This window comes from Erpetoichthys calabaricus, chromosome 9, assembly GCF_900747795.2.
Source record: "Erpetoichthys calabaricus chromosome 9, fErpCal1.3, whole genome shotgun sequence".
Lineage (NCBI taxonomy): Eukaryota > Metazoa > Chordata > Cladistia > Polypteriformes > Polypteridae > Erpetoichthys > Erpetoichthys calabaricus.
The window spans coordinates 136,474,833-136,546,921 of record NC_041402.2 but is presented as its reverse complement, the minus strand read 5'-3'; the positions used below and the strand labels follow the sequence as shown (position 1 = coordinate 136,546,921).

Genomic DNA, 72,089 nt, shown 5'->3' with positions numbered 1-72,089 from the left:
TTTCAAAGAGTTGTGTGCCATTTCAAGAAGTTGGAAGCAGTCACTGCAGACAGTGACTTTGAAGGGAAGGCTATGTAAGGGTGCTGACAAATTACATCAGCTGAGGGGATGAGTCACCAACAGTATGAGCTACCATTCCATCATTCCCATGTGGCAAACATAATTCCATCTAGTGTGGCAATGGCAAGCAGTCCTTTTAGAAATAGTGAGACAACTAAAAGGGATATCTAAAAAACCACATGATCCATATTAGCACTCTGCGCTGGTGGCCCTTGGATACAGTATATCCATATTACTAACCGAGAATAGTAAACCGGATGGCATGGACGCAGGTACACGGCGATGGGACCATGAGATGTACTGCGCAGGCGCGTACAGCTCAACTAACAGAAATAGCAAATAAAACAAATGTGCTGCTTGGGATTGTACAAACCGCTGAACGCTTTACACCAAATTCAAACACAATACAGCTCAACTAACACACGGCCCCAGAGAATGGCCACAGAACAAACAAACACAACAGGATTCGCCGCCCCGCCCAAAGTCAAACCGGAGAGAGTACGGATGCCGCAAACATCCACACTACACAGCAGAGTGAAACCCGAGATAATACGGAAGGTGCAGGCGTCACCGCCATATTGTGAGTGGCACTACTGCGGAGTCAAGTTAGGAATAATGTGCTGCTTGGGATTGTACAAACTGCTGAACGCTTTACGCCAAATTCAAACACAATACAGCTCAACGATACACACACGAGCCCACCTGGATAAGATCAATGAACGCAGGCACCTACAATGCGCGTCTGAAACTGCGGAAACAAAGCAGGCATGGGTTCAAAACGAACGAGCTCGACTGACGGATATACAAACACAAGCCCGCCTGGATAAACAACGCGCCCATAGCTGAGGACTAACGACACAGCCATACAGAAAAGAGGATTCTGCACTGCACCCCAGAGTCAAACGTAAGACACTACGGGTTCCGCAAAGGTCCACAAAGATAGTACGGAATATATAAGAGCACACCCATCAAAAAAAAATCAATCGTGTAAAAGCACATAGTACACACAAATCATGTGCTCTCAGCGCATATAAAGCGTATAAGGACAATACGGAGAATAGAGACCTAAAGGCATTGGAGAGAAAAAAAGGCAGATAAGAGATTATGAAAGCAGTGGAATTCGAAAGGCTCAAACAAACGATGGCGCGATACACATGCAGACAAAGGTACAGAATATGAAAGCGGTAAAATTCGAAAGTATTGTAGCGTCCCAGCCAGGTTGAGGGCTTTTTGGTTTTAAGTGACTGTTAGGTCCGATTGAGGGAAGGCAGAGTACAGCACAGAGGACTGATAGCGGAGTATTTATTTGATGCGGTAAGGGGGGGCATTGGAGAGGGTGCTAGAAAGTTGTGTTTGGGGTTAGAAAGTCAGCAATTGTTCAGGTAAAACTTTTGTGACACTTTATCATGTCAGTTAGTGATGGGCGGAGTGAGGCCTCATGAAGCATCAACACGTTTGAAGCAATTGTGTCGGAAATCGTATCGAAGCTTCGAAGCATTTGACACTCACCTCTCTAGGGACACCTCCTGGCCATTTGTATTAACAGCACATTTTAACAGTAAACTCTTAGAGCATTGTGGACGAATACCGAATCTCTATGAAGTTGTGATATACACCTTTGAAGTCAAAAATTATAATTGGCAATAATGTCAAGCATTGTAAATCGACATACGCTTAGCAAGTACTTATTCTGCAGTAATCGGATCAACGTTGACTAGTTACGTTAGGCGCCAGCACGGATTACCGTTGTTTAGAAGTAAATGTATGCGTAACGGTGGCTTGAACAATTACGCCAGTCGGACAGCGCCAGGTCTCGTGTTCAATAACAAACCTGGTCAGCATCTGTCTGGGGATTGCAGATTTCCGTTGCCTGGTGCGTTTGATTGATAGTTCCGATTATGCGACAATGCTCCTTGAAAACCTGGTTGGTGGTAGACTTCTAATCGGGAATTTAATCTGCATAATGTACATTCATATTCTAATTCCAATGTAAAACCAGCATATATCAGTATTTGAATTAAACTCTTCAACCAAACTAGACTACACCTCGTGGAAATGAGATTGGTCCATCACTAACTGTCACTAAATTTTGCAATAACTATACTGATACGAACTGGCGCTACACATCCACATCATCACGTGCATTGGAAATGAGACGCTGAGCTTTTGACGCACAAATGTTTCAAAACGACACCTTGAAGCTTGTTTAAAAGTGCACGTGAGATGATGAAGGGGAGGTAAAGCCAAATGTCACTGAGATATGTCGTGTGTTTACTTTTATCAGCACTGTCAATTACTTCACCCCATGTTAGCCTTGTTAATGACGACGCTGTAGACTCTTCATCGATTGATACAGACGCCGACATGAAGATCTACTAATGCACTGGAAACAAAGAGCAGGCAGCTATCCATATTTATAGTAATTTCAAAAAAAATCTGTCTTTGCCAGAAACATTTATTCTTGTTTACCGTAAGAGCAGCCCATACTAATCATTTATCTCGAAGCATGCGCAAATAAGACTTGATACACGTATATCACCTAACGTTCAAAGTACAAGACCTGCAGTTTACATATTGTAACATAATATAGCTAATACAACTAATGAAACTACGTTAGCTAGATCTACCATTTCATCATACACATGAAACAAGACACATATTTTCATTAGATACATCTTTATCACACTGCTGCTTCACAATAAGGAGACCCGGGTTAATTTCCCGGCTCCTCCCTGCGTGGTGTTTGCATGTTTTCCTCGTCTTTGCATGGGTTTCCTTCGGGTGCTCCGGTTTCTTCCCACAGTCCAAAGACATGCAGGTTAGGTGCATCGGAGATCCTAACATGTCCCTAGTGTGTGCTTGGTGTATGTGTGTGTCCTGCGGTGGGCTGGCATGCTGCCGGGGATTTGTTCCTGCCTTGCGCTCTGTGCTGGCTGGGATTGGCTCCAGCAGACCCCCGTGACCCTGTGTTTAGATATAGCAGGTTGGACAATGGCTGACTGACTGACAGACATATTGAACATTAATGCAGTAATTATAGCAGTAATAATGAACCTGAGGAAGAAAAGGAATATTTATGAGAAGGGACAGAAACAGTGATATCGTAGCAAACAGTATAAAAACAACATATAACACAGTAAATAGAACATATAGAATATCAAACAAGATATTACACTTCACCAGCAACCACCCGGTATCTCATAAACGGAGCTGTGTTAAAACTCTATTCAGAAGAGTCCACACCCACTGTAATACGAAGGAAACAAAAATGAATGAGAGACGCTATCTCTTCCATCTTTTCACTTCAAACGGATACTCAAAAACATTCATTAATCGGAGCTTACACAGAAGACGCCAAAAAACTCAGCAAACAATTGAACTGAATCAGAACCCCCACCTCACCTGGCACTCACTCCCTTATCACCACAATGTGTCAGAAGGTACAGCGGGCATCCTGGCCAAGTCAGGCGTCAGAATAGCACACAAACCCACGAACAATCTGCGCACGGTCCTCTTTAATGTTAAAAACAAGAAATCGATAGCAGAAACACGAAACGCAGTTTATAGTATTCCACGCAGTTCTTGCTCAGCAGTATACATAGGACAAACTTCAAAAAGAATCGCAACACGTATAGAGGAACATCGCAACGCCGTCAGAAGAAAGGACTCACTTTCATTGATCTACACGCATACTAAATCAACAGGACATTCATTTAACTGGGACAAGTCAAATTTAAGGCTAGTACTAAAAGTGGCAGAGAGCTGGCCGAATCTTGGCTATCAAATGAGAACGCCATCAACAGACACTTGGACGTAAATCCAGCATATGTAAACTTAAGGAGAACATGTTCATAATAAATAAACTGTATACCCAATACCCCCCCCCCCCCCCCCCAATCACACTGATTTAGCCACCCCCCATCCACATAATGTTTTGCTATATATTGCGTTTGATTCTTGCAAGTCTAAGCATTATCCTCTGATGAAGACCCCTGGCAGGGGTTGAAAGCTCAGGAATAAAAACTACTTTATGATACATGATACATTTTTTCTCCCTTTGTGGATCTCCAGCTGCAAATATACAGTAATCCCTCACCTATTGCGGGGGTTACGTTCCAGAGCCCCCCGCGATAGGTGAAAATCCGTGAAGTAGCGACCTATATTTATTTTATTATTTATACATATTTTAAGGCTTTATAAACCCTTCCCACACTCTTATAAACCCTTCTCACTCTCTCGTTAACCTTTCCCACACTCTTATAAACACTTCCTATGCTCTTAAACATTTTCTACATTCTTAAACACCTCAGACCAACACTGCACACTGCACGCAGCGATCAGACGTCAATGTGTCTGCACTCGCTTTGTGAAGGGGGGCAGATGAACTCACGCTGAGCAGAAATGGACTTTGTGCTGCTTCTGCCAAAATGCCTGCTTGTCGCTCTGCGCGTTCGGAAGGAGGAGGAGTGTGTGTGGGGCAGTTCCCATTGTCAAGGGGGTGGGGAGCTGAATGAACGCTAAGGAGAAGTGGACTTTGTGCTGGCTTTGTGCTGCTTGTCGCTCTGCGTGTCAATAATTTAAAAGCCTGTACATCACCAATTTTCCTGTCTCACTGTCTTGTCTTGCGTGAAGTTAAGATGTTTTATAATAGTGAGATGTTACTCATATCCTTAGCCCGACATCCACATATCATATGTGTTAACAAAGTGTGTTTTATAAGTTTACATGTGTTTAAAGCATGTGGGATGGGTATTTTTAAGGCTTAAACTATAAAAATGTTTATTTATATGGTCTTTCTATATCGCGGATTTTATATATATATGTTGATTTCTATATTCAGTGAATACACGCATAACACTGTTCACTATAGAAGTGAGGCAGTGCAACACAGAGACTGGAATATTTATGAGAACAGCCAGAGTATTATGGTGAAGGAAGTGTTTTGAACCATATTAGTACAGCTGTTCTTATGCATTCTAATAGTCAGCATTTTAATATGCAAAATTTGTCATTTTATATTTTGACACTAAGTAATCTACTGCACAATAATTTCAGTTGTGTTGATGATCCAGAAAGATTTGTTTCACCAATCACAACTCTGTTGAAATTTTGTAACCTGGTGGTGGAATATGCAGTGTAATGTAATTAATATAACTTCCTAACTCTCGGGTCGAAGCAGTAAGCTGACATGAGGAGTGGAAATGTCCCGCCCCCATGCATTGCGGTTCGATACACTGAGCAGACATGCGTAGTACTGAGATTGCATCCTGATGGGGTGCTGAAGCCTCAGACATGCTGAGTACTGAGATCGTGACGCGACTCCGAAGCCTCGGACATGCGCACTAGGTTAACTGAGGCTTCGAAGCGTCGAGCAGATTTGAAGCCTCAGACATGCGCACTGGGGTAACTGAGGCTTCGAAGCGTCGAGCAGATTTGAAGCCTCAGACATGCGCACTGGGGTAACTGAGGCTTCGAAGCGTCGAGCAGATTTGAAGCCTCAGACATGCGCACTGGGGTAACTGAGGGTTCGAAGCGTCGAGCAGATTTGACGCCCCAGACATGCGTAGTACTACTGAGATTGCGTCATGACGGGCTTCAAACGGGGATTTGAAGCCTCAGACATGCGTAGTACTGAGCTCATGACGGAGCTCTGAAGCTTCAGACATGCGTAGTACTGAGATTGGATCATGATAGGGCTTCGAAGTCTGGAGCAGACATGGTCACTGGTTACTGAATCTTTGTGAAGCCTCAGCACACTCAAAGGCATTGACCTCTATATTCTGAGAGTCTATCTGACACTTAACTCTCTAGTTATATTTTGTAATTCGTATTGACATTGCACACTTCACTTAATATAGTTAAACTACAATTCAGGTAGTTGCTGAGAAGTAATTATTGTTCTTGTGGATTGCTGTGATTTCCTTTGTCTGATACATAGTGTCAAAGATATATTGTCATATATCAACTTTATATATATAAAAAGATTACGTAAATCGTGCAACCTTTTTATGGAACACTTAATTTTGTTCAAAACCGTACGTCATATAGTATACATCTATAAATATAATTTTTTTGTCTTCATTAGGAGAATACAACAATGATACTCTCGTGTCAATTAAACCAATTTAACGTGCATATGTCAAGCAACATATTTCCACATCCGCCGCAGTAAGAACAGTAGTAGTAGTTCAGTTGTGCGAAGCTCGTTAATTATCCTGATTAGGTGGCTCAATGGTATCGCAACTGTCTCTCGGTAAAAACACCAGCGGTTCGCGTCGTCGATCCTCCACTTGATAAAGGTTTTTTTCAATTCCTCCATTTAACAATATTTTCAGCTTGGACGGATAGCGAGCGAATCGAGCTGTCGAGGGAAGATTGGGCCGCCATAGACGGGCAGGGGGCACACGTCCCTAATTATATTGTGTATGTAAAGAGTTTCACTGTAAAACGTAATAAGCTTCATATTTGTGTGTTTGGAGACCCTGGTGTCGTACTGAATTTGTATTGTAGAAAAACAAACTACTGTGCAGCATGCCTAAATGTGTCTTTTCCTTTCTGATCGCTATACGGCACTACCAATTTAAGACAATTCGCTATAAACAGTTTCAGCCAATCAGCGCCTTCTAAACATGCAGAATGACAGTGTGAACCTTTACTGTAGCGGCGCAGCATCTTCGTTTCAGTCAGTCATTGTCCTGTTAGACTATTTACTGTTAAGTGCTGCTTGAGGTAGCGTTTATAGTACAACAGGTAGCTTACGTAGTTCTTAAATTGATATTGAAATGCACACACAAGTCTCCTAAATTATTTATTGAAATGCCTACATTTACAGTGTCCATTTTAGGAAGTCGTAGTTTTTACTTGTTCCCGTTATTAGGGATTACAATTTCTCAGTGTCATATATTATTCGTTACTACTCGCGAGTCCCGCATCATTGAGATTCTGATTTATATTCGGTATAAGCAATTTTTTTAAAAGGAGCGTTAATTGAACTGACTATAGCAGACTTGTCATCTTCTTAAAATGACTTTATTGATTTGATGTTGACAATCATAAGGTCAAAAACCAAGGAGGCGATGAGTTTGCACGGACTGTGCTGTTTCTTTTTTTTTGTGACATCGCATCAGTAGAGAGTGCATGATGTTAACAATGCATTCTGTCCTAAATGGCAGCGCATACGCTTTTTTATATTTCCTAAAGGCCAATGTGTCTCAGTTTGCTCATTAATATATTTTGACAGTGTATTTTAGTGAGAATGATTATAAACATATTACCCACGTTCATTTCCCATGTAGATATGTAACGTTTGGTGAGAATAAATAAAAAGTAACAACACATATAATAGTTATGTTGCATTGTTTATGATTAACAAAATTCATAGTTTATCTGAAATGTTCTACTTATACAGTTGATTTATTCCACTTCTGAAGGTGTACATTGTCGGTATTCTCCATTGCAATTGCCCCAGAGTGTAAGGTGTGCCAGTGCAACTGAAGGGTGGCAGACGAGCTCACGTAATGGGTGACAAGGCACATCCTCACCCTGATGCCGAGGCTCTTGTCATGAATATTCCCATCTTGTGCTTTTTCTCGTTCCTGCCAGTTTACTATTATTATTGGACACGTATGTAGAGGGAATGTGTGTCTTATTTTATGTCTATGAAAGGAAGGACGGTAAAGCCTTGAATGAAACTGAGTGTTGATGCTTTGGGTGACACGACAGGTGAGGAGCAGGGAACGTTAAATGTGACAGTGACTGCGGGGGATTGTGGGACTGGAAGATGGTTTAAGAATACAGAAACGACAAAAGCTTAGTCTTTCAATATTTTTATTTACATCAATGACTTACTCCGTTGTGCTGCAGTTCGGAAGATTACTTATTTACCCCCCGGCGCAGCCTTTGATAAGATGCATTCAGAAGGAAAGGATGCTTTTTTGAAAGTTTGGCTCCAGATGTGCTTATCCAGCTGCTCCTTCTTGTCAGTACTTGAGTGATCTTTATGTTCACCTCTGGATGAATTCGCAAAGTTTCTTTACAACGTTTTTGTGTCATTAACGCAGAACTCCCGAAACTTTCCTAAAATTGCAGAAGACAGTTGTGATTAGTTATGCAGCACACGCTTTTACACACATTGCTTTTTGGAAATCAGTAATACAAATCAGCTACAGATCTGGGAATCACTGAATAGTAAAAACGTTTAATGATAGTGTCTTGCGCATATACTGGTGTACAGTAATGACCACGTCGGCTTTAGTGAAGCGTTTCTTAGCCTCTCTGATATGATCGACATGGCGTAGAGTAGATTCTGGATTGTTATAATACGTGCTACCTTACGCAAAATATGCTCATTAATTTGTTACAGATTCTAGGTGGACACGATTCCACACCAAGGAAAAAGGTGCCCCATGTAAATCGTTCATAATGTCTCCAAAATATATTTGTTAACTTTCAGACAAGTACTACTTAACTGTTTTATACAAAATCCTTATTTCAACATATGCGAGCCTAAATTAGGATTTGATCTCGGGTTAGCGAACCTTATCGCTGTAGCAAGAACAACTGCTTTTACGCTTTGAGCCAAAACACTTTAACAGACTAGTGAATTACCAAATCGACTGCTGACTGCGCAGATATCAATGACGTCATTACGCAAGCGTGACTCAAAATCATGTGACGGGCGCATTTGAAGCAAGCCTCGAAGCGGCGCTTCGATCTCCAGTGCTTCGAAAGCTCGACACTGTGTCGAAACCTGAGTATCGAGCGGCCCATCACTAATGTCAGTCACTACAGTATCAAAGAAAAGATAGAAGCGATTGCATTAGTGCAAACAAAAGGTGATTAATCATCAGAACCAGGTGTAATTGAAAAAATACCAGGACAAATTGAGGTCTGAAAAAAAGAGTAGACAACAAAGTCTTTTCGCATTCGCATCATTCAATGGACAAAACGTGTTTACACAATAATGGACCATATGCTATGAGAATCTGTGGTCCCACAACAGTTAAAGGAACGACAAGTTAAATTTCAAGGAGTACACAATTTGGTCGGGTATATATTGATGATCTTGGAGAAGCGATGCAAATTTTAACAGGCAAAGTGAAAGGTGATGTATATATTCTGCGAGTAACATTACACACCAAAGGAGATCGTGATATGCCATTTGTAGTAAAATGTTTACAGTTTACCTTGAGAATAGCTTTTGCTATGACAATCAATAAATCACAGGGACAAACAGAAAAACTAAGATTAGTTATTACAGAAACAGAAACAATATTCACTCACGGGCAGTTATACGTTGCGTTGTCACAATGTGTCTCCAAAAAATATTGTTTTTAATGAAGCTTTAAAGTAAAAGTGAAAATAATGAAATTGAAACAATTCCAAAAAAAAAAAAAGTTAAATTATATATCCAATTAACCAAACACAGGGGTTGGCGAGTGAAGCGAGCAGGGGGTGAAGCCCCCTAGTAGTGTAATAAACACAAAGAAGCACAGATGAAGAGTTTTTTACTATCATGATAACCCCATATACTTGAATCTGGGTGTCAAAAGACTTAGTCTTTACAGAATGGAGCTCAAAAATGAATACAAAAACAAAGATGGTGGTTTATATGCCCGGATGGCAGGAAGGTGCGGGTCCAAAGGAACAGGAACTGGAAGTGATGTCAGTGGAGTTCAATCAGCTGGTCTGCAGAGGGAGAAAGAGAGAAAGCTTTAGAGCAGGGGTCCCCAACCCCCGGTCCGCAGCCGTCTGACAGCCGGGCCGCGAGAGAATTGCCGGCAACGGTGACTCACTCAGACTTTTCAGAACGCTTGGCGGGCGGGGCTTTGCAGTGGTGCAGATAGAGGAGAGAGACCGAGGTGAGAGACTATTACAACAAAGTATTTTTATGGTCCCGACAGTTTCCCCATATGACATGAGTCTATAGAAATCACGTTACTACGAAGTACATTCAACAGATGCTTTCATTACAACGAAGTGACCTTGAAATGCTTGAACGAATCATCCACAGAGCAGTTAGATCTGTGGTCGCAGCTCAGTTGTGCACGTTTGCACAACGATCCCCAAACAGAAACATTGCAAAAAATCTCTTTCTTCGAACTTTCCTCGTACTGTTTTTTTTTTTTTTTTTCTGTTTTTGTTGTCGGTGGTTTTCATTGATTCCTTTTGCTTATTGCTTGTCAACATTTGAAAAACATCCATTGGAATTTAACTCATTGTCACCCTCCTATAGAAACGGCAGACACGAAAAAAAGATTGCAGTGTTAATGTTTGTGATGTGCAATCTGTTGGATTGGCAAATGTAAAGCGTATGTCTTTGTTATATGCAAAAAAAGAAGAAAAATCTCAGATTGCAAACGTATGCGAACTGCTTAATAACTTTAATAATAATAGAAATGTTATGTAAATTGTGTATAAAACTGCCCACCCCAACCAACCCCCCAAAACCGGTCCGTGGAAAAATTTGCATCTAATAAAGTGGTCCTTGCTGTCAAAAAGGTTGGTGACCATTTCTTTAGAGGACATCGCCAACCCCTGGTCCATCGAGTAATCACATTTATTCAAACACTTAAGCCATCTCCCATTACACGGCCCTCCCTTTAGCCCAAACCGAGAGATCATGAAAGTGTGAAACAGTATCAGCACTGGCATGCAGACAGCCTAGGCAATAGAGGACATTAAACCAAAAAGGCTGAAGGTCCAAAAAGCACCTTGCAACTTGTGGTTTTGATTCCCTGTGCACTGCCTTCAATTGAAGAGTCGCATGATCGATGATGAGGATATCCTCACAGCCTAGGAGGTAATACCTCAACTGAGTAACAGCCTACTTGATCACTACAGCCTCACACTCTACCACCGCATACCTGGTTTCCTGGTCCATCAGTTTCTGGCTCTGGAACATGATGGGGTGATCCACACCATCAACACTTTGGCTCACCATGGCACCAAGACGTGTGTCCGAAGCATTGGTCTGAAGGATAAAAGGCAAATAAATACTGATAGACTGACAGAGTCCTATTTTTTTGTTTCGAACCTTCTCTTTCATATTAGCATATGCTTGAAAAGTGTCGTCATGGGCTCTAATTTGATCCTATAATTTCAAGGTGTATAGGCTCACCTCAGCTGATTAAAAATAAAAACAGATGTAAGAATACAGTATCTGCTAATCTTAATGACATTCTGGGGCTTCCGCATAAAGAAATATTTAAGCAAGTAAAGGTGTTAACTGAATAACGATAGTTCCTGTATTAATAAAACAGTGTGATGTGAGGTTATTACAAGGGTGATCAAGCACATCGACCCCATAGAGAAACGGGAACAGAGGAAGAAGAAAATTTGATATTAATCATTTTCGGTTTTCGGGATTTAATTTTTTATTTTCACTTTAGCCTTAGATGAGAAAAGAGCTCTGTGCCTTTTAAATGAATATATACGTAATAATAGATTTAACAAAAACTGAGTTTAAAACCCCAAAAATTGTACATTGTTACATTTTGTGATTATAATAATTCTTATAGTTTGTAAACTGCAGCTGATAATTTCTATTCCACCACTACTTCTGTTAGGTGTGAGAAATTCCAACACGCAATAAATTGAGTTTAAGTAAAAAAAAAAACTTTCTCTTCAATAGTGAAAATATGTAGAACGGAACGTATCATGCCACAGATCAACCATGTGTACACAATGTCAGAGCATTAAAAGCTCTCACAAGAGAGTTAAATGTTTCTAGCGAAGGCAATGACCCGACAAGATGGGAACAGTCCTGCCTAATACATCACTTTATTGTATAGATTAAATTACAGTATATGTCAGTGGTTCTCTCATTTATTTGTGATCGAGCCGATGACCGCAGGCTGAGGCTCCTGTCGGACTCATGAGTGGCTCGAACCTTCTTTTAATTAAACGTCTCGTCCAATCACTGAGCATTTTCCTTTTCTCCTTGTGCAACCAGAAACGGGCACTACAGAGCCTGATGAGCACTTGCAGGGAAATACGTGCGTGTTTGTCGCAGAATTTAAGAATAACATACTGTAGTTTTCATTCTTACTTTTTCTGTAATTTCATCTCTTAATTTTATAACCAGATAAATTTAACAAAACTTGGAGCATATACCGTTCCAAATGACAACGGTAAGAGAGGACAAAACACTGCTTTTACATGTTCTGCCTTTTTCCACCAAGTGGCGGCCTAATCAAATAATTTAACAGCAAACGTAGGAAAACAGGAAAAATCTGAAAATCCTATTGATCAGTGTCTAAAACACAGACTTACACGATAAATTCTTACAAAAAGTGAACAAGTCATGCTTGGAATTCTTGGATTGACTGAAAAAAATGCAATCTGGGAAATAAACGTTATTTTGAATTAAGATAAGAGTTCTTTTTGGGGGACTGGTGCGAAGACTGTGGAATGCCTACTTAGTCACACACAGGTTTAAATTGCGAAAGCAGTTTGTGAGCCAGTCCTTCAGCATAATTTAGACAAAACCTCTCCGTTTTATACGATCTAATTTTATTTTTTCATGAATGTATGTAAGTGTTGCTATCTTCTTTAGAACAGCCGCAAATTTTGCTATTTAGGAAGCACACCATTTTAATCTATTTTTATTTCACCGAAAGTGAATAGTATGTATTATAATATTTTATTTTAATATCGTTGAGTAACGTAATGTGAGTAAATAAAGTAGCCTACAAGACATGAGTTCTTTCTAATGATTTTTACACGCTATCCTTTTCCCTTCCTCAATCAAAACTAGAAACGAGTGAACTAAACGGGGATTAGAACAGAGCAACTTATCTATCTATCTATCTATCTATCTATCTATCTATCTATCTATCTATCTATCTATCTATCCCATTGATTTGATGTTTAAGTTCATTGACGATTCTAATTTGGCTTATGTGTGCGTGATCATACTGGTGACTTGTTCACGGCTGTTTCCTACTTTTGCCTCTGATGTTTTACATTCAGGCTTTGACCCACCTAAGCAGGATTAAGTGAGTTTGACAAGATGTGATGAGTACAGAATTAAGTATTGTGAAATGTCCTTACTATCTTTCAGTTTAGAGGAGGGGCGCAGTGATTGCAGGCTTTTGCTGCAACCTCTCCACAAATAATGAAAGATCATTTATTCTGTTTCTGAAGTGAGTTACTTAATTCTTTAGCGTATTTTTAAGACCCGTGATTTAGTCTAATGTGGATCTTCGAAACAGGTTAAATTAAATGCAAAACGTAAAATAGTTTTTGAAGTAGTGCAAGCCAAAGACCATGGAGTCCTAGGAGCCAGGAGCGCACATTCAATGATATTAGACTTCGAGATCGGGGTTTGGGGCTGAGGGGATCCCCACCTGGTGGCAGGATCACGCGCCTCTTGGTGTCCATAGTACGACCGATGGGATTCCATAAACGGCGACCTTTGGATGACTAAATCGCCTGTTTGATTGACCATGATGGAGGGCAGTTCTTACACCGAGAGGACGTGGCCCACCACAGCAAACAGCCCAAGGTTAAAAGCCAGTTCATTCCAGCACAGGACACGCTGCTCACTAACCACGAATCTCTAATCAATCTTCCATCCTTGTCTTTGGAAGGAATCCCCACGCAGAGAACGTGGATACTCCGCACGGATCGTGCTAGAGACTGGACTTGAATCGCTGGACCTATTTACAGATTTTTTGAGCTATTAGGCAGTAGCGGTATGCATTGTGCGTTCAAACAACCGAGTAAAAAACGAAGCTCGCTGTTTTCCGTGATAGAAAAGAACCGCACAATAGCAACACACTGTGCAAATGCTACCTGATTTACGCTACACCTTTAAAAAGACTGATTAATAGAATTTTCAGATTTTTCTTCTTAATCGCTTGCTGACATTTCTTTTTTGTTGTTTGTCGAGTAATGGTTTCTCAAAGAACCATACAACCCAGTAAAGTGCTGTTTTGGAGCCGTGATTATTAAGAGTGTAGCTGCTGTTTGTTAACAGCCGGCTTATGACGGATTAGCAACAGTTGGCCTTTCAGCAGCAGTTACAGCACGGAGTGTATAGCGCTTTGAGTACTAAGAAAAGCGCTATATAAATGTAATGAATTATTATTATTATTATAGACGTCATTATTCTGACTTTAACAAGATGTAGACTGACTCTGATTTTTCAGTCCTTCCTCTTAATGAAGGTATTTCAGTAATTTGCGCAACATTTATTTTTTGTAGCTCTTTTTAAATAAAGATATATATTATGTAAATCAAATAAAAATTTTAAACAGTATAGTTGCAACAATGTTACAGATAAACGGTAAGAAGCAAAAGTAATCAAACCACAAATGCTAAGCAAAATGACGTCAGGTCAATAAACTGATACCCGAATAAACAGCGAACTTTAGTCTCGTGCGATAATCTTGATTTGTTTGACAAACTTCCCCTGTTGCTTTGTTTATTAGGCACAGTTTTTTAACATGTCAGTAGAAATGTTGGAAATGTCTTACGTATGCTGGGAAAAAAATCTTGAAGCACTTGCTAGATTACGGGAAATTCGGGAACTTCAAACGTGTGGAGTTTCCTGCACAAATTTGGGAAAACCCTTGGGTGGGATCTCATTAAACAGACTGGAGGATTAACTTAGGCGAGCTATCGGTGGCAAAAAGTGCAAGAGCGGAGGGGAAAAGGTTAGTGAACAAGACATACTTGCTGCAACAATTTGATGTTATTAATAATGATTCTTTACGCTACTACTCTGTGTTACTACAGCTGTTAAGTGCGGCTGTCTCACTGCCTCCATGAGCTCTTAGTACAAACCAAAGCCCCCTTAGTGTAAATGTAGAGTTTGCATGATGTTCCTGTATCCATTTGTTTTCCCTCCAATTTCTATCGTTGCATCCCAAACATGTGCAGATCAGGCTGTGGCACCTTTAAAACTGAGCACTCATGCCTCGGAATAGACTGGTGTGCTGTTCAGGCTTGGTTATTATTACACCTAATACTAACAACACAGACTTCAGTGGAAGAAATAACTCCAGAAAATACATTCGTGGATAATTTTACTCCGTGAATCGATCAAGCAGCATCTGCTATTACATGGTCAGTTGATCTTATAAGCCCACTAGTTGGTGGCTTTTGTTTCATCCAGTTTTTAACCAAACCTGATATTGTGAGGTTAAACTTGCTATTTAACTTTAATGATTGGCAGTGCATTCATTGCACTGTTCTGGGTATGTCTAATATTGTTGTTGATTTTGCTCTTCCAAGAACAAAATTTAGATGTTTTGTAAATGAAAGAAGTTTGGTAATTCTGTAATTTTATATGTAATGTTTTATTCAAACAGATGGTTAATAACAAACACACAAAACTTTCAATGGGACCAAGTCAGCTGGTGAGCTCTTGTGAATCTTTACTAAAATTAACTACAAAATGTTGTGTTTTATTATCTGTAATAATTGGCTCCAATTAGGAATTTGGTTAGAATCTCTGTGGCTCTGAGGCCGATTATACCTGAGTAATCTAAAGTGACAGACCTTCAGACAGATTTAAATGTGAAGCCTGATGGGGCATCTCTTACCACAATTGGCAGATCATTTGACAGTCTTGGTAGCCGTGTTCCTAAAAGTTGCACTTCTGTAAGTAGTTTAATTTACCTTTGGAATTACTGAATGAAAAAGTACAGAAAGATTTGAAAGATTTAATAAATTTTCTTATTTAAAGTTGGCCAAGGTTACAGATGAGGTTGTTCGAAAGATGGATTATTTTGAAGCCAACTCTAAACCTAACTTGAATTCAATGATGAGACTTCCAAAACCGTGTTTATTATAATAATGTAGTATCAGTTTGAATGAGAAGAACTTTAAAATATTATGCAGAAAAATGTTATAATCCTCCGTTTTACATAAAATAAAGACATTCAATAACTCATTTTCTGCATCTACTGCTGCCCTTCATGGACTGAGTATGGCATCCTTGGCTTAATGGAATTGTAGCTGCGTTTTTCCCAAAGTTTCCAAAGTTCAGCAGCTCTAACTCAAAAAAAATGGGATTCAACAAAGGCCTGACGTGCAGAAATGATTCCACAGACAAAATATCTTTGTTTTTAAAAGTTTAGTTAAGTGTCAAAGTAAATTAGTTCACGCAAAAAAGAAAATTAAAATAGCAAAAAAAGGAAAAATTATAATAAGAAAAAATTTAGTTCTAAGCTTAATCTTGTTGCATCTTAAATCGTTACTAATCACTTATAATTTCTGAACCATTTCAAAGCATTTCTGAACCATTTGAAAGCGGTCAGAAAACTGTATGCTTATCCCATTTCTAACTTGAAAATGGGTCTTTCAAGTCCCTGTTTACTGGGACCTGTTCTAAACACAACACTAGAGCTTATTATCACACTGTTTCTCAGTTATAGCAAGAAGGTTCTATCTCTTACTAACTTATAGGGGGAAATGACTATACCATTGTCTATGACTATGGAAGAAATTATATTCTATTCAAATAAAGCAAACATTAATATGAGTTTAACTCAAAACTTTACATTTCTATGATTGGCTCTTACAGGAATATAATTTTTAGAAAATATATAGATGGGTGAATTAATTTAATTGAAATTAATTTAATTTCAGCTTTTCGCAGAATCTCTTTCATTTACATCACATTGTATGAAAGCATCATTTTCAGTACTTACTTCTTCTTAGCCATTTGCTTAGATTCCCAACTTTTTACTAATTCTTATCTTTATTTCAGCTGCTGATTAGAAATGTCCAAGTGTCAATTTCAGTAATAAAATGAAAGCAATTTATAATTACAACATCGTAACGTTTTCAGAAAACTATGTATTTTATTTTGTATTTTAAAACTATGTAAATTTTCTGTGTCAGAAGTGTTTTAAATGTCATCAAATATGAACACTACTATTAAAATCCATTCATCCATGAATCAGTATTATGGCCACTGTAAGTGTTGGGTTCTGAAGAGGAGGAACATGCGTTCAATTGAGGCTACTCAGGCCCAGTTCACCCATCTTCCTGGAGGTGAGGTATACCAAGCCTTGACCCATGAGACATGAGATATACAACGGCACTGGAAAACTCTTCATGAATATAGCAAACCAGAAAGTGGACTACACTCTCCAGCTGTTCTGAGTGAATGTAAACTCTGAAGCTGAGGCATATATTAAAAGTAGATGAGTTTCAGTTTCAGTTTAACTGCACAAAATGAAAGTTTTCAGTGCAGTCAGAATCATATTTTAACTTAAAAAAATTTCTTGGTGCAAAGAGAATTGTTTGCATCTTAACATCAGCAAAACCAAGGATCTGGTTATCGACTTTCGCTGCACCAAAGAGCCTTTATGTCTGGTCACTATTCAGGGAGTGGATGTAAACTCGGTCCACTCCTACAAGTACTTTGGGGTCCACATCAATGACAGGTTAGACTGGTCTCAGAACACAGAAAAACTGCATAAGAAAAGGTAGAGCAGGCTCTTTTTCCTTAGGGGATTGCTTTCCTTTAATGTGGGAAGTGACATTCTTCACATCTTCTACAGCTCTGTGATGGTAAGCGCAATTTTCTATACTGTGGTGTGCTGGTCTGGTAATATCACTTCAAGAGAGGCCCACTGAGGTACATACTAAGTAAAAGAACAGGCCCAGTTAATGTGGCACACACTGGACCCCCTGGGGGATGTAGCAAAGCAGAAAGTTAAAACAAAACTCATTGCTATTATGAACATTGCTGCACATCCTCTCTGTGACACACTAACACTGAGGACTTTCAGCCAATGAATTATTCAGCAGAAGAGTGTGAGGAGACGCTACTGGGGGTCCTTTATACTAACAGCAATATGTCTGCATAATGCCTCACTGTGATGGTGATTGCCAAGTTAGAGGTTTTCTTTTTTTTTCTTTTAATTTCTTCCTTTTTAAGTCACTCTGGTGTGTGTTCAGATCATAGTATATATATATATATATATATATATATATATATATATATATATATATATATAGTGGTGTGAAAAACTATTTGCCCCCTTCCTGATTTCTTATTGTTTTGCATGTTTGTCACACAAAATGTTTCTGATCATCAAACACATTTAACCATTAGTCAAATATAACACAAGTAAACACAAAATGCAGTTTTTAAATGATGGTTTTTATTATTTAGGGAGAAAAAAAATCCAAACCTACATGGCCCTGTGTGAAAAAGTAATTGCCCCCTTGTTAAAAAATAACCTAACTGTGGTGTATCACACCTGAGTTCAATTTCCGTAGCCATCCCCAGGCCTGATTACTGCCACACCTGTTTCAATCAAGAAATCACTTAAATAGGAGCTGCCTGACACAGAGAAGTAGACCAAAAGCACCTCAAAAGCTAGACATCATGCCAAGATCCAAAGAAATTCAGGAACAAATGAGAACAGAAGTAATTGAGATCTATCAGTCTGGTAAAGGTTATAAAGCCATTTCTAAAGCTTTGGGACTCCAGCGAACCACAGTGAGAGCCATTATCCACAAAGGGCAAAAACATGGAACAGTGGTGAACCTTCCCAGGAGTGGCCGGCCGACCAAAATTACCCCAAGAGCGCAGAGACGACTCATCCGAGAGGTCACAAAAGACCCCAGGACAACGTCTAAAGAACTGCAGGCCTCACTTGCCTCAATTAAGGTCAGTGTTCACGACTCCACCATAAGAAAGAGACTGGGCAAAAATGGCCTGCATGGCAGATTTCCAAGACGCAAACCACTGTTAAGCAAAAAGAACATTAGGGCTCGTCTCAATTTTGCTAAGAAACATCTCAATGATTGCCAAGACTTTTGGGAAAATACCTTGTGGACTGATGAGACAAAAGTTGAACTTTTTGGAAGGCAAATGTCCCGTTACATCTGGCATAAAAGGAACACAGCATTTCAGAAAAAGAACATCATACCAACAGTAAAATATGGTGGTGGTAGTGTGATGGTCTGGGGTTGTTTTGCTGCTTCAGGACCTGGAAGGCTTGCTGTGATAGATGGAACCATGAATTCTACTGTCTACCAAAAAATCCTGAAGGAGAATGTCCGGCCATCTGTTCGTCAACTCAAGCTGAAGCGATCTTGGGTGCTGCAACAGGACAATGACCCAAAACACACCAGCAAATCCACCTCTGAATGGCTGAAGAAAAACAAAATGAAGACTTTGGAGTGGCCTAGTCAAAGTCCTGACCTGAATCCAATTGAGATGCTATGGCATGACCTTAAAAAGGCGGTTCATGCTAGAAAACCCTCAAATAAAGCTGAATTACAACAATTTTGCAAAGATGAGTGGGCCAAAATTCCTCCAGAGCGCTGTAAAAGACTCATTGCAAGTTATCACAAACGCTTGATTGCAGTTATTGCTGCTAAGGGTGGCCCAACCAGTTATTAGGTTCAGGGGGCAATTACTTTTTCACACAGGGCCATGTAGGTTTGGATTTTTTTTTCTCCCTAAATAATAAAAACCACCATTTACAAACTGCATTTTGTGTTTACTTGTGTTATATTTGACTAATGGTTAAATGTGTTTGATGATCAGAAAAATTTTTGTGTGACAAACATGCAAAAGAATAAGAAATCAGGAAGGGGGCAAATAGTTTTTCACACCACTGTATATATATATATATATATATATATATATATAATTAGAAAAAAAATTCTTGCAACGATACAAGACTTTTTTCCTGTGATGAGATGTGATCTTTGGAGGAGAGACAGAGAGACACTTTCACGTCATACTTATAAACCTTTGGAAACAAGTCCCGTGATACACATGTAGAGCAGGTTAGAGATAATGGAAGTTGGAAAATTTGAAAGTCTCAAAAAAATGACAGTAAAGATCACATTAGCGCAAACAAATGGAAAATATTACTTGTGAAATAACCGAACAGTGAAAAGGGATCGCATAGTGTTTGAGGATATCTGGGGGACAAGAGAGACAAGGCAGTGAGACAAAAGGACAGGTGCTGTATAGGCTTTTAAATGTTCTAAGCGCTGCATGAAATGCAGATCACGCGGCACGGCAGCAGCAGCAAGCCAGCAGATAATCGAACAAAGAGGAGGTAAAAAAAAATGTATTTGTTTCCCATTGTATCACCATTTAAGAGGGGTTTTGGAGGAGCAGCCGCGTCTCCTTGGGGTGCGTTCAGCTCCCCTGTTCACAACGTCATGTAATGCTGGTGGGGGGGGGGGGGGGGGTTGGAGAGTGAAGCGAGCAGGGGGTGAAGCCCCCTAGTATATATATACAGTATATATTTAATTCTCTATCAATTTATGTATTTATTTATTTACAGAGCTTATATAAAAAGCCAAATTTTGCCATGGGGACAAATTATCTATCTATCTATCTATCTATCTATCTATCTATCTATCTATCTATCTATCTATCTATCTATCTATCTATCTATCTATCTATCTATCTATCACATTTTAATGGTATCAGAACAAAAGGTCAAGGTCAGAAACCCACCAAGCTCAAACTAAATAAGACAATCTGCATTCACAGACTCACTTCTCTCATTAATTCATTTCATCACTTGTCCATGATGTTACAACTACACAGTTTTTGCCATAACAGATAGATGGATGGATGGATAGATAGATAGATAGTACTTGATTTGTTCCTAGAAGAAAATTAGCTACAGAAGCTCAAGAAATAAAGGGATAGTATGGCAAACAACAGCAACCCCTCATCAGGTACACACAATTACAAAAAAAAAAAGTAAAAAAGGACTCTCTGTCCAAATTCTGCACTTGTTTGCTTCTCAGTGATGATATTCTTTTGTTCATCCAGCCCACATGAACATCGTCTCCATATGAGGCCAAGCTCAAGGTCAGGAAAAAATCAAGGTCAAATAAAAAAAGAATTATTTATATGAAATGAAAGGCAACAGCCAACATTTCCAAAAACTAAGACAGTGTATCTTAAATTATATGTGGTCTGAAATGATGCTTTGCACAAGTTACTGTAATGAACAGCTATTAAGTTTAGCCTGACTGATCCTTCAGAATTGAGGCCAGAAACATGTACAGTATATACATGAGGAGGTTACAAAACATTGTGAGGAACACCTGTGGACATACCTGGAAAGCAAAAGATGCACGACTGACTCAGCTGAAAGGAATGCAGGGGTGTTCCCAATAGGAGGTTTCCTGTTCATCCAGATCCTTTTCTTTGCATTTATGTGAATGTCAGCTGAGATTTTATCTGCAAGCATTTAATGATTTCTTATGTGTAACGTGACATAGTATTTTCTATTCCATTTAATCCAATTCAGGATCCCATTGTTCTGGCATTTATCCTGACAGCACTGTATGCAAGGCAGGAAAAATCTTGGACAAGTTTCTAGGCCATTATAGGGCTCACTCAAGCACACCCACACCCACACAAAAATAGCTTACAATTGGCAATGAACTGAACTTTCATGTCCTTGGGCATTTTTTTAAATTTGAATTCTAAAATTGTGCCCTGTAGTGCAAGGGAAATTCTACAACTGAATAATACAATTTATGTAAGATCTCATTGTGATGAAACTCTTCAAAGCAAAATTGGCCAGTATCCATTCATTAGGAGTTTCCAATTCAGGGTAAATACTGTACTTTCCAAATGAGTCATTTGCTTTTAATATTCTTAACCTTTGTAATATCTTATTCAAAACAAAACATTCCGGATATTGTTTTTATTAAATTGTATGAATGACACTGATAAAGGTAGAAAGAGAAAGGAGAGCAGCATCATGCGAGGAGTCTTCTTAAACAAACAAGGAAATCATTAAGAAGCACATCTACATAAAGAACAAAAAAAAACTCATATTTCCATTGGTCATAATTAAATGGACCAAAGTAAATATGTGGTGTCAAATTAGCTGTTTAGTGTGAAATATTACATGCTTTTTTAATCACAGAATTATGACGAACTATCCCTCTGCAACACACCTCCTGCTGATATGTGAGTTGCTTGTATTTTCAATTTATCACATGTACCTGAATATATTTACATATAAAGGCTATCAATGTAGATTTGCTTTTTGTGTTATCTGATTTTTTTATTATATTGTTTTTTATCTTTATTCTTAAGTGCTTTGAGCTTTGTAATTATAGCAATAACGAATATTAATATTGTTGTTACTGTATTAGCAGCGCTATGAATTAAAGGACTCTGTTTCTCAGCTTCTCCGAAGGGTATTGCCCTGATTGGATGACTGCAGATGGCACAGGGGCTGCTGGAAACAAGAGGGGTAGGTGTGAACTTTAAAAAGGAAGCCGGCTATACAGTAAAGGAAGACAATTTTCTGTGTTTGTGTTCACCCATCTATCTTGTCTACAATACCACTGTGGAATATCATTTTCATCCTGGATCGTCATACCTGCAAGGATGTATGGACTGTTTTGTGCCTGCCTGTTGTGTGAATAGTGTTGTATTGGTCATTGTGCTTCATCGGAGTGAGCATCTCATCACTCCTCACCACATCAGGACTACCAGTAGGACTGTCTGATACATTACTAACAGACAGCTATTCCCTGGACTGTCATTTATTACACCACTTCATCTCATCCGTGACCGCTGCATTTGGACTGTGTTAAGGACTTTGTCGCTAGTGTTTATTTTTAGGTGTTTATTGTTGCATTGGTATTTGATATTGTCGTGGAGGAAATGGAAAGCTATCTGTTTATTTGTTGCTAATATTTTTGTTTTGTTTAATATACAGCTTTATTTATATACTGTTATTTCGTGTATCTGTGTGTGAGTGGTGCAAGTCAGGCCAAAGCTGGGTGCATTTCTGGTGTCCCCACCAAACAAATAAACAAATCACCGTCGCTACGATGGCATAAATCTGCTCTAGACTGCTACACTTATTATTATGAAAATGAAATTTTAGAGGACGTTATACTGTATGTTGTGAAACTAATTCACATCTGTCATAACCATTTGCTGAGCACTCCTCGCCTCCAAGATCTCATTCTCACACTTACTCAAAGGGTCATGAAGGCCGCTCATGCAGGTATAGTGTATCTTTCAAAATGAAAAATAAATTTCCACACGTATTTCTGCAAAATAGAAGAATACAAACCAAACTGAAGAAACCAAATATGAAGAAAAAACAAAAACAGAAAATAACAGTTTTTGTACCTCTGCCGTATGTCTTTGTTGCAGGACAGTTGCCTAATCAAAGTGAGCTTTTGGCTAATTGTGTAACACGAGCAAGTCAATCTAACCACTTTATTTTGGGGTGCTGTGTTATTCTGTGTGTGTAAAGTAGTTTGGACTAATATCTACATAGAAAGGCACCATAAAATCTCAGTGTTAAACATTATTTTTATAATTGAGTGAAAAAGTATGACTTATCCTGAATGCAAGAGTGAATAAAGATATATTTACAAAACAAGCATGAGAACACAAATGTACAATCCCCTGATTACAGCTGTCATTACTCATCTTGTTATGTCAGCTGTTTGCACAATAATAATAGCATGACAATAACTATGAACTGTTACTGACCATTCTTTAGGTAGGTTTTGGTATTTTGGCATTCTGCTGTGCCATTTACTGCCACTACTGTATTGCCATGCTGTTACTACTGCCCAATGGAAAATACAACTGATACTAAGAACCTTAGAATCCAGCGATGAAAGGATTAAGTCTTCTTAATGGACTACCCAGCAAAATGCCTAGGAGTGGGTGGGCGACAGTGGCATAGCTAGAGTTCGTGCCGCTTGGGGCGAGGCGGTGCTTCAGTTTGCCACCCTCCAACCTATCTGAATATGTTAACCTAATTAAATAGAAAATTAAAATGACGTATAGAGAAAAATTAAGATAGATTTTGCATAGATTTATTCATATATAGAGAAACAGCAATAAGTTTTCACATATAATTATTTATAAGCATCAACTAGACAAGAATATAGTATAGACACACTAATAAGCCGCACTGATAAGATTATTAGTTTAACAAGGGGGCTTTGCCCCCTGCTCGCTTGGCTTGCTTACCCCCTAGCAACCCCCCTACCCCCAGGGCGTGGTATGGGCCAGCCACTTTGCGTCTCTGCCACTCGCGTTGTGAAGGGGGGGCTGAACTCATGCTAAGGAGATGTGAATGGATCAGCTGCTGGCTTGCTGCCTCTGAGCTGCATATTCTGCTTGTCGGTTTGTGCGTCGATCATTTAAAAGCCTGTACAGCAGCTGTCCCTTTTGTCTCACTGCCTTGTCTCGCGTGATGTCAAAGTGTCTTCCGAGAAGATCACATCTCGACCCAAGATTTTTTTATTATAATAGAGAGATATAATTACGCTGTGAAAGCCAGAACCAGTGTAATGTACAAGTGATAGGTGGGGATGTTTTCTGCGCAGAGCAAGAACGTATTCGGATTGATAATGAAATGAAATTATAAATTGTAAATTAGTTGTTTATCTTCCTAGAAATTATTATCAGTGTAATGCTTATGTTTATTTTTGTTATTGCCTCATAAATTTCAACTACTGTGTCTGGTGCCATCACAGAAGGACAGTCTCAAATTATTTTTGAAGCATTTGAGGATAAAAATCAGAGAATTTTACTTTTTTCATTCATGAGTGATATTTTTCCAAACCCTGCTGCTTACACATGAATTGTACTGAGCCTTTTGGCCGATAATGCCACCCGCAAAAATGTGCTGCCTGGGGCAGACCGCCCCCTCCGCCTGCCCTAGCTATGCCACAGGCGGGCGTTTAGTTGGCCTAGGTCTCCAGAACCATAACAGGCCAACACTTTACAGGCTTATTTTTCTCTAGGAATGCTTCTAAGTTTAGTTTTTTTTTTCTTTCTTCCACTGTCAGCTGGTATCTCAACCATTGTAGTAATGTGTTTATACTGACAGGATCTGATTTTGTTAATTAGTTTAATATTGCTCTCTCTTACTGTATGTTTATTCCAGCCTAAATTTTCTGTATGTTATCATGTAATTTATAAAATGTGCAGTTTAGCTGTAAACTTGTTACAGTGCTCTCCTCTACACAAGCAAATTGACTTTACTTGGCTTGAATGAAAACAGAACAGGGCCAGATGTACATGGACTTGTCAGTTTAGCTAAACCTGTGCATGAAAACAAATACAACACAAGCTGCAGCCAGATGGTTTTAGTGCTCAGGCATTGGTTTGTACTGTATGTGCTAAGATCTACAGCTCAAAAAGGAACCACTGGAATTGCTATTTCATCACAGGAGTTTGAACATTTTTGAAACTGTGTAATTAAGCCTATTTTAGAAGCAGTTGGATGAGTCAGAAAAATGCCACCTCATAGAAAATTGTAAACCTAAAAGTGGAACTTCCAAGTCTTGTGTGATAATGGATTTAAGTTGACTTTTTTAACAATACATTTTATTTTTTTATGCTAAACTGATGCAATATACACTCACTGAGCAAATTTTCAGGAACACTATACCAATACTGGGTAGGACCTCCTTGTGCCCTCAAAACAGCCTTGATTCTTCATGGCAACTGATTTCACAAGATGTTGGAAACATTCCTTTGAGATTCTGGTCAATGTTGTCCTGATTGGATCTTGCAGTTTGTTCAGATTTGTCAGTCGTACATTCTCCAATCTCCCGTTCTACCACATCCCAAAGGTGTTCTATTGGATTCAGATCCTGGAACTGGGAAGGCCACTGAAAAACGCTAAACTCACTGTCATATTCATGAAAACAGTTTGAGATGACTTTTTCTTTAAAATATGGTACATTATCATGGTGGAAGTAGCCATTGCAAGGTAAATTGTGCTGATGAAGGGATGCTCATGGTCAGCAACAATACTCCAGTAGGCTGTGGGACTCAAATGATGATTGATTGGTATTAACAGGCCCATAGTGTGCCAAGAGAACATTCCCCACACTATTACACCACAACCAGCAGCAGCAGCAGTCTGGACACAAGGCAGGATTCTTGCTCTTAGTGCCAAATTCTGTCCCCACCATCTGTGGACCTCAGCAGAAATTGAGATTCATCAGACCAGGCTACATTTGTGCAGTCTTCATTTGTCTAGTTTTGGTGAGCCTGTGTACACTTCAGCCTTAGCTTTCTGTTTTGGCTGACAGGAGTAGAACCCAACGCTGTCTTCCGCTGTTGTAGCCCATCTGCCTAAAGGTTTGACTTCTGCATTTTGAGGTGTTTTTTTGTGCACTATAGTTGTAGAAAGTGATTATCTGAGTTACCATAGCCCTGCTGTCAGTTCAAATCAGACTGTCCATGCTCCTCTGACATCTCTCATCAACAAGGCATTTCCAACTGCAGATCTGCCCTTCACTGAATGTCTTTTGTTTTTCACCCCATTCTGAGCAAACTCTACAGACTGCTGTGTGGGGAATTCTCAGGAGACCAGCAGTTACACAAATACTCAAGCCCAGCTTGCATGGCACCAACAATCATGTCACAGTCTGAGATCACATTTGTCCCCATTCTGGTGTTTGATGTTAACATTAAGTGAAGTTCCTAACCTGCTTGATTTTCTGCTGCCACATGGTTGGCTGATCAGATAATTGCATGGACAAATGCAGGTGTGCAGGTGTTCCTAATAATCTGAGTCGATGTATATGCAGTGGATATTACAATGAACAAAGGATAACTATCTTCAGTTTTGGCTTAAGCCCTCACCCATACATTATTAAAATGTAATGAATAAATCCAAACATTACATGTAAAGTCTTTATATGTTATTACAATGCATATAAGAAAATGAGGAAAAATATCCAAATTTTGCTTAAAACAGTAATGTGGTAATGAAGTAATTTCTCTACCATAAACACAAAGTTGTCATAGCTCAACATAATTTTGCTACTATCTGTGGACTGGTAGCTGAATGCTAGCTGAATGGTTTATATTCTCTGATTAAAGAAAAAAAGTATGAACAAATGGTTTAAATAAATCCTTTACAGGTGTCTACATGAAATCCTGAATTTTTTGGTTAACTCTGTAGATATGTTCTTTCTCTGTTGTAATAGACTTTTGCACAGCCCCACTTGAGGAAGAAGATCGATAGGCTGATGTTACTTTGAGGCTGTAGCCTTGACCAGCACCTACCTCTTCTCAGGGGAAGTGAAATAAGGTCATAGATAAATATGTATGCTTACTACTCATTTTTGGATATATGTGGACACTTCATCCATCACTCTGTTATCAGGCTTGCTTATTCCAGTTCAGAAACATGAGTCTAATGCACAACGCAAGAGCTTTGCATGGACAGGGTTCAAGTAAATGACAGGTCACATTTACACATACAGTACACTCTATATTGCAGGGTCAGTTTAAAGTTGTCAGGGTTATTCCCTAAACTTGTGTGATGCATCTTTATGTTTTTTTACTTTGCTTAGAGGGTTACAGGAGGATGGAGCATATCGCTGGGCAAAGTATATTCCCCTACACACCCATACTCACTCTATTCTAACCAGTATTGAGGTATAAATTATATTAAGAGCAAGTCTTTAGACTCTGATAACAAATGCCTGCAGAACATGGGAAGAACAAGCAAACTCCTCACATGTGACTGAAAGTATGACTTGGATCTTAGTACAGAGCAGAAGCATATAGTAATATTTAAAACCTTTGTTTATTTGGAAATATTTATTTCTAGAAAGTGAGAAATTCTCTCTGCATATGTGCACACATGTGTAAGATTTTCGCCGTTTGATATACCATTGTGTTTAAAGGGTGGCACTGAGTTTAGTGTCGCAATGCACACTTTATCTGGTCTATTTAGTTCGGATCCCCCTTCTTTGTGGCGTTTACAGGTTCTCCTTGTTTCTGTAGAGGTTTTCCATTAGTTACAAAATAAATAGATTGGCCTGCTTTAATTTAGCTAACTGTGAGAATGTGTGTGAGAGTTGGTCCTGCTGTGGACTGGCATCTCGTCTTTCTGTTGGTTATTGCCTTACCTCTTAATGTTCATGGTACAATCTCCAACTCCTTGTACCTTAATTTGAATTGGGTTGAGAATCATATGTATTATATATACAAACGGAGACAAATGTAAAATTGCATTTCTAACAATTGTTTGTAATGTTTCCTGTTTTGGTATCTACACTGTGCTTTTATGAATAATTTGCCTTCCTCAATTGAGGATATCACATTACCGCCAGCTTGAAATTGATTTATTGAATTCTAAAGTCAGAATGCATCTTGACAAAAAAAGAAAAAAGCTATGTATATATACACTGTGCTGTGTTTAGCAATATTTGTAGTAATAATTGATTTGAAAATCGGTAATCGACAGTTACACATACTTTGTGGTGTTGCTCACTCACAGATTCTGACTTCGATCGCTCCTGCCCACTTGTCTCGCGTAATTCCAAAAACTCCGGCATTCAGCTTCACTTCCCACATCGCTGTTAAGATCTTCTTTCACTTTTAGTTTTTATGTCCCCGAGACTGTTAAGTTAAACCCGCCCAACCGTGGAAGAGACACCTACAAACACGGACAAGTCGAGAGCAGAGGAGGCATTTCATCATTAGTGTCTTAAGAGCAGGACTGGTAGCATCGCCGCCAGGAAATCTTCGCGCGATCTCGGGAGTACTGCTGTGACTTCGCTCGCAGGTGTCAGCCTGCACATCCAAGTTTCCCACCTGTGGATCCGAAGAGAACAATGGGAGACAACCAGCCCCTGCTGAGTAGTGGACGTCGACAGTACGGGACAGTACCGCAGACAGAGAATAATCCGTCCACCAGGTAAAAGCTTTTTTCGATTTTGATTAATGTTTATTATTTTGTATAAATCGCATTATTATTGAACTCCTACAAATAGGGCGTTCTAATTATATATAATTTAGAAAGTATACTGAGTAGCCTAGTTAAAACCCCAGCTGCTTAAAGTTTCTAAACTCCACAAATATCTGATTTGGTGCAGTCCCCAAAAGGTGGCATTTCCGTAATGTGTAAGCGAATAGTTCCTGTTATCAGTCTTTATTTCTGTGTTATCTAGCTTGAGGACGGTTTTAGCATTTCCCTTTTTTATTTATCGTCTTTACTACTGGCTACAGCTTACTTTAACAAGTTTCACTTTTCAAAGGCACTCTTTCAAGTCTGTTAACATATCCAGATCTGGGTTTATTTTGTGTGTGTATGTTTATGTTTGTGTACGTACACACGCAATACAAAACTGCCTGTGTTTATATAGTGTTAAAGTAACCAATAAAATAAAGAGGGAAATACTGTTTTAATATACATACTGGAAATTTTAGTGTACACTCAATCGAAATAAAAATGTCCTGACGTTCAACATGAATGTAACATTCGGTAGGCCTACTTCAAGTTCTGCATCGCCGAGACAGAAACAAAAGATAGCGGAAAAATCAGCTGGAGGAAATTCCATCTATTGTTGCACAAACTTACCCCAGTGACAGACGGCACCGACGTCCCAGAAGGCTCTGCGGCGCGGCACGAAAAATTAGATTGTTAATTATCATTTCTTTCATGTTCGTTTTCAAACATTAGTGTTTAATTTTGGTTTGTAGCTTTTCGTAATGGGAGTTTTCCTACCACCACTAACCGATGCTGCCTGGTGTATGCATCCCGGTATAGGGACTAAAGGAGGCTTAATTTAAATATTGTCGTTTGTAGTGGTTGTGTGTATGTGTAATACTATCACTATTAAGAAAAGAGTAAAGAAAGGGCGTTTGCTTGAAAAATGAATTGTGTTTATTTGTCATAACGTATTTATTGTCATGCCTTTAGGTTTAGATTTGGATCTTAGGAACTCAATAAGTGAACGTTTCTAATACCAACCGCAACCTTGAGCACCACGAAATCAAACATCCATCAGCCATCTGTTCGTTTTCCGCACCCTTTTTTTTATCCAATTTGACTGCCCTCAGGGAGCGAGCCTATCTTGGCAGCACTGCATACACACACACACTAAGCTAATTTTGAGTCGCTAAGTATCATAACGTTAGGGTCAAAGAGGAAAACGTGAGAACTGAAACGGTGGATGAAAAAACACATTCTAGAGAAAACCTAACCGCGAAGTATTCAGACAGGATGTTTAACGACTTTGAATTGCTCCTATGGAGTGATTATGGACAAGTACGTGATTTTTTTCTCGGCTATGGATTGGCGTTGTGTCCGGCCGGGGTTGGTTCTTGCTTCCTGCCCTTTGTGGCTGAGCTAGGCACTTGCTATGCCCCGTTATGAAAAAAAAAAAAAACGATTCAGAAAATGGATACATCGGAACGATGTCAATCTGAAACACATATGGCTTTACAAAATATATTCGAAACACTCCTTAAAGCTGTGTGCAAAAGCTTCAAGGAGCCAGTGGGAATCATAAAGTTTTAAGGTAGGATGTGCTTTGGGTATAATGTCAATCCTGAAACACGAAGCTTTTTAAGAAAGAGAACAGGTCGAAACACGACTTAAAACTGTTGCGGACATTTATTTTAGTATTATAGTGATGCAGTTTTGAAGTTAGGCGTGCCCCCGGAAAGAAACCAATAAATAATATGGAAACGCAGAGAGAAGGTACTTGTTTAATCCGAGATAAATCTCTAAAGACGGTAAGAACAATGGCGAACTAAAACTCAAACGATGAAGTAATGTCTGAAAATCTTCACGAGATATTTTTGGTTGCTTTTTAGTTTATTCACTCGGCTGTTTTCGCGCTGACTTTTTATCTGGTGCTTTGTATTTATTGATTTTTATTACCTTGTGGCTTTTGTACTGAAACCCCTAAAACAAATAAATGAATCAGATTGATAATTGTGAATAGTTGCTAATAATTTGTTAGGTGAGGTCTATCGAGCGGAATGAGGTATTTCCATCTATTGTCGTGCTGAGTAACTGACGCTCTTAGTGGTAAATCTGTGCATTCATTCCTACATTTTCTTTACCAGATTTTCCATCTTGTGGCCAATAGGGCTTTGGGATTTGTGGGAGAGCCACATTCAGTGATTGTTTTCTAAGACGACATGCAATTGATCGATTGATGCGACTTAAAAACGAAAGCAGGCAGGCGGCCACTGAACTTGTTGCTTCCTCCTGCCAGACGTATTACAATGTTAACTGCGTCTTCAACATGTAGCGCGACTCGGAAAGCAGTTATAGACTGCCGTGCTGGTTTAGTTATTAATCGACCAATGGTAGCACACGTCCCGAGCAAACCCACACAAATATGACCAGAACACCTAGATCATCTTCTGCTATGGACTTCTAAAAGAGGGGAATTTGATTTATGGATTTATGCACTACAAAGCTGTTATTATATATTAAGACGCGCGTTGGACATTCACATGCACTGTACACCTAACGGGCAAAAAGATGCGAGACAGCACAGAGTATTAGTATTATTATTATAAGTTCAGTCCTTAAAAGAAAGTCTGTTCATTATTCGCCAATTAGAAAAATACACGAGCGCCTAAACAAGGACTTGCACGGACCTTGTGGTGGGCAATGGCTCACACCCGGGCGAAGGAGAAAGGTTTTGCGTTGCTGCAGCCAGGAACCGAATGTCGAGCGGGAGGGGCAATTTCCAGAGGGCGTGGCTAAAGTGTCAAGTAGGAGGGGTTATGGGCTGTTAACATCTGTCCCTCCCACAACCCTAATCATAACCATTGTGTAATTGGGCATGCAATGGTCGTACGTCCCCGCCCTCTCGACATTGTCCCTCCTACTCGACATTCCGCTTCTGGCTGCACAGATGCTTTGCGAGAAAGAAGTTCAAACCTTTTAATCCAGGACGCAAATCAGCTTTTATTTCTTATTTTTGTGATTTCCGTTTCAGGGGGCATTTGGATCTCTCCTCTGGGACATTATAATATTCAAAAAACATGGCAAAAAATCTTTGTCCATGAGTATGTTAAATTGTCATAAGAGACACTACACTCCATCATGTACTGCAGGCATGTCAAACACACGGCCCCCGGGCCGCATGCGGCCCGCAACAGAAATCTGTGCAGCCCGCATGACAGATCCTAGTTAGCACTGAACTTGTATAAATGATTACTATCGTTTGTGATTGAATCGTTCTGCATCTTTGGTGTTATTTATTGACTTTTCTTTCTTCTGCCTTCTGACAAAAGCGCGTTTTCCCATGGCATTATGGTACCGGAAACGTCATCTGCTAGTATAGCCACGAGCCTTGACCAAAGTTAATGAGTCGCAGCGTCACAACTGAAGTGCTAGGCTGCAGTAGCGGGCAGCAGGGGCGGCCTTAGGCATGTGCAAACTCTGCACTTGCACAGTGCTGCCAAATCCCAGGGGCCGCCACACCAATATATATTGAATATAAAACAGAAAGAGAAAATAACGACACAGCTGATGGCAATGTGGCCGAAAAACATTGTGTTTCTTGTTAATTAGTATGCTGTATTTACTAATGTCGCTCGAGTCGGAGCAGTAAGCTATATGTAGTATTATAACGTTCTGCCATAATGAGAATATCATGGGCCGCCAATTGGTTTTCAAGTTACGGACACGCGCATATAGAAGCGTGTCATGAGCACGAGGCAGCTATGCAGTGTCCGCAATGGATGTGGCCATCCGCTGTGCATAAGATACCATATTGACATTGCCAGGCGAAGGGGCCACCGATTCTTTCTCTGCCCAGGGCCGCCATGAGCTTAGAGCCGCCCCTGCTAAGGCTACACTACTGACTGGGCTGCTGAGATTGGCCACTGGGCAGAACTGACCATCACGAGTAGTAATAGTTTGCATATTTTCATGTTTTTTTGCTCTAGTTTTATGTAATTTTGTGCAGATCTGAAGTGGACGAGAGAAGTTGGTGAGTTGTTTATTAACATTTTTGTGATTTTGAGTTTGTAAAATTATTGTAGGTCAGGTGGCTTTTTGCATATCGGCTTATTGTACAATATAAACTTTGAAGTAAACTTAGTAAAGTAAAATTTGATTTTTGGAGGATTTGTTTTCCAACTTAAATTACTGAACAATGAATTCAGTGAGCATTTTCGTGATTTCAGTTCACACAAACAGGGCATTGCGCTGTTCTCTTACAATGTTGAGAATGCGCCTGAGAATATCCAAATGGAATTGATTGAAGTGCAATCAGATTCTATTCTGAAGGCAAAATACAACGAAGTTGGTGTGCCAGGCTTGTATGCTTACCTGCCACCCTCGTATGTGCAGATCCGTAAGTTGGCATCGAGAGTACTGAATGTTCTGAAGCACTTACCTTTGTGAGCAATTGTTTTCATTAATGAAAGCTACCAAAACCCCACATCGCCGAAGACTTACCGTCGAGCACCTTTCATCCCTAATAAAAGTTGCAGCTGCACAAAATTTCAAGCCTGATATTGACGAACTGGTTACTAACAAGAGATGCCAAGTGTCGGGACAAAAGAAATAAATCTCACACTGTAAGGCTCCTATATAAGCAATGAATATAATAAGGACCTAGCTAAGAGGCTAAGACTTTAATTCTACACTGTTGTATGGAGGCTGTATGGAAATAAATTGCTTTTCTTTAAACTTTAAGTGTTACATTTTTTAAAGTTTTCAGTATTGGAAAGAAAGCTACAGTAACTTTGTATAATAGTACTTGTTACAGTGCAGCCCGCTGATGCACGTATGGCAGTCGAAGCGGCCCACCAATGGTAGTGAGTTTGACATGCCTGATGTACTGCACACTTCATTTTCCAATTATAACACATCTTAAGACAAAAGAGGAAATAAAAGAATGCCCAGCATTCTAGTTATATCAAGAGTTCACATCCAGCACATCACTGTTTCATACATAAATACTTTCATTTTATACTAAATGATTAAAGAATAGACACCATTTTCTGTTACCACATTTGTCTTTCACTGAATTTCTTAAGTGCATTATTTCAGTTTTTCATCAGAGTTTTTATATCTTATACATAAGAGAAAGTAATAAAGTCTCAGGAGTGTGACCCTCAAGAGGATTACAATGGCGGTGGCTGTTCTGCAGGTGCTATACTGGAACATGGTGGTGAAGCAGGATCTATTGGTTTATTATTCGATTTACATTCCTGTCCTCACCTATGGTCATGAGCCATTTGTAATTACCAAAAAAAGAAAAAACAAGATTGCACGTACAAGCTGCAGAAAGGAGATCTCTTCAGAGGGTGGTTGAGCTGACACTCCATTATGGAGAGAGAAGCTCAGTGATTTGAGGGAGCCTTCAAGTAGAGTTGCTGCTTCTATGGATCGAGAAGAGCAAGTTGAGGTAGTTATAAGAATCTGGACATGTCCCACTGGGTGCTAACCCTGCAGCAGTCCCAGGACATGCTAGAGGAATTATGTTTCTCGGCTGACTTGGGAATAGTTGTCAATGCCCCAGGACAAGTTGGAATCTTTAGCTGGGGACAGGGAGGTCTGGGCTGATCTGCTTGGCCTGTTGCCACCACAAAAGTGGATAAGAAAATTAGATGAGATGGGAATTTATAATCTCCCTATAATCGTTTCTCCAGTGTGCTTCAGATGTCTAGAAGAACTTTATCTTGACAACTTTTAACTTTTCTGGCCATTATTTCAGGTTGCACAGAGACTTTGTTATATTACATATAATACATACAAAAAACAAAAATGCTTAACATTATAAATAGTATAGAGTTTGCTTTCATTGTTTTCTTCCTCTTTAATTAATTTTGGAAATATTCTACACTTTTAGATATTTAATAACAAATTTCTTCATTAAGTAAAACAAACATATGAGTCTCATCATTTGAGCCCCATCATTTCCCATGTGTGCAAAGTACAGAGAAAGTCTTTCTTACATGAATGACATTCAAAGTTATTCTGTGCTTTTATTCCCATTTTATCAGCCATCCATTTTCTCAACACACTTTTACAATATACAGCATGTCACAGGACACAGAGTATCTCCTGGCTGCAGTGGCTCCAGGCTAGTTCCCTTCTTAAATGGAACATGACTCCATCATGAGCACACTCAGTCACACTGGGACATTTTAGGACTGACAATTAAAATAATTCAAATGTGGGAAGAAGTCCACATAATCATGTGGATCACATGCAAACTCCTCACAAAAGCCACCTCTACCATGAATACATCTGGAGTCCAATCATTGTTGGTAGTGTTAAGCAGTGCCACCGCTAGCTTATTTTGCACCCTAGGCCAAGCTTATTAGTATGCCCACTGACTGTTAGGTAGCTAACTTGTGTGACTGGGTTTTCCTCCACCTTATGACCTGTGCCCTAGATGAATACCTAATTTGCCTTCATTTTGACACCGCCTCTGGTGTTAAGTATTCATTTTGTCATTTTATTTTATTCAGTAACAAATGGCTGTACCTGGCAGTGTTTTCAGCAGTCCTTGGGAATTTTAATTTTGGATATTCAATGGTTTACCCATCATCTGTTATCCCGCAAATGCAAAATTCTCCCAATTCTAACCTGAAGCTGAACATCGACCAGATATCATGGTTTGGGGTAAGTTGTAAAACAATTCTTGTCCTCAGTGCCAATTGTCATTTATCTCTCTGTTAGCATTTTAATGTTTATTTCTCAAAATGAAGGTCCAAGAAATTAATATTCAGTGACATGCAGTATTACACACTTTTGGGGTGGATATACAATGAAACTAATGTAGCTGAAGCTTCAAGGCCCCTAATCCCAGAGGGACCAGTGAAGCAACTTTAGTCCACATTGCTTTAAAATTTCGGGTGTGTACTATATGAGAAGGGGTTTTTAAAATCCTTACATTTAGTGGTTAACTTTTTCAAAAATATTTGGTGATCTTTCATGGAACAGACCAATTGAAGAAGGTAACAGTAGTTACCCAGACCTCATTGCTGGTTTTAACAGTTCAAGCTTCAAGGCCCCAAAAATGTGGCTCCACCACTCCATCCCATTGTTTGGTATGACTTGAGTAGGTCACTCACTATTTCAGGATTGTTTTTAGAGGTTGTGTATTTTCCCTGCATGTGTCTGATATTTCTCAAGGTATCTAGTATGGATATATACATGATGAAGCAGTATCAGGCGAACAAAGCATAATGGTGTCACACTTATCAAAAATGGTGCATTTTTTTAATCAATGTACAGTTTAAGGATATATAATTGAAAAATAGAAATGATCAGACGTGACCATAATTAAAATAACAATGTCAGCCCCCTTGGACACGGCTGTTATGTTGATGTGAGTCCATTACAGGGTAGATCTAGTACCAAAATATTGGTGGTTACATAAATAAACACTTTTTAAGTAACAATTTATCTTATTTCAGGAAGTCCTTTCCAAGTGAATTGCCATGTAAACTATCTCCAGTGTAATATCTCCCTCCTCTTTCTCTCTCTCTCCCTAGTCGATCTTCACTCTAGGAGCTGCAAGTGGGGGTCTGAGCAGCATGCTGCTAAATGATAGGCTTGGCCGAAAGCTTTGGATCATGTTGTCTGCAGTACCTTCAGTGGTGGGGTATGCCATAATGGCAGCAGCTCAGAATTTCTGGATGCTGCTGCTTGGGCGTTTCCTGACAGGAGTAGCAGGAGGAATAACAGCTTCATCAATACCGGTGAGTTCATTTATATTATGCTAAGAAATATCTTATAAAGCACTAATGTTATTGGTCCAGTCAAAGACCCTGCAACAAGTCCCCTTTAATATAAAGTGTTTTAAGAGGAAGCATATAGCCTACTCACCACCTAATTTGGAGTTTTTAAATAAAGTGAGACCTTTTGCTATCCCTGTGTCCTTTCATCCAGCCCCTAACAAGCCCAAGGTTTCGACTTTATGAACTTGCAAAGATGTATGGATAGCTGGACCCTGTGCCTAGTTTAACTCCACTTTACCAAGAATACTTCCTTTGAAGTATAGATTCTTTTTGTCATTCTCCATAACTGAAACATTAAATGAAGAGTTGTACACAACTGTTAGCTAAAAAAGCATATCTTGAGCCATGGAGGTAGAAATAACAGTGACTAGGGTCTTTATTTCTGAATCATTGGGTTGATGTTTGCATCCACACAATGGACGTGTGTTTGTGTTTCTCAGGAATTCCTTTTTTCTAGCACATTGATGGCTTAAACAGATGAGTCATGTTTGGGTACTGGCGATTTGGCTCAGACATCTTGCATGCAATGTGTTTAGCAGCATCAGTACAAGTTCTTCTGCTGAAATGAGGATGTTAGGTTATTTTTCCATATGAGTTGCATAACAGGATAGAAGCAAGATCATACAGTGCTTGTAACTGTTCAAATAAAAGACTAGCTAGAAATTATGGTAAGCTGGCAAAGAAGAGGAACTGTAATAACTTTTTGTAACATAATGCCTATAAATGGCAAGAAGTGTTGTAACAAGCAGCGGCCTGTGTGTTCCTAGACTTAGTGGTTTGCCGTCCAAAAAGCATGTCTTTCCCAATAAGCCAACCACTAATCAAAGTTGTGTAACTGAGCTGCCAAGAGAGATCTTTTCTTGTTGCATTCTTTCCCCTTAATTATTCACAATATGCATTATGGGGTCAGCAATGGGCACAAGACAGGGGGTAACCCTTGGTTGGATGCCAGCTTATCACAAATGACTTTCAAGCTCAGTCTGCTACACACTGCGATAGTTACAGTAGATACAACTGTAATCAAACTGGCAGCATGCCTAACCAGAATTTTGGAAGGAATCTCTCATGAGGAGAGCATGTAAAGTTTACAGAGAAGGTTTCTAGTATCAAACCTGGGAAAAGGCAAGCTTTCAGCTTCACTTCTTTATTATTGGTATCATACACTTGACTTGTTCATACATATATACTATTAAAAATAATGGTGCCTTAATATCATTTTACTGGGCTGTGTGGTTCCATTGCTTGACAAAGAACCATTTATGTAATTCTGGGAAGGGTTCTCTACATATGAAACTGGTTCTTTGGGCTTTAAGAAAGATCCTAATATGTGGACAAAATGAAAATAGTTAATGTATATTAGGCAACCTAGCAGGGCACAACAGATCAAGGAAACCTGAAAGTAGCCTGTGTGATTCAAAAATCTGTTATCATCTCTTCATAACTATTTATGTTACCTGTTACAGGCCTAAATGAAAGGCTTTTTCTGGAACCTTGATGTGGAGGGTTCTCTTAGGAACCAAAAGTGACTCCTCCATGGCATTGCTCTAAAGAAGCACTTTGGAACCTTCATTTTTAAGAGTGTAGGACGGACCAGCAGGCAGCATTTATACACTGCTCATAGAAATTAAAGGGACACTTAAATCTCACATCAGATTTATTTGAACGAAATATTCAAGTGGAAAATCTTAGTATGCTGACTAATATTGTGTAATTCATTGAGAACAAAATGATGTTACAACAGTGAATGGAAACCAAAATGACCAAATATTGAGGGCTGGATTCAGCATTTCACTGAAAATCAAAGTCAAAATTGAAGTCACAGGGTAATCCAACTTGTGTGAATTTCATCATAGCAACTTATAATGTGACTCAGTAGTGCGTATGCCCCCCACATGACTGTATGCATTTCCAGCTATGCCTGTGCATACTCCTGATGAGACAGTGGATGGTGTCCTGGGAGATCTCCTCCCAGAACTGGTTCAGGGCATCAGTGAGCTCCTGGATAGTCTGTGGTGCTACTTGGCAGAGATACATAATGTCACAGAGATTCTCAAATGGATTCAGGTCTGGGGAACATGAAGGCTAGTCAATGGCATCAATGCCTTTGTTATCCAGGAAGTAGCTACATGCTCTGGTCACATGAAGCGGGGCATTGTCCTGCACCAAGAAGAACCAAGGGCCCACTGCACCAATGTAAGGTCTGACAATGGCTCTGAGGATTTCATCCCAGTAGATAACAGCAGTCAGAATACCGTTGCCCAGCACATGGAGGTCTGTGTGACTCTCCAAGTATATGCCTCTCCAGACCATCACTGACAAAACCACCAAACCAGTCTTGCTGGATGATGTTGTAGGCTGCCTAACGTTCACCACAGCATCTCCAGACTTTTTCATGTCTGTCACATGTTCTCAGTGTGAATCTGCTCTCATCTGTGAAGAGAGTGGGGTGCCAATTGTGGAGAAAAATCAGTCAGGAAGGATAAGGAGAGAGTAATTGTCTGTGGCTACCACCTCAAAAACAATTCCCTTTTTGGGGATGTCTTGCAGTTGTCTCTCCAGTGCACCCGCTGTCACTTTCATTTGCACCAAAGCAGGTGAAGTTAATTCACAATCGCTTATGCTTTTTAACTGAACAGATTGGTAATACCCGAAGCTTGACTGACTTGGTGTTAGACTGTGATGACTGAGTGTTCTCTTAATTTTTTTAACAGTTCATATAAAGAAGAATGAGGGAGAGGTGAAAGGCATACAAATGGTCACATGAACTGTTCATGTCATTTCTACTTTATTCACACTTTAGTTAAAAAAACATGCTTGCAGTTTACCAGCATGGAAGTGGCTGTCAACATGCAGAGGTGACTCAACAATTTCTTTTTTTGCCTTGGTGGGAGAGTTGTTCCCAAACATTTCCAAATTCAATTTATTTTTGTATAGCACTCTTCACTGAGTGGAATTTCAGAGTGTTGCAGCAAGTTCACAGGTAAAATATAATTACACACTTTACAAATTACTAATCACATAACAATTACACATAAAGGTACAAATAAATTTAAATACTGTACAGTGTACATGGTAAAACAAAGCAGTTCCAAACTGATTCACATAAATGAATCCTAACACTACTAGTCAATTAATTTTACTGTTGGACTATGGCCAGTTGACAGCAGAGAAGAAGAAAACAAAAACTCCAGTCAGTAGCATCTCTGGAGAAAATAAACCTCTGTGGGGTTCATGGTCTATTCCAACACAAAATTAAAAGGCAAAGTCAATCCTGAAGCTTAATTTCCACCGCAAAAGCGCATGCCATTAGTTTACTATTGCTTCACCTCTGCCTGAGTGTACCACTCCCTTGGCTGGTGAAAAAGATCAGTTTAATAGAGGACGGCATACATCCCTAACAAGAGGTATAGTAAGTGAACTTTACAGGTTCCTGCTTAGCTCTGAAAGATTCATCCAAATTCTGTACATTTTTCAAATAACTAACCTTGCAAAACAAGCATTTATGGGCAGTTTGTTAAAGTGAACAAACCAGTTGTACACTTATACCTTATCATCTGCACATTCAAAGTACTATTCCACCCTTATTGACTTTGGTACTTGTCGCCCTAGATCTCTTTTTAAAACAGTTAACAGACTTTGTCAACCTGCTGTTAAAAATTCTGTAATCTATTTTTGGACTATTTTCAGTCAAAAATTATGACCATATATCAAGGTTTCTCTACCAACCTTTCCTCATCTCTGCTGACCATTTCTGCTTCTAAATCTTCAGTTTATTCATCTAAATTTAACCCTATTACATCAATTTATATCGCTGAAGTAATATCTAAATCAAATCAATCTACTTGCCACTTAGACCCTGCCCCTATTCTGCTGATTAAGGCTTGTACTAACAAAGTTTCCGCTCCCATTTCTCACTTTATCAACTGTAGTTTCCGCACTTGTGTTGTTCCAAGTGATTTAAAAACTGCTGCTGTAACCCCTGTCTTAAAAAAAACTTGGTTTAGATACGTTACAGCTAAAATTTTATCGCCTAATCTCTAATCTTCCATGTATGGCTAAGACCTTAGAAAAGGTTGTTACTGCTCAACTTAATGATTATTTAAACCTGAATAAGTTACTTGAGCCTTTTCAATCTGGATTCAGAGCCCTACATAGCACTGAAACTATTTTACTTAAGGTAACCAATGACTTACTTATAACCGCAGATTCTGGGATGGCCACTATTCTAGCTCTCCTTGACTTAAGCGCAGCATTTGATACAGTTAACCATGACATTTTACTGTTCTGACTTTCAGCTATTGGTATCGCCAGTGCTGCTCTTTCTTGGTTCACATCATATCTCAGTGATTTCCAGTACTGTATTATGTCTTCATTAGGAAACACAAATCTGCTACTACTTCACTCACACAAGGTATCTCTCAAGGGTCAGTTCTAGGTCCAGTTCTCTTTAACATCTATATGCTCCCATTAGGTGAGATTATTCGTCGGTATGGTCTAAGTTTCCACTGCTATGGCAATGACACACAACTTTATATAAGTGTTGATGCAACTGCAACATCTTCACCTGTTGCGCTGGAAATCGATGATTGGATGACAGATAATTTTTTACGACTTAATCCTGTGTAACAAGAATGAGTCGGAGACATCACAAAGGTTTGGGACAGCCACCCGTATATTATGCTTGGCTGCAATTGCTCTTTTAAGTACACAATGTGAATCATTCAGAGTCCAAAACAGAACTGCCTGTAGTGAGGCAAGATGGCAGTTTTACAGGCCTGAAAAGGAAATGACATCAGCGTAGCAGGAACTGGGAGTGGCGTCCTCGTGGTCGGAAGTGACGTCATCCTTGGGGCCGGCAAGAGGCGGGATTTCCCGGGAAAGGTCTGCAAGGGACTGAGAGAGATAGTCAGTACACTCCACCGTCCCCTGGCCTGGCGTAGAACTACAAGTGATTAGGCCCTTCAGCTGTTCCCCATGCGCACGTGTGTGACACCTGCTAAAACAGAAATCTTATTAGTTGTACCAAATCTGTCCTCTCTACCCTTTGTGGGCAAAAAATTGACTTTGATGGGATCCTGGTTGAACCCTCAGCATCAGTCCGTAATCTGGGTGTCATTTTTGATCAGCTTCTTACTTTTCAACCACACATTAGCTCAATATTACAGACAGCATTTTTCATCTTCACAATATTGCTCATCTGCATTCTTTCCTCAGTGTGAAGGATACTGAAACACTTATTCATGCTTTCATCACTACCCATCTGGAGTATTGCAATGCATTGTTTTATGGCCTCCTGACTAAATATATGGCGGAGTGGTGGCTCTGAGGCTAGGGATCTGCACTGGCAATCGGAAGGTTGCCGGTTCGAATCCCGTAAATGCCAATAGGGACTCTGCTCTGTTGGGCCCTTCAGCAAGGTCCTTAACCTGCAATTGCTGAGCGCTTTGAGTAGTGAGAAAAGCGCTATATAAATGCAAAGAATTTTTATATCAATAGATTACAATATGTTCAGAATTCTGCTGCTTGTCTACTTACACACACTAAAAAATCTGCTCACATCACTCCTGTCCTTTATGATTTGCACTGGTTACCTGTCTTTTCAAGAATCAAATATAAAATTATTCTTCTCACCTTTAAAGCCCTTCATGGTTTAGCCCCTCATTTTCTGTCTGAGCTGCTGTTTCTTTACACTCCTCCTCGTGCATTAAGATAATCGGACCCTAACTTACTCACTGTACCTAAACACGTTAGTAACTATGAGTGGCAGAGCTTAGAGTGTGATAGCCCCTAAAATTTGGAATGCTCTTCCTCTCTGCCTTCGCAAGGAAAAATCTATTATTCATTTCAAACGCCTGTTAAAAACATATTTGTTCGATGAGTATTATTCATTTTCTTGTATGTAATTTCTATCGTCTAGTTAATGTGTTTATTGAATTGTAAAGTGTCATTCAGTGTATGAAAGGTGCTACATAAATAAAACTTATTATTATATAGTATTATTGATGAATAAATCTTTTTTCATTGGTTCACTCTTAATATGCCAAGGTGATAATTGACAGGCCATATGAACAATGATAAAAAAAATTGGAAAATGAAGAAATCAGTAATCAAAGCAAAGATCTAAGCTGCAAATTCCTAAATGAAATCTAAAACCTAAAAAGAAAAAGGAAACTGAGAGTCAAAAGAATTCAAAGAAAGTGAAAGAGAGATTTGTTTAGAAATGTTCTTAATCTTGGATACTGAGTAAGACTCCTCTCTAGCTTTGAAATCATGCATGAATGACATTCAGGACTGTGCATTTAGCAATGACTGTTTTGTACTTCCAACTGTACTGCAAACTGGTGAGACATGGGAGACATTAAGACATTAAGCACAAAATGATAATCAAAATGCAAAGCATCAACGTCACAGAATAGACGGTAACTGAAGACAAATTTAAGCTTTCTGAAGACTGAAGGGAAAGTGCAAATCTGTTTGAATATAATACAAAAATTCTAAAAACCCAAAATGAATTAATAAAATCTCCTGAATCATGACAACTCTAATCAACACCAGAGCCTTTAATATATGGCCATCATGACATTTGGTGTGCTTGAACAGGCAATTTTATGATTTTGCTGATACATAAGCCAAATGGCAAATTCTTAAGAATTATGAAAGGTTTTGACTTGTGGGATGCATCTTACATTTTTGACTATGAATTTTGACCTTTTTCTCTACTCTTCTTGCATTTTCTTCACTTTTGGACTTGGTAGGCTTGTTTTCTGAGTGCAATTCCAGTTTGTCCATGTACAATAAACTCATTTGTATGTCTCAAACTCCTAAAAACTGTATTTTGGACAGACCCCCTTTCAGCATAGTCATGACACTAATAATACCACCATGTCCTCCTATTGCTGTCTTAACATTTTGAATCTGCATTCAAATAATTCTGCTAGCTGATATGGTCTTACTGTGCTCAGAATGTACCCAATTACAATATGAGGTTTAACTGCATCAGGAGCTTTTGTGGTGTATATTTTTGACTCCTTTTGAATATTTTCCTAAAGGGTAATTTTATTCATTGCTTAGGTCCTTTTTGTGGCTTTATTGATGGTATCATTCTGTGTTTCAAGTCATGTGGTTTTTTAAAAAAAATAACTTTCTATATGATGTACTGGTTGCCATCTTATTTCATGCAAGGAACTTATTTAAAAATAAAGAAAAAACTTATTTTTGTTAAAAGAATTAAATTAAATTAAATTAAAGCTCTTCCAACAATGATTTCTGGTTTTGTCTTAACAGTAAAGCTCACCCAATCAGCCATCCCCACTTAGGTTTAGGCTTATAGTTTTGTTTTCTGAAGGTTGTAAAAGTTAGCCAATAAAGTATTCATATAATTTAAGACACTTAAGATATGCAAGATGGGGTGGAGACTGTTATGATTATGTATGTTAGTAAGCTTTTGCTCAGTTGTTAAGCCATTTTCCTTACTAATCATTTCCCATGATATACTTTCTGAGATCATGAATATGAATTTTGCATTTATTTTCATAATGAAAATTGGCTTCTGTTATTAGAAATTATGTAGCACTGTTTACTTTACCATTTTTGTTTTTGTTGTGACTTGCCAGCAAATAGCAGTTGGTCAGGAAGTTATCCGATTGGCGTCATCAGCATGCCACTTTAAGAATCTGTGTGGCAGATGCATCATTATCCAAGATTTTGGACATTTAAAGAAAAGCAACTTTCAGGTTTTATTAGTTTTTGCTATTTCCACCTCCCAAGTTCTTGACATTTGTTTTCAGTTTTCCTCATTATGATTCTTGGGTTTAGATCTGTGTATAGAAGAATGATTAGACTGATTTTTGGATTCCACTCTATGCTCATTTTGCATTTCTTCTCCTAGTCATCTCTTTTACATTTGGTGCTGTAATTAGCACCTTTAATTATTTTTTGTGGGAATCCATGAATGGATTTTTACAATCTATATGTTTATTTAGGTGTTTTTCTTTGACCCAAGGAATCATATACTTCTCCTGATAAAATCATAACTTTCTTCTGAGAAAGTTGTACATTCTTAGATTCTCCCTGTGATGCAATGCTTGCATGGAATGGGTGTTGGGTAGGGTTGTGGAGTTCAGTGGCTTTGGGGCGTCTGTTGATGAAGAAAGATTCACTGATCTTGGCTTTGCTAATGATGCTGTGATCTTCATGGAGTCAATGGAGGCTCTGATCAGGGCTGTCGAGAGGCTGAACAAGGAGTCTGAGGGTCTGGGCTTGAGAGTGTCCTGGATAAAAACCAAGGCCTTTAATGACCTCTTGGGCACAGTTATCAGCAATGTCTGTCTGTGGAGAGAATGTCAACCTTATCAAGAGGTTTACTTATCTCAGCAGCAATATTTGTGTCTCTGGTGACTCTTCGTGTGAAGTCAGTAGACGGATTGGGAGAGCATTGGGAATCATGAGGGGTATGTGAAGCTCTTGATATTTTTTTAAAAGGATGAAGTTTCAAGTCTTTAGAGTCCTGTGGCTTCCTGTTTTACTATGTGATTTCAAGATATGGATGCCATCCAGTGACCTGAGACGAAGACTGGAGTCCTTTAGTACTGTGTCTCTTCAGAAAATCCTTGGGTACAACTTGTTTGACTTTGTCCTGAATGTGGCACGTAACCTGCATTGTGAAGGAGTGTTAGTTACAGCACTACGACCATGTGGTGCGATTCCCCGAGGGTGATCTGGCTCGCAGCATCCTCATTGTTGTGTACCCAAGTGGTTGCACCGGCCTCCTTGGGGTGTTGGCAACCAGGATCCCGAGCTATTTGATCGTGTGGTGAGTGCGGTAACGCTTTATACCAATGCTCCCCAACCTGACCTGACCTGCAATGCCATTTTGTTTCTTTTTGGGTGTCGCCATTTTGTTTTGGACTCACCAACAGTTGCTGTGGTAATGTTTCCCGCAACAACTTGTGAGTCTCATGTGTAACGTAATCAGCGCCACTTTATAAAGGTGGAAGCATGCATTCAAAACTCATTACAGTTTCAGATAAAAACAATAGAATTTGTTGTGTCTTTTTTGCTAGTTAAACTCATTTTTTTCTAACAAACTCCTTTTTGGTATAAAGGTCTTCATTTTTTTTTATGCCATTGTAATTTTCATGACATATTTGGTTTGATTTTGACTTGACTTCTTGATTACGCTTCCCCTCCTGACTCCTTACATTAACAATAAGCATTGTCTCATTCTAGAGGAAGTTAGTCTTTCCTGGTGCAAGGCTAGCAGAGATGTGTTATAGGGCAGCATCAACTCAAAATTAGCCAGATTAACACAAATGGCTCACGCATATAATCGAGTCCAATTTGACCAACTGTAAACCCTACTGATTTGTATTCCTTGGGATTCAAATTACTGCACCAAAGTTCAAAAGCATACTTTTTGTTTCACTTTTCTAATTTTTTAGCTTTTACAACCATATTTTACTACTGCTTCAATTGTTCAGGTTTTTGTTGTCTTGGTTTTTCAAGACTTGATATGCAAAAGACATTTTATAGTATGATTAAGATTTTCTGTTAATATTGAGGTGTTGTGCCTAGGATAATTACATTTTTATCATGTTACTTATCTTTATTCTTGTGACGTTATAAAGTGTGTGACATGCTTGTTTGCTGATTAGTACTTAGTGCAGTTATGAGAAACAGCACATGAACAGATTGTTACTTCTTCTCGTCTTTCAGGTGTATGTTTCTGAAATTTCCAACCCCAAGTTGCGTGGCAGGTTAGGATCCTGCCCTCAGATGACAGCTGTCTTTGGCTCACTCGCTCTGTATGCGCTTGGTAAGAACCTTTATGTTCTTCATTTTTATTTGAAATTTTATCCTTCTGAATGAGAGATTTTGTCATATCCAAATATTTCAAAGTTTGGATGTATCAACTTGCTTGCTGCCTATAAAATGAAAAATTCTGCTAGTCACTACTCCTTAATTAAGCAATCAGGTGTGTTTCATTTTTATATATTGATTATAATCTGCACTATTATCATGTGTGCAACATGATAGTACAATACTGAGCATTGCCTCCTCCAAGCTCCAGAGACCTGGATTTGATTACAAACCTGGTCACCATTTGTGAGGAATTTGCATAGTGAGCTTTCTTCAGATGCTTCAGTTTCCTTTCACATCCCAGAGACAGACATGCTAAATTAATCAGTTCTTATAAATGATCCCAAAGTGCGGATATGTGGCAGTTTGTGTGAGTATGTGCTATGATTACTTCCCACCTGAGACTTGTTGCTCTCTGCTACATTGCAATGCAAAAACCATCTCTCTATTATAAAAAAAAAATCTTGGGACAAGATAAGACTTTTTTTCCAGTGATGAGACGTGATCTTTTGAAGAGAGATCTTTTGAAGAGAGACACTTTCACGTCCAGCGAGACAGTCAAGTCACGTCATACTTACAACTTTTGGAAGGAAGTCCTGTGAGACGGTGACTTTTGCAAGTCACACCCTACTTACAACCATTTTCAAACAAGACCACGGCCATCTAACCTCTCAGTTGTTGGAATGCTTTTGGCAGACACACTTTCTGTGCTCTCAGCTCTTAAAATATTCATATGTTCTAGATGACACATCAAAGACTAAGTGAAGAAGAAAGAGCAGCATGTTGAAAAGAGACCAAAAAGTGTTCGAGAGAAAAGAATGCAAAAACGAAAGCAAAAAAGAACAAAAATCATCTATGTACAAATTCTGATAGTAAGGAAAGTAATAATCAGACCATCCCACAACGATTTTATGCGAAGAGATTTTACCACACCCAGGGCCGGAAAAAGACAAAGTAGAACATCATAAAGAATTCAAAAACGTTGGTGCAATACACATGGAGAGCAGGTTAGAGATAATGGAAGTAGGAAAATTCAAAAGTCTCAAAAAAATCTTAGTAAAGATCGCATTAACGCAAACAAATGGAAAATATTACTCAGTGAAATAACGGAACAGCAAAAAGAGATCGAATAGTGTTTCAGGATGTCTGTAGGAGAATATAGGCAAGGCAGTGAGACAAAAGGATATCTGCTGTACAGGTTTTTTAACGTTTGAAGCACCCCACATGATGCAGATCATGGGGCATGCAGCAGCCGCAAGCAAGCAGCTGATCGAGTAAAGAGGAGGTAAAAAAAACCTGTATTTGTTTCCCATTGTATCACCGTTTAAGAGGAGGTTACAGAGGAGCAACCGCGTCTCCTTGGGGTGCGTTCAGCCCCCCTCTAACCATGCCCGGGGCCGGAAAAAGACAAAGAGTAGATAAAAAGTAGATCTTCATAAAGAACTCAAAAATGCTGGTGCGATACACTTGCAGAGCAGGTTAGAGATAATGGAAGTAGAAAAATTCGAAAGTCTCAAAAAAATGATAGTAAAGATTGCATTAACGCAAACAAACAGAAAATATTACTTGGTGAAATAACGGAACAGCAAAAAGAGATTGAATAGTGTTTGAGGATGTCTGTGGGAGAAGAGAGACAAAGCAGTGAGACAAAAGGATATCTGTTGTACAGGTTTTTTAACGTTCGAAGCACCCCATATGATGCAGATCACGGGGCATGGCATCAGCAGCAAGCCAGCAGTTGATCGAACAAAGAGGAGGTAAAAAAAACCTATATTTGTTTCCCATTGTATCAAGAGTGGGTTTCGTCGGAGGAAGACCACATCTCCTTGTAATGCATTCAGCCTCCTCCTTCACAACGGTGCATAGTGCAGGCAGGGGCGGGGGCTGGGGTGGGCTGGCAGTGGTTGGCGAGTGAAACAAGCAGGGGGCAAAGTATTAATAAATAATTTGATTAATGTACTGGCTTAAAATAATTTTCAAAGCAATTCATCTTTATGGTTGGAAGTTAAATGTGCTTTATACATACATAACAGCATATATCAAATATAAAATTAGAGAAGTGTTCCCGAAAGAAAAAAGCCTACAAACAGACATTATAGTGCAGCATGGTTTTGGGATTTTGAGATGTCTGTGGTCTAAAATTCTTCTGTCATAGTTTTGCAAAGATTACATAGAATATGCAGGATTTTTGATACAGTAGAGAGACAGACAGATGACTCTGGGCTTTTTGCTGCATTCCATTTACCACGGAATTCGGATGTTGGAGCTGGGAATGACGTGACCCCCATTCAGAAAACCAATATGGACACATCCAGGACTTTGTTGTGCTTGCTCCATCAAAATAAGTAGCAGTTGATAACAATGCATTATGTGGTACTTTGCGCTTTCAAACACCATAGCAACATGACCACAGATAGAAGTTTGACAGTGCTGTGTGTACAACTGATTGAATGAGACGCAAATAGACAAAAATGCTAATAAACAGTATAATACTACAGCTTTCACTAAAGTTTTGCAGTGTACGTCACCACTTTGGATCCATCTGAAGTTGGACTAACTTGGATTTAACAGATCGGCCCTGAGTTTCTGAATTGGAAATCTGACTTAAGGGGGTGTTCCAATTGAAATTTCTGGCAAGGAACTCAGAAATTCCAACTTCCCACTGCAAATGGAATGCAGCATTAAACATTTCATTTTTTCATAAATAAGCTCAATCCAATATGATTTATGTTTATCGGAATCAGGTATAGCTTGAAAACATTTTCTGTCTTCTCTTCTTCTACAGGACTGGCTCTTCCATGGCGCTGGCTGGCTGTGGCAGGAGAGGTCCCTACTTTCATTATGCTGATTTTACTGTGCTTTATGCCAGAGTCTCCTCGTTTCCTTATCTCAAAAAACAAAGGAGAAGAGGCAGAGCAGTCACTTGTTTGGCTGCGAGGAAAAAGCTCTGACTATATGCGTGAATACAGAAGTATAGAGCGGAGTTTGAACTTGCAGGTAGGAGAAACCTAACTAGTTTCACGACTGAAAGAACAGTCTTAAATACCTGTCCCTTAATAAATAAGCTGCAGTATTTGATGTATTTGGATCTGTATAGATAAACAAAACCCAAGGTGGGAACTCCATGTGACAACATCACGTCCATATGAAGCTATTTAAGACCTGATTGCAAAAGAGAAGAAGAAGAAATGATAGCCCCTCTAGCCAGCTCCCCTAGTTCATATACAGTACGTTCACAGTCATACAATGAATGCTATAAATCCAGATACATAAACACAGCCCTGCCTCTAAAAACTCTTAACCTTAAACTTTCCCTTAAGCGCATCACATGATAGCCAGTGGCAATGTTCTCTATCAGTTATTTCTTCTACATCCAGCCTTTGAGCAGGTACCTTTGCAGGAGAATGAAATAAATCTGTCCAGTAGATTAGTAAAGTTGAATCCTATCCTACTCCATTCTCAGCAGAGCTTTGCATACCCCATCTGAACTTTAAGCAAACAACAAATGTGTAGTTCAGGATGTTCAAATGCATGATTTAGAGCAAGGGGTTTTGAAAAGTTGACGGCAGAAGCAGGAAATGAAGCTTTGTACCATCGCTGGTAGTTGCACTCCCTGTACTGTCAAGACTCTAGGCCAAAAGACATTTATTGAAGCAACACCTCCACTGTCATAACTGGCAGCACAGTCACACTTTCAGCATTCAGCAGTAATTTCTCACTTGACAGAATTGTCAAGTAGCACGATACCATCATGTCATTTAGATTTTATAGATACATGCAGTCCTCACTAGATTGACAAAGCTTATTGTATACACAGTAAGGCAAATATTATCTTAACTAAATAAATGCCTACACAATAGGTGATGCAGCAGGTAGTGTTACCATATTGCTGTGCCTGAATTCTAGTTTAAATCTTGGATCTTGGTTCAAGGTGCCGCTGGGTGCATTTCAGATACAGTTTTCATGTTCTGTTCAGGTTTATGGTATTTAGTGTAACAAAAGACAAAGTGTTAGGGCACAAGTGATCCCTGTATACTTGTTGGCAAACAAATAAGAAAAGTAATTTCAGATCCATCAGAGTAACATCTTTCCAGACTCAAATCTATTGCTAGACTGACTCATGATGGCGATAGTGGTGGTTGCCAAACAGCAAGGCAGAAATTGGTGGCCCAGATGACTGGAAAACAGAAGTGACATCGGAGATCTTTGACCTGTCAGTTTTCTGACCTGTGTTTGGAGGGAGAGGAGCGGCATTATAAGATAGCGCCAACATTTGACTTGGGGTGGAATTGCCCTTCGATGAGCTGTAAAGTTGTTTGCCACATGCATGTAGGTGACAGTAGATACCAGTTTTCATCCATTATTGTTTGTTAGGTTAATATGGGAATCAAAATTGTATCAAAGTTTGTGTAGCTGAACTCAAAAATGTACTGGATTCCAACTTAACACTGGTTCCTCCTCATATCTGATGGAGTAGTCTGTTTCTTACAATGAACTTGTGCAGGAAAACTTAGTTCAGAAAATGACTGGATAGACTCAGTGTGTATGTAAATACATACACTACCACATAACATAATATAACATTGTGTCACACAGCCTCATCAAAATGACCAATAATCATGATATATAATATTCAAAACAAAATTGTCTGAGTGTTTAGAGATATTATATGATTAATAATCATAGTGATAATAAATAAATACATACATACAGTGCATCCGGAAAGTATTCACAGCGCATCACTTTTTCCACCTTTTGTTATGTTACAGCCTTATTCCAAAATGGATTAAATTCATTTTTTTCCTCAGAATTCTGCACACAACACCCCATAATGACAACATGAAAAAAGTTTACTTGAGGTTTTTGCAAATTTATTAAAAATAAAAAAAAACTGAGAAATCACATGTACATAAGTATTCACAGCCTTTGCTCAATACTTTGTCGATGCACCTTTGGCAGCAATTACAGCCTCAAGTCTTTTTGAATATGATGCCACAAGCTTGGCACACCTATCTTTGGCAAGTTTCGCCCATTCCTCTTTGCAGCACCTCTCAAGCTCCATCAGGTTGGATGGGAAGTGTCGGTGCACAGCCATTTTAAGATCTCTCCAGAGATGTTCAATCGGATTCAAGTCTGGGCTCTGGCTGAGCCACTCAAGGACATTCACAGAGTTGTCCTGAAGCCACTCCTTTGATACCTTGGCTGTGTGCTTATGGTCATTGTCCTGCTAAAAGATGAACCGTCGCCCCAGTCTGAGGTCAAGAGCGCTCTGGAGCAGGTTTTCATCCAGGATGTCTCCATACATTGCTGCAGTCATCTTTCCCTTTATCCTGACTAGTCTCCCAGTTTCTGCAGCTGAAAAACATCCCCACAGCATGATGCTGCCACCACCATGCTTCACTGTAGGGATGGTGCCAAGTTTCCTCCAAACGTGACGCCTGGCATTCACACCAAAGAGTTCAATCTTTGTCTCATCAGACCAGAGACTTTTCTTTCTCATGGTTTGAGAGTCCTTCAGGTGCCTTTTGGCAAACTCCAGGCGGGCTGCCATGTGCCTTTTACTAAGGAGTGTCTTCCGTCTGGCCACTCTACGATACAGGCCTGATTGGTGGATTGCTGCTGAGATGGCTGTCCTTCTGGAAGGTTCTCCTCTCTCCACAGAGGACCTCTGGAGCTCTGACAGAGTGACCATCAGGTTCTTGGTCGCCTCCCTGACTAAGGCCCTTCTCCCCCGATTGCTCAGTTTAGATGGCCAGCCAGCTCTAGGAAGAGTCCTGGTGGTTTCGAACTTCTTCCAATTACGGATGATGGAGGCAACTGTGCTCATTGGGACCTTCAAAGCAGCAGAAATTTTTCTGTAACCTTCCCCAGATTTGTGCCTCGAGACAATCCTGTCTAGGAGGTCTACAGACAATTCCGTTGACTTCATGCTTGGTTTGTGCTCTGACATGAACTGACAACTGTGGGTCCTTATATAGACAGGTGTGTGTCTTTCCAAATCATGTCCAACCAACTGAATTTACCACAGGTGGACTCCAAGTAAGCTGCAGAAACATCTCAAGGATGATCAGGGGAAACAGGATGCACCTGAGCTCAATTTTGAGCTTCATGGCAAAGGCTGTGAATACTTATGTACATGTGCTTTCTCAATTTTTTTATTTTTAATAAATTTGCAAAAATCTCAAGTAAACTTTTTTCATGTTGTCATTATGGGGTGTTGTGTGTAGAATTCTGAGGAAAAAAAATGAATTGAATCCATTTTGGAATAAGGCTGTAACATAACAAAATGTGGAAAAAGTGATGCGCTGTGAATACTTACCGGATGCACTGTATATACATGCATACTTTATGCCATAAAGTTGTTATCCTTTCTAATTGAAAAAGTAATGCTTATATTTACATTTACATTTGTTTGATGAGCAGATGCTTTTATCCAAAGGGAGATTAACATAATCAAGTAAACATCAGTCTTAGGGATTGTTTAGGAACAATTGTTACAGGACAAGGTTACAAAATTAATCTTGAAAGTGAAGAGCTCAGAGCAAAATACAAATTCATAACAATACCTACAGTAGATTGCAGAAACCTACCAGCTAATGTCAGTTAGACAGAAATTCACCAAACAAGAGAGTCTTCAGACGTTTCTTAAACATATTAAGGGAGTCTAAATTACAAATGGAGGTGGGCAGCTAGTTCCACCAGCTGGGAGCTACACATGAAAAATCTCTGGATTGAGATTTGATACCATGCAGAGGTGGCATCACTAGATGCCATTCATCAGCAGACCTGAGTGGTTGAGAAAGGAGCAAAGCACCTCAGAAGTGTCTCAATATATAAAGGTGCTGACCTGTTGACTATTATGTAGGCTGGGTTCAAGGATTTGCATGTAATATGTGCTGCTACAGGGAACCAATGTAGTGATTTGAAAAGAGGGGTGACTTGTGCCCGCCTCAGTTCGTTGAACACCAGATGTGCTGTTGCATTTTGTATCATCTGCAGCAGCTTGGTGACAGATGCCAGTAATCTTGCCAGAAAAGAGTTGCAGTAGTCCAGATGTGACAAGACCGAAGCCTGGACCAGTAGTTGTGCTGCATACTTTGTCAGTGATTGTCTGACAAATTGTTCACAATGTAAATATAGTCATCCATCCATTTCCTATGTCTACTTTTCACCATTCTGGGTCACAGAGCTGGAGCCTGTCTCTGCAGCAATGACCCCATTGCAAAAACCAACCATAGACAAGGTGCCAGACCATCTCATAACTCACAGTCCTACATGAAGCCAATGCAGAGTTTCCAATCAACCTAATCTGGGATATAGAGGATAGCTTGCCTACTCAATTAATATCCCATACTGACAAGGGGAGAACAAGCAAATTCACTGTAGATAATATCTGGGCCTAGATACAAAACAAAGCTCCTGGCACTGTGAAACATCACTGAACCTCATTGTGCCCTTAACAATATATTTTATATTACATTTAAACATCTGCCAGACAGTTTCACCCAGGAAAATTTACAAATTCAACTACTACATAAATAGTTATTTATATTTTTTCACAAAAGTGAAAGTAGGTTAAGAGACTTACTCACAGTTCCATTTGTGAGGCATGGGCAACTTCAATTCACTATGCCACAGTGCCACACCACTCATACATAATGTGATTCTTTGTGTGACTTTACCAAGAGGTCACTTTCCATTCTCAAATTCTCCCTTATTTAGAGACAGCTGCTTCCACCCTCACCTTTCATTTTTTCCTCAACAAAAAGGGCATGTTAGTAATTCAGCATTTAAGTACCAAGCTTGTTAATATTTATATGAAAGCAGAATAATAAAAGCATTATTTATCCGACTGTAAGAGTAAATATTTTGGTTTGTCAAAGCTGCAGGAACATTGAAGAACATTAGTGAACATGTCATTCTGATTAAGGGTCCACCTTCAAAGTCAGATGTGACCTCCTAGTCCAGACCATAACTCAGCTCTTCCACACATTTTATATTTTACTGCAGACCTGGCCAACAATAAAAAATTCTTAAAGATGATTAAAAAAGGGGAAAAACAAAAAGTACATTTAAAATCTGAAATTGAGCAATGCCAAGTAAGTCTGAGACTGACCCTTCTGTGCAGAGGGCATGTTGGTCTGTGAACACAGCACCCATGTGTTCCATTAGAAGCAGGCAGCAGACAACAAGTACATATGACCAACTACATATCTCCTTCACAGGGTAAACTTTCTTGGTCAGAGCTCCGGAGTCCCCGCGTGTACAAACCCATTCTTATCTCAGTGGGCATGAGATTTCTGCAGCAGATGACTGGCATCACTCCCATCCTTGTGTACCTGGAGCCCATTTTCAAGCAGACCAAAGTTATCTTGGTAAGTTACTGGAGACTAAAAAGAGAGGTTTGGTTACCTCTGGTCTAAGGAAATTTATAACTTTAACCAGGAAGTCTGCTCTCAAGAAAAGCCTGTTAGATAGAACAGGGTTCTGTGTTTCCATTGTAGTCACAGAACATCTATTGCAGATTCCAGGACACTGTAATATTAATAAGAACGTGTAGTTCTAATAGTAAAGTTGAACTGTCATGTGTACAAAGTACAGTAAAATTCTTACTTTCTAATATCTATCTGATCAACCTGGAAAACATACTGCAGTTTTGTATTTGCTCGTAGATAGCAGAATGTTTGTTAGAATGAACTACTTCTGTGATACAGTATATTGTTGCGGCCTCTATAGAGTTAGCAACAGTTGAGTTAAAAACTGATTGCAGTGAAAAAAGTACAGGGTAGAAATGACATCAATTTTTACACTGTGTCCTTGTTTGTCTTCAACCAGCCAGCACAATTTGATGCGGCCCTTGTGGGTGCAGTGCGACTGATCTCTGTTTCCATTTCTGCCAGCTGCATGGACAAAGCTGGGAGGAAGATTCTTCTCTTTGTGTCAAGTGAGTTACCCATGCCACTTTTAGATTTTTTCAATTTAATGTATAAAGTGCCACTCAATAGGTCTTGCAGCATTGAATTTAACAGGCACTCAGGAAATCCGGAAGACAAGAGAACAAAGAGCAGCCGGTATGATGACTTACAAACATACAACAGGATAAATATAAAAATAAAAAAGACCACAAGAACGTATTGATCTATCAAAAAGCTCTTTTTAAATGACATGATTTCCTCATCATTTATACAATAAGGCAGTATGTACATTCCTCATATTTAATGGGAGATCCTATAAATTAATTTTACTCAACTACTATATTAGAGGAGAAGCATGTTGTAATAACCAGGATATAATTCAGGAGATACACATGATTGAATTATTAGGATCTAGTGACAATAATATAATACAGTTCACAGCATTTTGTCAGGGCACATATGCCGCATTTAAAATTGTTACATTTAACTTTAAAAGGGCAAATTTTGAGCACTTGCATCACAATCTAAAAATATACACTAGGATAAGCATTTACATGGAGTGTCAGTTAAAATGCAGTAGAGCAGGTCTAAACGTATATTAATAAATGCTGCTGGACAAGTTCATCCTGAAAATTAGAAGTTGTAAGAATTTAAACAGAACTCTACACGGGGTGTATAAGGAGCTAACAAGAACCTGCAAAGAAAAGAAAATCTCAGCTACAGTGGTGTGAAAAACTATTTGCCCCCTTCCTGATTTCTTATTCTTTTGCATGTTTGTCACACAACATGTTTCTGATCATCAAACATATTTAACCATTAGTCAAATATAACACAAGTAAACACAAAATGCAGTTTTTAAATGATGGTGTTTATTATTTAGGGAGAAAAAAATCCAAACCTACATGGCCCTGTGTGAAAAAGTAATTGCCCCCTTGTTAAAAAATAACCTAACTGTGGTGTATCACACCTGAGTTCAATTTCCGTAGCCACCCCCAGGCCTGATTACTGCCACACCTGTTTCAATCAAGAAATCACTTAAATAGGAGCTGCCTGACACAGAGAAGTAGACCAAAAGCACCTCAAAAGCTAGACATCATGCCAAGATCCAAAGAAATTCAGGAACAAATGAGAACAGAAGTAATTGAGATCTATCAGTCTGGTAAAGGTTATAAAGCCATTTCTAAAGCTTTGGGACTCCAGCGAACCACAGTGAGAGCCATTATCCACAAATGGCAAAAACATGGAACAGTGGTGAACCTTCCCAGGAGTGGCCGGCCGACCAAAATTACCCCAAGAGCGCAGAGACGACTCATCCGAGAGGTCACAAAAGACCCCAGGACAACGTCTAAAGAACTGCAGGCCTCACTTGCCTCAATTAAGGTCAGTGTTCACGACTCCACCATAAGAAAGAGACTGGGCAAAAAACGGCCTGCATGGCAGATTTCCAAGACGCAAACCACTGTTAAGCAAAAAAGAACATTAGGGCTCGTCTCAATTTTGCTAAGAAACATCTCAATGATTGCCAAGACATTTGGGAAAATACCTTGTGGACTGATGAGTCAAAAGTTCAACTTTTGGAAGGCAAATGTCCCGTTACATCTGGCGTAAAAGGAACACAGCATTTTAGAAAAAGAACATCATACCAACAGTAAAATATGGTGGTGGTAGTGTGATGGTCTGGGGTTGTTTTGCTGCTTCAGGACCTGGAAGGCTTGCTGTGATAGATGGAACCATGAATTCTACTGTCTACCAAAAAATCCTGAAGGAGAATGTCCGGCCATCTGTTCGTCAACTCAAGCTGAAGCGATCTTGGGTGCTGCAACAGGACAATGACCCAAAACACACCAGCAAATCCACCTCTGAATGGCTGAAGAAAAACAAAATGAAGACTTTGGAGTGGCCTAGTCAAAGTCCTGACCTGAATCCAATTGAGATGCTATGGCATGACCTTAAAAAGGCGGTTCATGCTAGAAAACCCTCAAATAAAGCTGAATTACAACAATTTTGCAAAGATGAGTGGGCCAAAATTCCTCCAGAGCGCTGTACAAGACTCATTGCAAGTTATCGCAAACGCTTGATTGCAGTTATTGCTGCTAAGGGTGGCCCAACCAGTTATTAGGTTCAGGGGGCAATTACTTTTTCACACAGGGCCATGTAGGTTTGGATTTTTTTTTCTCCCTAAATAATAAAACCACCATTTACAAACTGCATTTTGTGTTTACCTTGTGTTATATTTGACTAATGGTTAAATGTGTTTGATGATCAGAAACATTTTGTGTGACAAACATGCAAAAGAATAAGAAATCAGGAAGGGGGCAAATAGTTTTTCACACCACTGTATATAAGGCATACAAGGCAAACATTAGGAACGCAAAAATGCAATTAGAGAGAAATATTGCAGAAAAGGCAAAAGATGACCCAAAGTCATCCTTCAGCGTTTTAATGGTAAAGGAAAAGTCAAGGAGGAAGTGAAATCCAACAGGAACAGTAAGGATGTACTAAAATATTAAGTTGGTGAAATAGCTAGTATTCTAAACTTGCATTTTTTGAAGGTTTTCACATTGTGAGGTCGACTAACCTTGTAGTAGTTACAAGAACTACAAAGGAGGCACTTAGTGACTTGGAAACACCCTAGTACTACAGAGAGAGAGAGAGAGAGAAAGAGATGTGCTCCTTAGATTAAAACAAGGGGGCTCCAACCCCTGCTCGCTTCGCTCGCCTACCCCCGACGTTGGGTATCCTGAAATACATTAGTCGAGCTCGTTCGTTTTGGAGCTGTGCCCGCGGCATTTCAGACGCGCGTTGTAGGTGCCTGCGTTCATTGATTTTATCCAGGCGGGCTCGTGTTTGTATATCCGTCAGTCGAGCGCGTTCATTTTGAACCCATGCCTGCTTTGCTTCCGCAGTTTCAGACGCGCGTTGTAGGCGCCTGCGTTCATTGATCTTATCTAGGTGGGCTCGTGTTTGTATCGTTGAGCTGTATTGTGTTTGAATTAGGTGTAAAGCGTTCAGCGGTTTGTACAATCCCAAGCAGCACATTATTCCAAACTTCGCTCCGCAGTAGTGCCACTCACAACATGGCGGTGACGCCTGCACCTTCACTCCGCAGTAGTGCCACTCACAATATGGCGGTGACACCTGCGCCTTCCGTACTGGACCTGTGGGGCCTCCGTAGCCTCTTCCGTTTGAATCTGGGCTGCAGCGCAGAATCCTCTTTTCTGTGTGGCTGTGTCGTTAGTCGTTAGCTATGGGCGCGTTGTTGCTTTATTTCTCATTCACGTCAGTTGAGCTCTTTCGTTCTTGGGCCGTGACTCCTTCATGCGCGGTGGATACGACTTCGCTTGCAGTTTATGAGATGTGCGCTGTACGCGCCTGCGCAGTACGTCTCATGGTCCCATCGCCGTGTACCTGCGTCCATGCCATGCGGTTACCTGCGTCCATGCCATCTGGTTTACCATTCTCGGTTAGTAATATGGATGGCTGAAATCAATAAATAACAAACAGATAACATTTATCCTCGATTACTTACGAAGTGTGTAATTATATATATAAATTAATGTTTAATTTGAAGTGAAAAATACTCTGCACAGTGGTAAATTTCAAATGACTGGGAGTAGTTATGTTATCCCATTATATAGAAAGGGTGAACAGGCTGATCCAAGTAACTACAGACAAATACGCCTGCATCACAGGAAAATTAATGGAAAAAATTATCAAGGCAATGGTTGAGCATCACATGGCAAGAACAATAGTGTTAGTGAATAGTCAGCAAACGGAATAGTCAGTTTGAACAGGGGAGATCATGTTTCATTAATATGAAGGAATTTCATGTGGAAGCAACTAGAGCACATGAAGATATTACTTAGCTTAATTGTCAGGTGGTTTTAGGTAAGGTTTCACATGAAGGTTTAGGGATCAAACTGTGAGAGTTGAAGTTCAGTGGGAGTTCAGGGCACAGTGTATTGATTTCCCAACTCCAACTCGCTTGACTGTTACCAAATTGTACCCATGAAGCAGGTGGAACCTTCTTAAACAAAGAAATCCTCCACCCTGCAGCTTCCCCTGGTGGCTTCCAAGAAGCAGGACTGTCCACTGAAACTATAACTCCCATGGAGCCCTGCGGGTGTACACATGGGAGATCCACCAGAGGGATGCCGCCACATATAGTATTGTGGAGCACATAGATCTGGAAGGCTGCTTCCCTCAATCCATCTATTATGAAGGCTTCCTGCCTGGGTGAGGAACCATCCATTGCAGTCAGAATGATAGCCAGTATCCTCTACGACTCTGTAAACATGTGATTTTGATAAGAAAACAAACAACCAGCAGGTTAAGTTTGTAGATCATACTAAACTAGGTGGTATAGAGGATAATGTAGAAACAGCTGAACTTACAGATGGACCTGGACAGAATACAGTCTTAGGTAGATTTTTAGTTGGGATGAAATACACTGTAAATAAATGTAAAGTATTACACATATGAAGTAAAAATGTTAAATTTGAATGCATGATGGGATGTTTGAAAGTACACCCTATGTAAAGGACCTGGGAGCTGTAGTGGACACTTTCGACATTCAGACATTGTACAGAAGCAATAAAAAGGCTAACAGGATGTTAGGATCTATAGCAGCATATGTTGTGTACAATTCAAGTTAGTTTATGCTTAATTTATATGCCTCACTACTGGGATCTGTGTGCAATTTTAGTTTCCACATTACAAAAAAAAAGAGGTAGCAGGGCTAGCGAAAGTCCACAGAAAACTAATTATACTGGTTCCAAAACTATAAGGTATGAGTTATTATGAAAAACAGAAGTAGCTGAACATTTTTACTTTAAGGAAATGGAGATTAAGAGGTTGCATGATTGAATTGTTTACAAGTATTAAGGAAATTAGAATGGTGGGTGCAACTTGTGACTTTAAAGTAGAGTCTTGAAGAAGAACACCGCCACACAGATGCAAACTTGATAGCAGTAAATTTCACACAAATGTTATGAAGTTTTTCTTCACACAGAGAATCATACTCATACTGAATACTGTATTGTGGTAGAGAGTAGTACTTTGTGGACCTTCAAAACTCGACTTGATATAATTTTGGAGAAACTGGGTTGATAAGACTGATGAGCTTTTTGGGCTGAATGGCCTGTTCTCAGAAAGTTGTTTTAATGTTTAATACAGATCACATTATAACTACATCAGCTGAAGGTGTTCAGTAATTAAACTATTGGATTTCAAGTTTCTAGTGATGCCGTCTTTGCTTTAAATGTGGCCTAACTCATCAGTCTAGAGCAGGGGTCTCCAATCACAGTCCTGGAGGGCCGCAGTGGCTGCAGGTTTTTGCTCCAACCCAATTGCTTAATAAGAAGCACTAATTGCTCAAGTAACACTTCTGCTTCACTTTAGTTGTCTCGCTCATTAAGATTTTGAATGCTTATTGCTTATTTTCATCTTAAACAGCTGTATTCATTCAGTTTTTAATGGATCCTAATTAGCAATAACATGCGAATGACAAAAGAGACCAGCATTTCTCCATTTGGCTTGTTACCATTTACGCCAGTGTGTATTTATCTTGCATTATTTGGTTTAATTAAATACTTGGAAGGAAAGTAAAAAGAAAAAAGTGAATGATTGAGAATTGCTCGTCCATTTTAGCCTTCACATCATTTGGATGATATCCTTAGATAGGGGAAGAAAGTCTAGGATATGAGAATGACCTGACATAGCAGAGTTAAAGCACTAACAAGCCATGAAATTAAATTATTGGCAGAATTGCTTTCTAATTAAGCAACCGGGTTAGAACAAAAACCTGTAGCCACTGCGGCCCTTCAGGACTGTGATTGGAGACCCTTGGTCTAGAGCAGGGGTAGGCAACGTCGATCCTGGAGTGCCACAGTATGTGCAGGTTTTTGTTCCAACCCAGTTCCTTAACGAGAACTCAATTATTGCTGATGAAGCACATATTGCTTAAGTGACATTTTAATGCTTCATTTTAGTGGTCTCGCTTGTTAAGGTTCTCCAACCTTAATTGCTTATTTCAATCTTAAACTGCTGCATTCAGTGTTTTAATTGCTCCTTATTAGCAATAAGATGTAAAAGACAAAGCAGCCAGCAGTTCTCCAGCTAGCTTTTTTTCCAATTACATCTGTGTGTGTTCATCATGCACGGTTTGATTTAATAAAACACTTAATAGAAAAATGTGACAGACTGAAAATGATCTGTTTTAGGCTTCAAATCATTTGGATGATATCCTTGGAAAGGAAAAAAATCTACGATATAAAAGCCTTACATTGCACAGACTAACAAGCCATAAAATTAAATAAGGTCTGAGATTGGCAATGATTGGTTTCTAATTAAGCAATTGGGTTGGAATGAAAACCTGTAGCCACTGCGGCTCACCAGGACCGACATTGCCTACCCCTGTTTTACATCTTATTGCTAATAAGAAGCAATTAAAACACTGAATGCAGCAGTTTAAGATTGAAATAAGCAATTAAGGTTGGAGAACCTTAACAAGCGAGACCACTAAAATGAAGCATTAAAATGTCACTTAAGCAATATGTGCTTCATCAGCAATAATTGAGTTCTCGTTAAGGAACTGGGTTGGAACAAAAACCTGCACATACTGTGGCACTCCAGGACCGACATTGCCTACCCCTGGTCTAGAGCATCCTTCATTGAATGTCATATGTTCGTCACCCCTCAACTGGTATTTTATTTCTTCCACAGGCCTCCTGATGTTCCTTTCCACACTTAGTATGGGTTTGTACACGGACCTCATACAGTCTCACCACAATGCAAGCTTAGTCAACATGTCTTCAGTAGTGAACTCCACCCAGTCAGATGTGCTGTACGGTGTCAACAATCCCCTCACCTTGATACCACTCATCAGCACCATGGTCATCATATTTGGTAAATATTACTACTGTAATTGGATAGATGATGAATGTTTTAATATCTTACAGCAGGCTATTGACAATGTTCAGCAGTGCATGACTCCTCTCACAGGTTATATTAAGTTCCTTTTCTTTATTTACCACTTGTAATGTGTTCTCTTTTAACTATCACTTAATTGTGCTCATTATATTTTAGCTACTGCGGTGGGTTGGCACCCTGCCCAGGATTGGTTCCTGCCTTGTGCCCTGTGTTGGCTGGGATTGGCTCCAGCAGACCCCCTTGACCCTGTGTTCGGATTCAGCAGGTTGGAAAATGGATGGATATTTTAGCTACAAATACTGGTACTTGCTGAATCTGAAATACAGGAAACTTTTAAACATATTTACATAGACTGCTGTTCCCAAGACTTCACTGACAATTTTTTATGTTGGATTTTTCAACATCCATTTCTACCTAAAATTACTATTGTTGCACCAATTCCTTAGTCAGTCTCAAGTTCAATTATTACATCAAGTTAAAAGGCAGATTTAAGTTAGTCTTCCACTTGAAAAATAAAGCTTAGACACAGGAGTACTGGTTTGTTGATATGACTAATCTTACAGCCTGTGGAAAGTCTCTGACTAAGCTGGTGTGGTTGCCAGTGGTCCTGCACAATTTGCTGGAAGGGATGAGTGAATAAAGCAGCTGTACAGGATGGCCAAGGTCTTTAATTTTACTGATTGCCATTTTAAGGCAGCAGATGTTACATACAGTATGTTGTGAACAGAAGGCTTCTGGGTGTCAGTAATATTCTGTACCACCTTCTGCAATGCTTTACATCGTGAGACAATCAGGATGTTATGCAGGAAGTTAGGACAGACTTAGACATTAGTCACAACAGATGGAGAAATCCAAGCTTTCCTCGTATATCTAAGTAAGAAAAGCATCCACTGGCGATCCTTCTTGACAACAGCCTTTAGTTTAGGTATGGTAAAAATGCATCTGTAACTCTTATTTAACAAGACTTTAAACACTGCTTCTTTTGGACTTCTTAATACTTATAAAACAATAGTAGATATGTTTATTCATTCATGTGCAGTGTGGCATATTGACATGATGGTCAAATTATCTGTTAATATGAAGGAATCACAGGTCTAATACAAAGTATGTAATATCAAGAGAAATGTGTCTCTGTGAAGCCAACTCAGACCACTCCGGAGTGAAGTTTTGTTAGTAGGTCACATTGCAGAGATGAAGAAACACTTACAGTAACTGATGTTTTATAAATGCTCTGAAGACCCAAAGAAGTGCTTAAGGTCTTATTACATGATAGTAAATGAGTAATATATGCATTTTTCCACTACCTAAAGTGTTACCCCTACTTCACTTCACCAGTGATAGTCACTCCAAGGGGAGTGTAGTCAGCTTTCTGCTTCCAGAACTCTATGATCAGCTACCTCATTTTGGCTTCAAAAGGTAAGACTGTTGTTCTGGTACCACTGTGTCTGAAAGCGGTCTCATCATTATTGGTGATCAGGCCTATCACAGCGGTGTCATCTGCAAATTTCATCCCCATTTCCCTGCTTTCTTTGTCCAGTCATTCATGGCTGAGTCATGCTGTAGTAAAAACCGAATTCTGAATACTCCCTGAAGTTTAAATAGGTTTGTCAATCATAAGTAATAATCATGAAAAGCCCAGTGGCACAGTAATATCTCTCCTGCCTCATAGCAAGGAGATCAGGGTTCACATCACGGGTCCTACTTGGATGGAGTTTACATCTTCTTCCTGTGTCCAAGTGGGTTTCCTTCCACAGTGAAAAAACATGAAGGTTAGGTAGATTGGCATCACTAACTTGGCTGTAGTTTGTGTGTGCTCTCATGTCCTGACCAGAGGATTGTTCCTGACTTGCACCCCGTGCTTGCTGGGATAGGCTCCAGCCCAATGAAATACTGCTTAGAATTAAGCAGTGTTGGAAAATGGTATGGTATGGTAAGTAATAATCATCAGACTGTATAAAAAATGAACATAACAAAACTATTCACAAAAAGCACACAACACTGTGAGGAGAAATACAAAACATGTTACCAGTCGCTGGTACCACTACTCTACTTCCACTTGAGAACAAGATGCTAAATTATTTGAGCTCTTCTACTTGGGATAGCCGCTAATCCCATACCTCAAGTGCACATGCCATGGTTTTCTTGGAGACGTCCATGACGTCACTGTTAGAAGTTCTAATTCTCTGCCCTACCATGTCACTCTCAGCTGTGAACCATCCCAGTGTGCACTGGAGATCACAGTCTGATGAGGCCAAGTGGACAACATCCTTCAAACACAAGACAACCACCAGTAAAAACTGAATGGAAGATAATGATAATGATGACTTGCTATTTCCTGATCCCACAAAGAACTACTAATGTCTTTACATGAGTATCCATCCATCCATTTTTCATTTTAAGGACTCAAAGGCTGCAATTATATTAAGAGGAAAAAAGAGAAATTACGTCAGACTGGCAACAGTCAGCTCAAAACAAAACTGAACAAGTTCCTCAATAGCCATAAAGCAGAATGATAACATGTTTATAGGGGGTCTGGCATCTCACCAGGTGGGCTCTGCTGTCAAATGCAATTGCTTCTGGGATAGATGCATTAAAAATTATAAAGATACGAAACTACGATATATGTCTCCAACTAAAGATATGCTGATGTATTTTTAGCGGAGACAACATCTAAAACTTAAATGATCATATTTTATTTAATGTATTACTGTAATCATCTGATGATCATCAAGAAGACAGGTAACAGTTTTCTCCAGAAAAATGAAAACTGACAATTCTTTGCTATGTATCCATCCATCCATCCATTTATCCAGTTCCTTATTTGCTTGTGTCATTCAGGCTCATGGAGAACCAGTTCCCATACTAGTAGGACTTGGTGCATTGTGGGAACACTGCAATACTTCATATTGAGTTGCCAATTATTTTAATACACACCTCTTTGTGATTTGGGGGTGGGGGGGGACTGGAGTATGTGAAGATTAACTCACATGGAGAAGGAATAAATTAACAAACTCCAGTAAGAGGAAGAATTTAAATTACTGAATGAGCAGAAGCACTGTGTCTCATACAGTACCATAGCAGTCTTAATAATGGATTTTGCCAACTGAGCACACTGACACATTACCACTAAATTGTTTAATATTATATTTGGTTAGGTAGCACAGAATTATAGCAACTTTCATTTTGCATGAACATTTTTAATAATCTTGCTATAGAGGGTGTGATTTCTTGTCTTATGAATTTCATAAAAGAGAAATAAATTAATCTTTGGATCTTTGCATTCAGTCATCATTTTTACTTCATGGTTGTCTTGGCTTTGAATTTTTTCATCCATCAATTTGAGAATTCCTCCAAAACACCTTTTAAATTAAGAGTACTTTTAAGTCTACTGTATGTAAACTAAGTACAAAATTATTCTATCCATTACTGGAATCACATAACACAATACGGGGGCACCAGGGCTGATGTCTATCCTGAAAATGGAATCAGTTCTAAATGGGGCATCAGATCATCACAGAGGACACACTTACACATGGCCAGTTTATGTTCGTTTATAAATCTAATAGACTCATCTTTGCTATACAAGAGAAAACGTGTAAAGGCAACGTGCAACATCTGAACAGACATTGACCAGGCCGGCTAATGGAGCCAGGACTCCATAACTGTGAGGTAGTAGTGCAAACGACTGTGCTACCTGACCAAGTTTGCACATTTCAGGTATTTTATTCATAATATTTAACTGTTGGGGACATACCTGCCCAGGGGCTGGAAACTGGATAATACAATATAAGTAGGCAATGACTTACGACCTATGTGTTTTATGACTGTTTGACTCACGACCACTTCTGCTTTTCACGGGCAAATGACCTATTTTTGCGAGGCCAGCTCTGTATGCTGTGACTTATTCATCTCAATCTCAGTTTATTACTTGCACTAGTTTCAATAGTTACATTTGTCTTACAATTACAGGAAAAAAGGCGATTGATCACAACATAAAAATGAAGGTGATCAAGCAGTATGAGGGAGGAAAAGAAAGTGAATGTGATTACATGCGATTTTAAAAGTTATCCCATTGTAACTGGTGTTCACCACATGCACTATATTTCTGCATTCTGGCTTTGACTCTGGTTAACCTCCGAAGTTTCTGTGTTGTGCCTGACGATGTGCTGCTTCGTGTGAATCGCCACGAAGGGGTAATGAAACCACACTGTACTCCTTTATCTGTTAATGTTTATTATTAACAGGCTGATATGCTAAAACAGAAAACATGAGTTCTCAAACTCTGCTGGTACAAATCCTCCTCTCACATTTAACACAATGAACACTGGAAGAGGCTCGCACAAGATTACATTACACAGACAAAGAAATTCATGATGCTTTTAAAGGTTTGATGCCCATACTAGTAACAGTAATAATGAAACACAATAAAAAAAAAAGATAGAAAATCTACACAATGTGCTAAGAATGTTGATAAAAAAAATATAAAACAAGTAATATGACTTAAGGGACTTATTAAACTGTACTATATACATACGGTCAAGTTTGAATAAATATACTTATGTCCAGATTGATGTACGACCAGTGCATTGGAACTGAACTTGGTTGTAAGTTGATGACTACGTGTATGGTTAAAACAAGTTTTATTATGCCTTTATTCTAATTCATTCTGCCCTAAAGGCACTGTGCAAAATTATACCAAAATGATGAAAATATATAAGATTAATAGATGCATGCTAGATAGGTTACGATCATGCAATGGTTAACAACTTTGCCTAAAGGTTTCAGGACTCTGGGTTTAAACCAGCCTGTGTATTTGCACATTCTGCCCTTGACTGAGTGGCTCGTCTCCGGGCAGCCCGGTTTCTTCTCACATCTTACAGACTTGTAGGTCAGGTGGCTCTAAACTATCAGTGTGCATTGCAGGAAATGCTGCCAGGAAAGGTTCTCTATTCCTGTGACCTGGTCATGAGATATATCCCAATGCCATCCAAAGTTAGAGACACCAAATAAAAATTATTAACATTAATTATTCTTAAAGTATTGGGAAAAAAGTGTAAAATTATATAATTGTTGCAAAATGGCAAATGTTGATCATTTTTTGTCACTGATACTTATTTTTTCCTCAGGTTAAGAATGTTTTCTGATACTATGTAAAATAATGCTATTTCATTTGTTTGTTTTTGAAATATATGAATATATTTAACAATGTTTTATTTTGACCACAGGGCCATTTTGGTTTTGTAGGTCGACTCCATTTTGTGGCTCATTTGTGGTTCCTGGAGTGTTGTTTCTAGATGTTTTTTACAAGCCAGCTCCAATTCTAAAGCATTTTCCAACATTTTGCAAACATGCTGTTAAAGATTATCCATGTTTAGTAGTTTTGAATTCTAGAATTTTTGAGCTAAGCTTCATACACTCATTGTTTTCGATTTCCTGGTTTAGACCCTTTTGTCGGAGTTTTCTTGGTAACTGTTCTCTACTTGCCCTGGTGGTCTCCCACTTTTCCATTTTCAGAAGAGCAGTAATAGTGCATTATGACTGTAATACAATTTCAAAGAAGATCAGTGTTGGCTTATAATGACTCCTACACTTCTCTTCCCAGGTTATGCAATGGGTTGGGGGCCCATCACATGGCTCCTAATGTCCGAGATTTTGCCTTTGAATGCCAGAGGTGTGGCGTCTGGCCTTTGTGTTTTGGTCAGCTGGGTTACAGCCTTCATCCTGACACAACTTTTCATGAAAGTAGTGGTGAGTACATTTTAGATCCCCTAATAAATGGTTGCTTTTAGTAAACATCTCTGTCTTAAGCATTACATTTTTACTTCAAATAGCACTTATGAGGCTAATCCTCTCAAATGAGCGATTCAGAGACTGAATACAGCTGTGAGCGTCTTACAGTCAAAATTCAGTAGGCATTGTGTTCAGTCATTGGAGGTAGCTACTACAGTACATCAGCTAGTAGCAGAACTTGGAGCTGTATGTCAAATATACAATTCAGGCACCTCTGTAGTGTCAGTGGTGCAAAATGAAGAACATCAGATTCTAAATTCTTAGTGTTATTCTGGGGACTCAACAGTTGTAGGAGACTTATATGTCAGTCAGTGGAATTTAACCTTTGTCCTACAACCTAGCTCCATTAGCAATTAAAAACTTAAATTAGCATGTGCTGTCTTACTTTTGTTATGCATACTAAACAAAACAAAGATCAAGAACAGATGTATTTCTTGTTTAACTAGCCACAAAAGCCCAGAAAAGTAAGAAACCAATAATGTAGTTGAGAATCAGACAATGCTCAGGAAACATTAAGAAGTACACCAAAACTTAACATCAAGGCCCAAAACACAAAAGTGAAAGTCAAGCAAAAAGGATAAAATGGTCTTTAAATAAGATTCTTTGTCACTAATTATTGCCAACATTTGTTGAAAGATTTGATTTTCGTTTTAGAATTTATCCCGTGCTCAAATAACATACACTTTGCACTGCAAAATTAGATAGAGTGACACAATACAATACCATGATGATGGCCAATCACAATCTAGCAATCAATTCTGTCACTATAAACAATAGTGCTGCTACTATGGTAATGCACTGAATACCCAACCAACATGAGGATAAGGTGGCGTCACCATCATAAATATACAATAAACAAAAATGGAAAAAAAAAAGTCAAAAACATCTAAACAACAAAAAACTGCATTTCAGAGTAAGATTCATCACACCTTTTAGGTGGAAAGCCCTTAGAATGGGCATCTACATTTCTGGGAAGTTGCAGCAACTTGTAATGCTAGCTACTGGTTTATCATGGCACCAGAGAATGAAAACGTGCTGCACGTTTGTTGGACATGCAAGTACAAATTTCTTTGTACTCTGTACAGTACATGTGATACTACACTATAGGTAGCCATATTACAAAGAGCTGTATGCACTCAGGTCTGCTCGTTCGAGCAGTACTACTTACAAGTATGGCATGGCTGGGCTATGGGTCAACTTTGTTTTAGAAAATGGCAGTGGAATCCTAATGAGAAAAGGGGTCAACGGGTTGTCAAACATCAGCAATATCACTTCATTTTAACACCTATTTTTTATTGTTTTTTTTTTATAACAGGATGCATATGGCCTTTTCGTCCCCTTTTTCTTTTTCACTGCGGTGTGCTTTATGAACTTCATCTTCACTGCTCTTTGTGTGCCTGAAACCAAGGGGCGCTCCCTAGAAGAGATTGAGAACTACTTTCGAACAGGGCGTAAATTCACCATCAACGAAAGCCATGCTGATGCTGCCTCCCCATCCTGAACTACTTTGCCACAAGACTTGAAATAATGTGCAATAAACCCACGTGGGACCTCAGAAACTCCAGAACTACTTTAAGGACCCAAAGAAGCTTTATTTTGGAACTGGACTGATTGGTACAGATAATATTGGGCCGCTACAGGTAAACTGGAAATTCTGTGCATCAGTATGAAAAACACAACAAATCAGTTGGAAAATGACACGTCTTCCACGGCATAAAGCCAGTCCAGAGTGGTACTGCCATTTTAATAAATAAGAAAATTGTTTATGAAAACAACCCAAAACTGCACAGTATCCTAAAAATGCGTATCAGGAGAATATTATAAATCTGGTATTTTCCATAGCCTGAAGATTATATAAATATGGAAACTAACTTTAGTGCAGATGTGTTCTACCTCTGGAAGTGACAAAGACTGACACTGCAGGAATAAACATCCTGGAAAATGGCAGGGCACTGAGGAGGGGAAGGTGACGTTTTGAGTGCTTTGTGTCACCCAATCAATATTTAATACAGCAGCTTTCATAGCCATCGAAAGGCAATAAAATAATAAGCAACCCAAACCCAAGTGCATTACTAGATAAATGGATGAATGTCTCAACAAAGTCATCACCATCCGGGAACCCCGTTTTGTCTCATTTGCCGTTCTATCAGCATTTCAGATAGCATAGAGTGGATGGCTTTTATGTCAATATTCAAGTCTGTCTGGTGTATTCTGTATAGGTATAATATATTTAAAGTTTAAAAGTACTGCATGTCCTGCTCATGCCAAATATCAGCCCATCAGCCCTTTGTTATTGAGAAAATTGGAAAATGTTAAAAAGTGCAATACTTAAACTTGTTTTCTCTAGTAAGTGCACTGGGTTTCATTTAAAATATACTCACCTATTAAGCTGTTATTGCTGTGTTAAAATTTCTGAACCTAAGGAATCCTGTTTATAGTACTGTAATGTACTGTATTTTTATTTAATTACAAATTGGTGCTGAAATTTAGCTAGTTTTTTCAAATTAGAGTCAGAATTAAGATTGTATTTCTTTATATAACAACATGTAATATATGCTGACAAAATCATGGTAGGGGTGCATTGCAAAAACAGATATCTGAAAGTAGAAAGGGTAGCCAGGAACCAAAGTGGCTAATCCATACAATGTAATACTTGAATGAAATTCAGCGACTTTAAAGAGGTGTTTATGATGCACCCCCAACCACACCGCCTTTCCCCAACAGGCATGGAAGTAATAAGAAACTGGGTGTCCACATGGCCAAGTAAAACATTTACTGTATGGGCTAGTGTGCAGACTAAAGAATGGATGCATACTATGGAAAGCAAAATATGTATAAAATAAAGATTACTTATTTAATTCAGCATTGTGCTTCCATTTTGTTTATGTGATGTGTGAAATGGCAAGTTTCTATCCTCTGTTTACTAAAACACTGGTGATAAAGTTTAAGAAGCTGTTCTCAACTACATCTGTCTGCATAATGAAATTATTTCATCAGAGTTGTGGGAAGACTGGGTTATAACAGGAAAACACTCTGGACGGGGTGCCAGCCAATCACATGCTATGTTAATTCTACTGAATGCCAGGTTGCAAACCATAATTTCTAAAGACTACACATACCTCATTATCGAAGAGTTGTAGGAAATATAAATTTAGTTTTTGTATTGGAGTTGGTGTGTTTTCCAGAGTTTATAGTTATGCAGTATATTGTGGCTCTGAGGCACACATACGGAGTTAATATCCATGGCCATGTTTATGCATTTGCCTGCATACACTCCACCATATCACATCACCTACTTTTTAACTTGCGTAATCCAGTTCTGCTTCTAAGACCGAGCGTATCAAAGCAGCACCAGTGGAGACAGCCCTGGACCAGATGCCCCGTCCACTGCGGGGTCCATTTAGGCACACACAGCTGCACTCGAACTTACTTATAGACAGTCCCCTATTCAACCTGACAAGCATTTCTCTGGGAATATGAGAAGAAAACAATAATATTGAGAGAAAATCCCTTGCAGAAAAAGATTACATATGCAAACTAACAAACACATAGACAAAAAAAATAAAACCCAGGACCTTGGACTTGTGGAACAGGAACATTAACCAATGTGCCATGGTGCTATCAACTCTGCAAACAAAAAAAGGTTAAAGGTTACTTTTATGCTGAAAAAGAAATAAGATAAAAGACATTGTATAGGCCATAGGTATAGCCTTTATTTATAGTCAATCTGGGTATGAAGTTTATCTGCATCCAGCCCTGCATGTAGGCCCTCCAACTTGCAGGGAAAAATCTGGGGGTTGGTGGCAGAATTGGCACACTGGCCATCATAAAAAACCTCACACTGTTCCACTCCATCTGAACTTGTGTGGTCCTGAGGTGTCATCCGTTGCATGGCTACACTCAGGTCTCAATCTGGGATCCTGAGTTGGTTCATCATGTGGTTCATCATGCTCCTAACCTCTGATAAACTGAATTGGAGTAACACTTTCATTTGTCTTTAATTTAAGCAAATTAGAGCTTTGATTTTCATAAAGGAAAGAAAGCTGTGC

The 72,089-nt window shown here is 39.2% G+C and overlaps 1 protein-coding gene across 1 annotated transcript; it reads left to right on the top strand.

Annotated features, from left to right (window-relative positions):
• Positions 1-28,360: 28,360 nt before the first annotated feature.
• slc2a6 (solute carrier family 2 member 6) lies at positions 28,361-70,903 on the top strand. The gene is made up of 10 exons (XM_028810217.2): positions 28,361-28,733; positions 35,273-35,426; positions 36,302-36,508; positions 46,262-46,361; positions 49,191-49,402; positions 54,631-54,780; positions 55,241-55,349; positions 62,044-62,226; positions 67,853-67,998; positions 69,356-70,903. Exons 1-10 carry the CDS (start codon positions 28,651-28,653, stop codon positions 69,539-69,541), a joined length of 1,530 nt encoding a protein of 509 aa, XP_028666050.2. The 5' UTR covers positions 28,361-28,650; the 3' UTR covers positions 69,542-70,903.
• Positions 70,904-72,089: the final 1,186 nt, after the last annotated feature.

What these genes read in the sequence shown, in the direction of transcription:
- slc2a6 (XM_028810217.2), top strand. Translation starts at nt 28,651, where the DNA reads ATGGGAGACAACCAGCCCCTGCTGAGTAGTGGACGTCGACAGTACGGG. An exon ending in AGCGGAGTTTGAACTTGCAG is followed by an intron (nt 49,403 to 54,630) that starts GTAGGAGAAACC and finishes TCTCCTTCACAG; the next exon opens with GGTAAACTTTCTTGGTCAGA. An exon ending in CACCATGGTCATCATATTTG is followed by an intron (nt 62,227 to 67,852) that starts GTAAATATTACT and finishes TTCTCTTCCCAG; the next exon opens with GTTATGCAATGGGTTGGGGG.